The 61,353-nt window shown below is 44.0% G+C and overlaps 2 protein-coding genes across 3 annotated transcripts; one reads left to right on the top strand and one right to left on the bottom strand.

Moving 5' to 3' along the window:
- Positions 1-711: 711 nt before the first annotated feature.
- Positions 712-2,603, bottom strand: LOC142576377 (TNF receptor-associated factor 6-like). The gene has a single exon (XM_075686483.1). It carries the CDS (start codon positions 2,340-2,342, stop codon positions 1,065-1,067), a length of 1,278 nt encoding a protein of 425 aa, XP_075542598.1. The 5' UTR covers positions 2,343-2,603; the 3' UTR covers positions 712-1,064.
- A 1,952-nt stretch (positions 2,604-4,555) lies between these two features.
- On the top strand, positions 4,556-49,971 carry LOC142576376 (tumor protein p63-regulated gene 1-like protein). 2 transcript variants are annotated; one of them, XM_075686481.1, is made up of 7 exons: positions 4,556-4,862; positions 10,445-10,575; positions 12,871-12,962; positions 16,777-16,953; positions 20,375-20,569; positions 28,316-28,379; positions 35,296-49,971. In XM_075686481.1, the coding sequence occupies exons 1-7, from the start codon at positions 4,637-4,639 to the stop codon at positions 35,587-35,589; spliced, it is 1,179 nt and encodes a 392-aa protein (XP_075542596.1). In that variant the 5' UTR covers positions 4,556-4,636; the 3' UTR covers positions 35,590-49,971. The 2 variants fall into 2 exon arrangements, with proteins under 2 accessions (XP_075542596.1, XP_075542597.1); XM_075686482.1 differs by lacking the exon at positions 20,375-20,569 and having other exon boundaries at positions 4,575-4,862.
- The last annotated feature ends 11,382 nt before the right edge of the window (positions 49,972-61,353 follow it).

The raw sequence follows: 61,353 nt of genomic DNA, 5'->3' as shown, positions 1-61,353 counted from the left end.
GTCGCGGGATCGGATCCTGGCCACGGATGCCGCATTTCGATGGGGGCGAAATGCCAGACCACCGGTGTACTTAGCTTGAGATGCACGTTAGAGAACTCCAGGTGGTCCAAATTTTCGGAGTCCCCCACTACGGCGTGCCTCAAAATCATGCCGTGGTTTTGCCACTTACAACTCCAATTTTTTTTCCCTCTTCAAGCACCCACTGCTGGAGTCAAAGAGGCTCATTGAATCCAGTGGCCCCGGTTCGTCCGATGTTCGAATTCGAATGATGATGATAATGAAAGCGTTCTTTATTGGCCTGAAATTTGGTGGTTGGTCCCCTTATTCTGGGTGTCCATTATATCTTGCAGCCACACCTTCCCTGTCGGTCAGCGCCTGGTTCCCTCAGCACAGCAGCGTGGCGCTCTGCTCGTTAGGCCATGGAATAGCCAGCAGCTCTATTTCGTCACAACGAAAGACATGCGACGCCCTCACGGCCCTGTGTTCAGCGATAAACGCTATCAGAGCCATCAGTAGCAAGTAACAGACATGAACGAAGCCCGTAAACTCACTCGTAAGCTCTATGGCTTAACTTGGTTCCTCAGTCCAAGATGTGCTGATGTCTTACAGATACGATCAGTTATCCTCGCCTATCAAAAGGGCATATAGGTCATAGTTTGCTAGAAGTAAATGTGTAATCTGTTAGTCTAGCCTTCACCAACCACAATTCCGTAGACCCAGAATAAGTGTGTTTATTGACTTCAGAAACCACGTACAATGACACGCATGTACAAGCCTGCAAGAAAGGCTGTGGTCAAGAGATTTTCTTATGTTTAAAGAGAAAAAAAAAGGTTACATGCAAAACTAGAAAGCACAAAACACCGCCAAGATTATTTCATCGTTCATGGGCTTGGTTCTTCCCCAGTCACGTGCTCCGTCAGTGCTTGCTAAAATGTGCTGTCGATGGTTGCCCCAAAACCGCCGGACTCCAGATGCCCGCCAAAGTGCGACTAGCCTGCGCACTCTGGCCACCAGCGGACATGCATCGGCAGCAATCCGGCTGGTCCATGAATCTCGGCCGCTCTTCACGTGTCGCATGTGATGAAGGTGATAATGAACGAGTCGTTGACCACGTACCCGTTCTCTGGGTTCTCGATGTCATCCAGGGTCATGATGGCCGTGTAGCCGATGCCTTCGTTCTCGCCGTCCTTGGGCCGCTGGAAGCAGTGCTCCAATTCCTTCCCCAGATCTTCTGGCACAATCTCGGCAATTTTGTGGTACGTGTTGCTCTTCTGATCGACAATCACGAACGTGCTGCGCCTTCTGTAGGGCCACTGCAGCGTAGGGTCGTACGGTCCCTTGGTGATGTAGACGTACACGCTGAGGCAAATGTTGCCTTTTTCGTCCTTCTCGGCAAAATGTCCCCCCAGGTACATCTTGTAGCCCTGGATGCCCACGTAGAAGTCGTCGCTAAAGAAGGACTTGGCCTTGCCCTCGAACACCTGTTCCTTGAGCTTGGAAAAGTTGTTCACCTGCCAGGCGAACTTGCTCGAGCGGAAGCGGTCCTCGATGCTGTCTATCCGGCCCTTCAGATAGCTCTGTATCTTCTCGATCTTGGTGACGATCCGCTTGTTAGCAACGGCCGAGTCTTCGCGCATCTTCTTCATCTCGTTCTTGACCGTATCCTGAACAGCCCTCACTGTGCTCCGGATGGCCTCGAACTCGGCGAAGTTCTCCTTCAGCCACTTCACCTCGCGACACACATCGTCCAGCTTCTCGCGCACTTCGCTGATCTGGCAGGCCTCGGCGCCCGTGTAGACGAGCGTGCCGTCGTCGGCGCGGGCGGCGAAGCCCGCCACCCCGGATCCTTCGCCGGCTTCCTGCTGCTGCGGGCCGGCTTGCTGCTGCAGCTGCAAGGTGCGCGAACACTCCAGCTTCAGGTGCGCCGCGACATCCTGGTGCTTCAACTCCTTCATACAGATGCCGCACTGGACGCCCTGGTGACCGCAAGCGCTCAGGTGTTCCTTCAGGCCGTTGAGAGGACCCACGTGGTCGCAACCGTTGGCTTTGTTTGGGCAGGCGACGCGGAACCCTTTCAAAATGTCGGCGGATGTCGTGTCGTGGTACACCTGGTCCTGCATGCTCCGCTCGTTGTCCACGGGGCAGACGAACGTGTCGTCCGCCTCGCGCAGCTTGCCGAAGCACTTGGGGCAGAAGAAGTGAGAGCACTTGGTCAGGTACAGCTCCGAAGGTACCGCGCCGCACAGCGAGCAGATACGGTAGATGGGCACCTCCTGCTGGAACTCGATACTTGTGTACTCTCCCACGAAGGGAAAGCCCGTCAAGTAGCGGCACGCGGTCATGTCGGCGCGTGGTGTTCCCCTCGCCTCCTTCGGGTTTGCTCGGAACGTCGGTAGCTGCGCCGGCTTGGCGGAAGGAACGACGACGTCGGCCTTGCTGCTACCGTTGGCGACGGAACGCGGCACGCTCGAACTCCGCGAGCAGGGCGCGCTCTCGGGAGTCCTCTTCCTTTTCACCTTCGATCTCGAGAAGCGCTCGGTGACTGCTCCAGTTATTTATTGGGCACTATTCCAATCGGTCCACTCACACTTATTCAAATAAATATTTGAAGAATAGGACAAAGAATTCACGGACGCATCTGTACATAGCGAAGGCCAAAGCGCTTCTGTAGCTTTCTTCCGCCCTTCGACTGACTTGCGACGGGTGGTTCGCATACCGCATTCAGCCTCATCAACAACTGCGGAGCTGGCAGCGATGGTTGTTGCTCTGAAGCACTGCCATTAGCAGACTACAGAGAAGGGACACTGATCGCCCAATTGTGCGTAGCATCATTAAGTCTGCCAGCAGAATTACATCTGGAGGACTATCCCATCCTTGGCCAGTGGATATCTTCGCACCCGTAGGTATTGCCGGAAACGAAGAGGCCGATCGACTCGCTTCCGCTTGTGCTCACAACGAGTGTGACTGTCCGGAAGAAGTTTTGTGTAGGCTAGGCGACGCTAGGTGTGTTGATTCGTCGACAACTTCTCAATGAATCCAGACCAGGGTGTTACAAGAAGATTCCTCCCTCCCCGTGTTCGTGGTAGAGGCTTATTCCCCGTTGTGTTACAGCTCTATTGCTCAAGCTGAGGGTTGGCTCTGTCCTGGTAGCAAAGACGCGGGCAGACAGTCCGTCGTGTGCTTCTTGTGGTATCTGCGAGATACATGGGCACCTTGTTTAGAATATCTTGCTTTCCTTGCGCAGCATATGTCGCTACTAAGGGAGTATAGTCTACTTAGCCTGCGGTGGTGCGACCCTTGATTATTGCATGTATCCGAGTGGTTGTGCTCCTCGACGCGACCACGATCACCACGCCCTGCTTACTTTTCTACAAGAAACTGGCTTGGCCTTCCGTTTATGAGAGACTTTGTGAGGAACCACTTTATTCAAAATTTCGTTTCTGTATTTAATTTTTACATTGCTTCTACATTCCTACCTGCATGTCTTCCTGCCTGTTTTTTTTCTTTTGTTTCTACTTGCGCGCTCAATTTCTTCTTGTTTAGTCTTTGTGGCACGTCATCTTGCTTTTTCTTTCTTCTTTACTTCCATTCTTCTTATCTTCAGCTTCCTTTTCTATTCCTTCCTTCCTAAAAAGTAGGCAGGCTTTGTGCCCCTGTCGGGGCAGTTGCCAGGCTGCTACTTTCCTATTTCCCTCTCTGTGCATTGTATGTGTGCTTTCATATCAAATAATAATAATAATAATAATAATAATAATAATAATAATAATAATAATAATAATAATAATAATAATAATAATACGTGTGCAATACGTCTGGTGCTCTGGTAACCTGGAAGCTTTCTTAACGGTGTTTCGCTTTTGGATGCGTCTTCCTTACTACATATACTACATAACTACATATAGCTACATAACTACATATAGAAGGCTACATGTGGTTATGTGAGCTTGCGCACAGGACGTGCGCAAGCTCACATCACCACATGTAGCCTTCTATATGTAGTTATCTAGCAGGCTATGACACCGCCTACTCAGAACATCATGGAGTTTTCCCATTCATTCAGTAAGTTGTTGCTTGTCTGGAAATGCAAGCTTAATTAAAGGAGTTCAGTTAACTAGGGAGATAGAACCAGAGACAGGCGTTGCCAGAGCTTACATATTTGCAAATGTAGGGGTGTGCATCATATGGTATGCATGGATCAAAGATCACCAATGGCAGCTCTACTGGCATTGGGAATTCAAAGCTTCGTTATGTCATCATAGTTTCGTGCATGACGTGTTCTGTTACTTTTGGCTCATGGGCAGTGCAAAAATTGCCCATGTATTTGTTTCAAAGTCACAACCACTTAAATCGATTACTCGCATCAGCCGCCCTAAAGGAAGGGCAAGAGCTATGACAAGGCAGCATTCTCAAAAAGGAGTTGTCGAAACCGAAACTGTAGTTGGGCGGCTCTTATATTATTAAATCAGCACAACAAAGTAAATGCAAACGTTAGCAGCATCATTCTGATGTTATAGAAGTAACCCACAGTAAATTGTACTAAATGAGGCGAGTTTGACATTTATAATTGCTAACGATTGATGTGCAGCCATTCCAATCCCAGACAAGCCGACGAGCTTTTTATGCCCGTCTGCACGCAATGGCTGGATTAGGATTGCCGAAATTTAGTAGAAATGCAAACACCGTCCCGAGTCCGGGTGATCTGAGTGACGTGGAACGACTCGAAGACTTCCCAGAAGCTGACTTCAGAGGCATGACGCTTTCTCTCAGCCAGGAAACGACTGAGGCCGTTTCCCCGATACAACCGTCGGCGGATCAGCACGGCGTCGATGTATCGTGCCTGGGTTCCACTCGCTGCCGAGCAGGTGCGTGCACACATTCGGTGTTGCGTCCCAGCTTGTGTGGCCTTGGTTCGCAGAATTTGTTGCTAAGCTTACTCTTAGTATTTCGCAGCCATATCCGCCTTTAACGTCCTATTACGCATCTGTGCATGTGTGACCGTATCCATTTGCGACTATGCATGCATGCGTCCCGTCAAACACTGCCCCTTTTCTGCGTAAGCATTGCGTCTCTTAAGCTCTGAAGCCGGCTAATAAATGATGCCGTTAGGAAGGCATCCTCGGCAACTGGCTGTTACAACGCGCTACCAACGGAACATCTGAATGTGCTGCTTGACTGGCAAAGCCCATCCATAGCAGGGCGCTTTCTACAAGCTTTGTGCGCCTGAAGTGCAGCGAGTAGATTGCCTCCGCCACCATTATTTTCCTCGATGCATCGCGATTGTTTCGGCCGTGCCGACCCTATGGGGTGCAGCGACTCACTTTTGCTTGCCGCATTTTTTTCGCCGCCCCTATTACACCGCGTAGGAAGACGATGGTGTCTACTGAACATCCGGTGCTTTATCGTCGTGGATCAAGTGTCGAGCCAGCGTCAGACGTCGACTGTTTCGCGTTTTTATTTCACTTCGCCGCCTTCGTCGTCTGCATCGCTGTCGTCAGCAGACAGCACTTTCTCGTTCCGCAATGCGCGTCGTTAGCGTCTCCGCTGCCGTCGTTCGCCGGGCTCCTCTATATAGCCGTTAGCGCTTCGAGCCAGCTCTCTCCCCGCGCAGGTGGCCTCAAGCAGCGGATTTTAGTTCGACAATGACCCCCCGTCCCGCGCAGACAGACACACTTGTTCTCCGCTTGATCTGTGTCAGTCGCTATTGTTGCCTCCTCTGTTCTATCACTGCGTCTGTTCTTGCTTCCCTAGATTTTCCTACCGAAATCACGACGGGTAACTCTGGCACTGCGATCGTTCGGGCGCCATGGGAATGATCGTTAACACACGGATTTGTCTGATCTTCGCGCCCGTGGCTTCCGAATTTCTTGCGACGTCATTCAGCATTTATTGATAAAAACCTTTCACAGGTTGCAAGGTCAGCATTTTTCACAGTTCTCTAAACAGATCAAGGCAACTAGTGTTGGTGCACAGACATTATTGTTGCAGATTGTTGCATGGATAGTGCAACACGTTGTTGAAAATGATGATTTTGCAAAGTCGAAATGCAGCATGAATCCACAAGGGCAGTGTTTAGGCAAATGTTTGTACTGTTTATCAATTCCGAAACCACCACACTTGCAGGCCCTGTAGCACCAATGTTTCCTCTACTAATTTCTGTAGGAAACAGTGCGTTTGCCTCAAGGCTTATGTCACATTGCTTCCTTACGACAGCACCTGTTAGCATACATGTGGTAGGTGGCTAGAGCCTTCTAACAGCATGAGCGACTGTCTGCATTGTGATAAACAAATTTCTCTTCGTCGTTTAAAGGACCCCCTTTATATATCTACCCAGTACATGTGGGTTTGTTTCTTCTCAAGGGCTTTCAGTAAGTCATTTGTTTGCAGATTTGCAGCTGGAGTTGCCTCACACTCATTCCACTCTGAAAGCAGCAGAAAATGTGCAGACAAATAAGAAGAGATCTATCATTCGTCAGTGTATAGTCCATGGCTTGGTTGTGTTGGTTAGGTTTCACATTTTATAAGATCTAACTAACTGGACCAAGCGAACACTTGTCTGAACATGCTCCTGTACCTCTCCTTTGCACCTTTTATAACTGTGTCCGAGAACAGCATAGAGGTCACGTTACATTTTGAAACTTAAATTATGTGGTTCTTACATGCCAAAACCAAGCTATCATTATGAGGGACGCCATAGTGGGGGACTTCAAGTGAAATTTGACTACCTGGAGTACTCCAACGTGCACCCACTGTTACATATGTTACATGTTGAACCTGCACATGGGTGCTTTTGCATTTCGCCCCCAACAAAATGCGGACCCCATGGCCTTGAATTGATCTCTCACTTGTACTTAGTATGTTACACATTGAACCTGCAACTTCTCTCCGAATTCCAGTGTGTAACATGGATTTCATCACACACAGTTCCACCCAGCAGTAGCGCAAAGTTACCAAGGAAGCCTTGCAGTTGAATAAAAACCTTCATATTGATCTGTGGAATCGAACCTTTTCGGGAAAGTCAGTCTACCATCTCAGCTAACCCAATGGCTAGCTCACTGCAGTGTGAGGCTGCATTAATCGACAACTAGAAGCACAGGGACACCGAATGGGACAGATTGATTTGGCAGCGCTCCTGCCATCTTGTCTGTGCATAAGTGCTTTGGAGGAAAGCTTCATGGTCACCTTTACGTTCGATACTGGAATGTGGCAAGCACATGATCATAGTGCAGAAATATGCTGAAGGGAGTAGGTGCATGACACTCCCACACAAATGACTGCCACAACCTAAATAAACTAGGTACATCTAGCCTCACAGGTGTTTATAAGTGTGCTAGAGCTAGCTTTGCTAGTATACTCGAGCACAGAACTACTCGCGTCTCTTGAAACGGTGTTGAAGTGCCTCTATGTTTAAATTTCATTGTTAAGCTTCATTGCGTCTGCATCACACCTCACTAGTGATGACTCCCCCGGAGCAATAGAAATGAAAGGGATGTAGAATCAGAAAGGAGAAATAAATACATGCAATAATTACTCTGTGTTGCACCATTGCTTGTTTATGCTGTCATTATGTTCGTATTACACACCGTCCACTTTCATAATAGTAGTGTGACGAAGTTCTGAGTGCACAACAGGTTTTGCATATTCTCTGAGGCTGCGGTGTTGTGCTGTGGCAACAGTGCACTGCCCCCATAATCTCAAAGGCAATGCTTTTAGCACGCTTTGACATTGCTGAAAAGGAGAATGCATTGTGCATGAGCTTCGGTTAAAAATAAATGGCTGAGTTTATTCTAAGGAAATTAAGCTTCGAAAATGGGTGCAGTCCAGAACCAACCCCAAAGCAAACCGTTGGTATGAGCTTATGATGGCAGTGATAGGGCACAGAGGGCCCGTAGGCAACAAGGGACGTCATGGTTGCCACTTTTTGAATACTGCCATTCACACACCCACAGGCATGCACAAGTACGTAAACCTTTCTGTGTCTTATGTCTTACATAGACCTAAGACGCACTTTACCCATTTTGACATGGCCATGTTCTTAATCATTGTACCGGCAACATAGCCCGTTGGGTGGCCATGAGAGAAAAACCTGTCGTCTCAGCTGTATCGGCCGTTTCACGGCCCTTGGGTGCAATTTTGTATTATTAGAAGTGAAAAAATACATTGCAAGTAACCAAATGTTTTGCTTTGTTGCTGAACCCTCTAAGGATGGCAAAAAAAAGGGAAAAAAACTTTGCCGAGGTGATGAAATTTCTTTTTTGAGCAAATGATTTTGATGATCATATAAACAGTTCCTGCAAAAAAGATGAACTTCACTTGGAAAAAAAAAATTGTTTTGCACTGTAACAAAGGTGAGCTTCACTTCACACAAGTTACTGTATGCTCCCAACATCAAATGCAAATGGTTCTGTTGATCATGTAAAGCAAGTCTGTGGTAAAAATTTGTCAGAAAAGTTAACTTTACTAAGAAAAAAAGTCTTTACACTATAATGAAGGTGGGCTTTACTGTACACAAATGAGTCTATGCTGCCAACTTCACTCTTCAACAGTTCCTTGTGCCTACAATAAGCAAGAAGTAATGCACACCATCCAGAAGAAGTGTGAGGGCAATACATGTGTCTGTATCGTTTATAACGACACAGACATGTACTTAAGAACAATAATGTGTTTTGCTTAGTGTGTTGGCATGAGGAGTGTCAAAGTGGGAAAAAGTGTATGTGTGTGAAGTGTCAGAAGCTGGTCACGTGATAAACGTGTGTGTGTAATATATATATAGATATATGTGTATATGTATGTTACACACACTCATATGCACAAGAGCAAGGGACACCGAGATGCAAAATTTTTGTTAATCACGACGATATAAAGCTAAGGATATAGGTTTATACATACATAAATAGTGCAACTGATGATGGTCTGCTCCCAGCCACTGTCAGCTGCACTTGGCTCCTCGGAAGAGGCAGGATGTGTGTCGAGTGAGCGCACAAACAACGCTTTACAATTTGGTGAACGTGGTTTAAACCATGTATCCAGGACCACAACGAGGTGCGACATAATGCCTAATGCATTTCTCTCTCATTTACCACTTAATTGCCACTGCATAATTCTTTCTTTTCTCTTGCATTTGCAGTACACAGTACAATTGAAATGTGGAAGCTAATGTAGGAGATTAGTAGTGATGCTTGCATCACTCATGTCGTTCTGATCCACTTTTGTCATAATGTTTCAGGCAGCATAAACATTTAATTTTCTGCATCTCCTTGCTGCATAGCTACTGCATTCACTGTATTGGAAAGAGGGCATAGATTTTCTAGAGACAAGTTCCAAATAGTATCATGGAAACATCGTTTGAGTTATGCTTTGCTAAGCTTTGGAAAAATAGCAGTATGTGTAAATCCAGCAGTCCAAATTTGTTAAAAACAATGTATTTTCTGGGCCTTAAAAAGCTTTGCCTCTATATAGCAGGCATCAGGCAGTAACACAAAAAAACACTGAGCAAATATAAAATGCCTGCCTGCTATTCTTTGTTTGTTTTGATCCTTAATGTGAACACAAGCATACTAACTGGAGGGCAGGCGTGAAAGTTCCAAGACAGGCATGTTGTCCGTCGGCTTCATGTGGTCATACAAAAATTGCTTGTTTGTTCGAGCCTCTGCCATTTTCAACACTACAGTGATGGAGATGAATTCATTTGCTATTTGTCAAATCACGCCCCTTGGTTCTCTTTGCTTTTCGTGCTCATGGTTTAGTGAGGGCATTGACTTTGGCAGGCTTGGTGGTGTGAGGTAGCATACGAGAGTTTATTTGCCAGTTGTTTGCAGCTAAGGTTGCTTAGTAGGTGACAACTGTGCTTGAACGGTTGTCCCCCATCCACCACCTTGGCCATGAGCGGCACAGGCTAACGTTTCCAGGGCGAGATTTTGTGCGTGTACACAAAATACTCAAGTGGACGAGAGGATGGCTCAGTGGTAGAGGACTCCATGCATAATGTGGAAGACATGAGTTTGGCTCCCATCTGGCATCGAGTCGTCTTTTCGTGAACGTTGATTTTTCCGTTTTCACATTGTTTCTGCACTTTAATTGGGCGAGTTGGTAGTTGTTCCTTGTTAAACTGTGGCTTGCAGAAATAATGAAGTACGTGGGCAAGGCAGTGCCTGTTTGTTAACTTACCTGAGTCCTCTGTCTTTTGTGAATGGTGCAGTTTAACAATGAAGGTCAATTACAACCACACCTAATCAGCTGTATGTGTTTCTTGGTTTCATTGTCCTTGGCTTCACTGTGGTTGTGGCTGACAAAAATCAGGCACCTCTGTTCTTTAGTAGGAACACGGGAAATGAGCATTGGAAGTCAGTGCCTGTGTGTTTCACTACCCTGCGTCCCCATATCGTCCTTTTCCTGTTGGACTATTTCCGTAATTGCTGTCTGAAATTCTCTTCAACTCTATGATCAGATGCAGGTAGTTTGGATGGGAATTCCGGGAGCACTGCCGAAAATGCGTCCACTGCGTCGACGTCAAGCATTGTGCGGCAGTTCTCTCGGGAGCTGTCAGAGGAGGAGACAAAGGAGTACTTCTCAGTACGGGTGAGTGGAGTCGTGTCATTTGTTAGCTACATCAGTTGTCAGCGTCAGTTATGTTGAGTGACGTGGTCTCGTCCAAGTCTGTCAAGAGGAAATGCTTGGCAGAGTCTGGTTGAAAGCGCAGATAAGTGCACAGCTGGGAACAGCTGTAGTTGACAAGAGCTTGTCACTAGGCTCGGTATCATTTGTGTAAAATGTCATGCTGAAATAAAATGCACGCACAAGAAAACAAACTATTAGGTGAATTTCTGTTTCCACACTTACTAGTGGGTTTGAGAGATTCCTAATTTGGAGCAAAGCAGTTTGGGTAACTAGATGCTTTGGAGAATGTCCATTTCAAACATGAATGAAAATTCACTGAAACAGCCATTGGAGTTAGCACACTGAAATTTGGAGCGCATGTCAATCAAGGGCGCTTGAGGGGTAAAGATAAATGTGTGTGGTGGGGTAATGAGGCGCATTGTGTGAAATTACAGGCTTTATAAGGTTTACGGGGTGCTCTGCAGATTCAGTGCACCATTTCGTAAGATTTTGGCATATCGCAATGAAACTTCATAGAAATGAGCCCATGTCCTTGAGAGGAGCATTTTGAAGAAACTCACTGTTGTAGGTGCTTTGGGGGCACTATAGAAATTTTTCAAAGTATTGGTACTTGTGCTTTTGTGAGCTGTAGTCGGTGGGACTAGAATGTCTTCTGTTTGCAAACCACTAGGCATAGTATTAAAATGAAATTTTGTAGGGATAAAATGCACTTCTGGTGGAATGTGCTTGAGAAATTTCAAAGATTTGGGTAGGTTAGTGTGCCATGTAAAATTTCTAAGTAACCATTGTAGCACTTTAAGCACTCCTTGAAGGAGTAAACTAAGTTTATGAATTGATGCTGCATGTAGACAGCTCATCATTTTTGCAGCTTAAAAACTTTGAATAGATATGCAGGAGACCCATTGCACTTAGAATCAACCTCTGAAAGCATGTCTTTATGTTGAGAACTGTTGCTGTTCAAAATGCCAACGGGACTAGCACAGCTATGGCTAAATGGGACATGCAGAGCTCATGAGGAGAGTGTGCGAGGATTTCGAAAAATTTTTTCAATGACCAGATGTGCATTGTTGACAGGAAACCATTCCAAAGCTATAAGTAGCATGGCAGGCCTGATATCTTCCTTGTCTCAGAGGGTTTGGGTTTTATTGGAATTCGTGTTGGCAATTGTGCAGTTACACAAGCCTGCTGGGTTTTCTGCATGGTAGTGGAGGGCTAAAAGACACATACTGATCTGTAATGAAATCACACATCATGCTTGCAAGCAATAAACTGTAAGCAGTGTTCGTTTCTACCTCCCTGCATTTTATTTCGACATGTTGGCACCTCCACTGCTTCAATCAAATTCTGTTGGGTGCTGTTTTCATTCAGCACAAAGAAACACAATTTATTTATCAGCTCATTTATTTTAAGAGTCTATTGTAAGGTAGATAAGGTTCTGCTCTGTTTAAGCTCTCCTTATGTCTCTTTTGCTGAGTGCAAGTTTGTGCTCTAAAGAACCATCATTTTCACCTGCCTTCCTGTTTGCCTTTCTATGCCCATCATCATACTTCCATGACAATACGAGCTATGTTCGATTCACATGTGATTTACGACACCAGCGCCAGAAATGCTCAGGCTTTGCTGGTGCATTGCATGTGCTTGGGGACCAAGTACCAAGGTGCAGACTCTGTTCTCTGCTTGACCAAATTTCTCAATGGCCGGGTGTGTGCACTCGCTTTTTCAGCTAAGCGCCAGCTTGTTGCACTTTCAGTACATTTCTAAAACACTTCCATGGCAGTGCGCCGTGAACAACATTGCTCTCTTGGTCTGAAAGTGCAATTGGTAATCTTAACAAATCCAACAGGAGGTGGGGAACATGTCGCTATAGTAGTGCCCACAGTGAATTTGGATGCGCCTGAGACTCTTCTTGTTATGTTGAAAGATTATTATCATTATGTTGAAACACGAGTTGGGAAGCACTTCTCTGTCCTCCATGAGTGCCTATTCACCCCGGCTAGCATCGCCTGCATGAAGCCGTGCACTTGCTTTGTGGCAGCACTTGCCTGCATTATGCTGCAGTTGAGGGCTGCGGTGCAGTGCACAGTAAACTGGTGCAAGCTGCGCAATGAACCACACGCATTGTGCAGCCCTTTTAGCTGCAGCCTCTGCTTCAACTAAACCTGCCTATCATGTTGCTCTAACATTTTTTTTTCTTTTGGTACGTTGGACAATCGTTGAGGGTTGTAAAATTCTTGCTTCCCTCTGGAATTCATGCAGGAAGGTGCCGTGGAGAAAGCAGCAGAGCAGTGCAGTCCGGTGCTTATGAAACACCTCGACGGTGAACTCAGAGGTGTCTGGCTGCTGACAGAGTGAGTTGCAACATTTACTGACATGCTGATTTGTCCATGATTGCAGGAAAGCAGCGTTACCAGATGGCACTAAGCAAGCAGCACACAGAAACAGTTTTCTGTCTCTGCATGCTTGATTCTTTTACTGTAATCGAATAATGCAGTTCCATTGCCTTTATTGTTGAAAATGGCTTTAGTATGTTCGCTTTGGCATGGGTTACTAGTGGGTCACAGCAGTTGTTCCCTCTGTGCAGCTGTGCAGCCCTTTCGGCAGTATGCAAATGACATCTTTGCTAGAAATGAACGTAGAAGAAAAATTTTTGTTGCTTCTGATCTGGCGCATCGTGGTGCCATCTCTACACTTTGAGGGAATACCCTGCGTGTCACCATCTAAATCTTGAGAAACTCTCTGGTTGGTCACTATGCACCACAGCGATATGACCAGTGACCCACCAGTGACCCAGTGGTTCATCATGCGCAGGAATCGAGGTCTTTAAAGGGGCTGCTGCAGTGAACATGTTACCCTTTACGTGAGAGGCTTTCCCATAGATTCTTTCAATGGGGCTTAACTCAAACAAAGAAGTAGGAATGTGAAACTCATAGTACTTCTGCCTTTAGAAGCCATGTATCACTTAAAAACTTCCCACTTAATGAAACAACACTAATCGTCAAGATAAAGTCAAGTATGAAGTAATACATTAGTGTTCTTAGAGGGCTGATGCATTGCTTTTACGAGGAACACAGTTTTCACAACCTGAAAAATGGCATAAATGTGGAACAGGTTTCTTGTGGCCAATGTGAAAATACTGTAGCGGCATCCAGTGATGTGTAATGCTCCTTTATGAATTAGATTATGATTATGATTAGATTAGATTATGAATTAGATGTCAGCTGTAAGTAATAAAAGCATTGTTTGTGTTGCATTTTAGAAAGGAAGCAAATGTGTTTGGGCCAGTTCTATGTGATTTTTCTGCATAAGGCATAACAGATGATACTGCACCTTTACAATAATACTTCGTTGGTGCCTTGATAACTGATGACGATGATCCCTAATAGCATTCTCTTTGCTTTGAGGTACTGACAAATTGTCACCTAGCACCGAGCTAACTAGGTTTTAAGTCTATATTGCAATCTATCATTATGCTCATCTCTTCTTCGTCCTTTAAAGTTGCCTATGCCTATGATGATTCCATTCCAATCTCTTCCCAGCTTTTTCTGTACCAAAACTCCACTTGTCTCTTGCTGACTTTCTACTAGAGTGTGGCACCCTCCCTGGGAGACCTCCGATTCTCAGTGAGTAGTAGTGTCCGGCAGAGCACAATCATCGAAGTTGTTAAGATAGCCATGTAAGATATCCTGGTCACCACAAGCGATGAGAATTTCTAAAGGAACTGTGCGTCCCTTTCATCCACAATTTGCTCTGCAACTCTTGCCAACTCTCATCATGAAATTAACATTGCAAGGTCTCTTGTAGAGCCATCTATCTGTCTAGATTGATATTGTGTTTATCTTTCGTATCCTTTAAGCTAGATTGACACTATTAACCAAATTCTGGGGACAAGTGTGACATGGCTCAGTGCTGCCAATTGAAACCACACGCAAAGATGCCACATAGAAGTTGATAGTGGCAGGAGTTAGTCATCTCAGCCTCATCAAGCTCGTCTGCAGGCTTAATAAGTGATCCAACCCTTTGTATGAGTCCAGATACAGCTCAGATGTTTAGTCATGTACTGCAGTATGGTTTGGCCAAGCAATGAGTGTTCATTTTGGAGCCATACAAGCAGAATGTATTGATTGAGCAGTATGTGCAAGTTGCATGTTTATATACAAATGGGACACTGCAAAATGATGTGTGGATTAAAGCACAGTGGAAGTGGTTGAAAAAGACACTAGAGAGCGATGTTAAATCAGTGTGGACTGTAGCCAGTGACATGTAAAGAATGCAGCGACAAATGCCCCCTGAAAGGGAACATCTATACACATGCTGGCAAACTACTCTTTCCTGGCCTCCCTCTTCATCCTTATACTACTTTGTATCCACGTCCTCATCATCGCTTTGCTCAAGCACCATATTGTAGTTCTCACCCTGCTGTGGAAGCTTTTTGTTCATCTTCATGAGGCTGATATACCCACATTTCTCTGTAAAGGGGCCAGCTATGCCTTTCGCCCTTCCATGGTACATCTGCTTGGCAGCGGTGGTGTGAACTTGCATGCATCGGTGTAGGGGTTATTGGGGATGTACTGCATTTTTTCGTGTACTATGTGATCCACACCAAAACTTTAAGCAGTGTCTTAGTAAAGTATGGGTGCAGGTTACATGCGAATTTCACCGTAAGGTGTGGCTTCATAACAGTGCAAAGCAATGTCATTAAGCCAAATTTGAAGGCATAATTTGCCAGCTAGTTTCTCATTACCTTCTAGGGAACCCCACCCTCTTCCCATCTTTGCGTGTTCGAGATCGTTTCTCCCCTCATTCATGGTCACCCATTCCCCTCCTCTTTTCGGGTTGCAGTGCTGCGTTTTGGCTCTGTCAATAGTTAGTGATTTGTACGCGTAGTACTGGCAAACCAAGGCTTGGCCGCGCTTTACGACAGCCTTTTATAGGGCAGCTGAAGCTGAACATTATCAGCTTCTCCGAAGATGGAGGGAACAGAGCCGCTGGTTGAAGATACATGGTCATGTCGTGCATATGCGAATGAAGACTGTTTGTACAGAGATTTGAGCGTTGTTGTAGGCAGTTATTTCCAGCTGGGGTTCTTTATTTTTTTCCGGGTATTGTAAGAAGGGGGTGCTGTTTATATGTGGAGGTGGGTTATGCACGTAATGGTACAGCGCTTTGGACCAAATTTTTGGCCAGATCTCTCCCGCAATTCCTCTTCAAGCAACCCATTGCTGCTATAAGCCGTCTTCATCACCACAGTTTGCAATTTGGCTGCGCTGATCACCTGCTCACCTATATATGCACCACCTCCTTCAGCTTACTGATCTATATCATGCATGACAAATCAGTAATTCAATTTTAGCAGATTTCATCCTATTTCTAGCAGTTTTCAGGCTCTATGTGTCAAAATCATGTATTTAGAAAATTGCATATTTTTGTTTTCGCAAGATTCTGCATTATGTCTTCTCAGCAGGTTGGAAGATCCATAAAAACATTTGGTTGATTCTAGTGAATCTTTAGAAGAATCTTTTCAGGAAAGAAAATGACAGCGTTGACTTGTGGAACATGTCTTTTAGATTATAAACCTTACAGTAACAAGGCTCTTCCTTGACCTTGTGTGACACATTATCATCATCTGTGTTCTGCAGGACACATATTATATCCTAGAGCGTGTGGTATTTTTCTAAATGTATCATAAGTGCTATAGCCTCGAGATGAACAAATTCGCAGAGGCTTTTGTTTGTAGCCGCAAGCCTGCCTCGTGTAAGGCCGGCTGCCTGTGAAAAAAAATCTGGAAAAAAAAATTGTGGACCGTGCACGAGGAAATACCATAGTTTCTGTGTTGCAGACTCAATGAAATCAATACTTCTGCTGCTTTGAAAATGCCACCTTGATATGTAGTTGATCTTTTTACCGATTGAAAATTTTTGCATTAGACTGGCAAAAACACTTCATGGATTAGTGTGCTGGATTTGTAATGCTGTTTTATAAAGATTTTTGCTAGAAAATAAGTGTCGAAATTTTTAGTGATGGGCACCTTTTGTCTGTGTGGAAAATGATGTCAGCAGTGTTGCACTTTGTAGCTTGTCTGTAGTTGAACAGTCCGGCTGTAGGGCAGGTTGCCTGTAACGGGTTGATCTGGGGCAGCATTCTTACTGCGGAACAAACCTGCAGGATTGACCACTGGGACACGGAGAAAGAGCGGCTCCTGTTCCTGACTGACTACAGCCTAATCGTGCTCAAGTATGACTTCATCACCCTCAAGCTTCTCGAGTACCGGCGGCTGCACCTCAAGACGTTTGACGTGGTGCAAGTGGGCCTGCTTACCTACCCAAACAAGTCATTCATGCCGTGAGTGTCTGGTGCACAATTTTTCACAGGGGAATCATTGTCCCGATGCAATGTAACACCACAGGGTATGAGAGATCCTGTGATATGCCAACTGAGGTGGAACTGTTTACTCAATTGCGAAGTATATATACATACATATACATATATATATATATATATATATATATATATATATATATATATAGGGTGTACCAGTTAACTTGGACCAAGATATTAAAAATACCCAAGAGCTCTACAGAAATTGTACCAACTGCATAGTAGCCGTAGTCGTATGTACTTATGGCCCGTATTTTTTTCATCATGAAGTATTACTTAATTACTTTTAATTAGTGAAATTCTTCATTATTGCTTGAATCGCAAACATATCAATTACAAAGTTGTAGGCCATCTCAAATAACCTCCGAATCAAGCATTCGTTTAGTGCTCAGCTTTGCCTCATTGGTTTTTCCGAGAAAAAACAAAAGCGCGCGAAACATCCAAAATACGAAATAGATACGCGCTTGCGCGCCGCTATTCAAGCGCTCCCAAGCAAATAGCCACAGATACACGGCTTTACTAGCAGTGGCAGCTGGACACAGGGCTTTACGCTATGTGATGGCCGCAGCATCAAGAGAACACTCCGCTGGCGCATTGATAAGCGTAGTGGAGCCTTGTACAATGCGGCAATGAGAGAATGCAGCCGTATATCTTTCAATGGTTGCTTGTAGGCGCTTGAGTAGTGGCGTGCGAGTGCGCATCTATTTCGTATTTTGCGTTCTTGATAGCCATCTGCGATGTAAACAAAGTGCGTCCAGTGCCAGTAGCTTCGTATGTGCAGTGCTTCCAACGTTTAGTTCACATTGAAGCTAGAGACAGCGCGAAGATCAATTCGGTCATTGCTGCTGCTAATTTGCTAGCGCAGTCGAAGCTTCGCCTTTCGAGCGGAACTGCGACTTTTTTTTTTCTTTTACTGTCTACGTTCGTGACTCACTATTTGCAGTAAAGTTGTAGAGATTGCAATGAAAGTTTCGGAAGTGAGGCATCTCGGATATTACGGACTTCGTATAAAATGTACATATTTTTGTCGGATTATCAGGGTCCATTGTAATAAGAGTCGACTATATATATATATATATATATATATATATATATATATATATATATATATATATATATATATATATATATATATATATATATATAGTCTTCTTGCTATCTGCTCGTTAGCCTATATCTTGTTCTCATTTCCTATCCGTTAATCCCATTTTCTCTAGTCCCTCAGCTCACCACCATCATTCAGGTGTCAAACATAACACTAGACAGATGCACTGCAGTCGGCAGGAATTTCCCCGATTCCTCCTTTGCACTATCTCGTATAGTAAAATACCCACTTACTTTTACTACTACTTTACTACTAGTATACAACTTATACTACTAGATATAGAGAGAAAGTATAATGATACTGGAGGGGTTAGTCTTACAACGGGCTTGGCTTTCTGCGTCAAGCAAAATGGTGAGGTATGAAAGAAAGGGAGTTAGAGAAAAACAAAGCACATACAAGTGCATGCAATATGCCCACCAACACAGCAGTTATTTTACAGAATCTTATTGGGGGCTGTATCCCAGAGGAATGTTACTACACTCAAACCTCGTTATAACGAAATGGGACATAATGAAATAAAACATGGATATAACAAAAGTAAATGAAATTCCCCTTAAAATCTCCTTAGAAATCCATGTGTTAAAACCTCATTTTAACGAAATAAAACTGCGTGGCCAATGGATATAATGAACTAGATTTGTCTCCGAAACTAAAAAATACCGGACCGTTGCACGCCGAGTACATCGTTTTTGACGACATTCGGAACTTGTTCAGCTCGACAGTTCATAACTCCCACGTCCCCACGTCAAATACGTCGTTGAGCAACATTGGTCTTTGGAACATGCTGCAGCTGAAGTTGCAGGTCGTGTCGCATCTTTACTGCTACTATACTTGTAATGCCATTACCACCACCACTACTAGTAGTGTATGGCCCTGGGATCAGTCTTGATTTCTTGAGATACTTTAATGGGCACTTGTGGCTCACTGCATGAGAGCTTTGGTTTTTGGCTCCCTTTAGATTGCAGAAAGGCTGGATGGGAATTGAACTCATGACCTTGCACTCAGATGTGGAACCCCGTAACCACTAAGAGTCTTTGGCATCAGAGGGTGAGCAATCAGTCTCAGGAGTTCCCGCGTAATCGTGGAGAAAGGGGAACAATGCAAAGCCTTTGGGTCTGTTTTGTTTGCTTGTATTTCTTTTAGAAGAACAACACATCGTAAGCACATTAAGCTTGCATTCTCACAAGCACCGTGTAGGGAAAGGAATGCTGACTAAAATAACTAAGTAGAGCCATATTAGTAGTTTCTGTTTGTCAATGTTATTGTGATCAAATGCTTGGCCAAAACGAGAGGGGTTACGAAGCTGTCTTGGCAGTTTTTTCACCAGTCCCTTGTGATGGCCATAATAGATTTTAGCATTGGGGACGCAGGACCTGTACTCGTTTGTTAAAGGGCAGCTTCAGCTGTATTGTATTTTTTTCTCTTCATGTCTTTCGAGAAACTTTTGCTGCATGTACTGCTCTCTGTCCTGCTAACTTATGCCAGGTAACGCACCTGTCTAACATTTGGTTCCTGTACAAATAAATTTTAAAAGCAGTACCCGTGCGTACACATTGCAGACTTGAATACACCGACTTCTGTGGGCAGCACCTTAGTGTGGGACAGTTTTGTTAGAAAGTGAGTGCAAGGGTCCACTCCAAGAGTGCAATTTGTATAGATGTACTGCAATGGGTAAAGCTGGGCATTTCTGCGATGCAGAAAGACTGGAGTGGAACTATATTATACTCTGTTCCATACATAGCAGTCAATGCTCTGGAAGCTGTAGAGACTTCTTGCGGTGGCTTTGTTCGTACTTATAGTTTGATATTTTTTTACCGCAATTGTGCACAACTGTTCTTTTTTATAGGCTCAGTATTAAATGAAACAAGTTTCAATCCTTAGAAACAAGCACACCGTGGCATACAGCTGCTAATGCGTTGTTTTAGGTCATTTTTATTTTTGTTTTTTGTTTGGGTTCTTTTTATTTGCAACCCGTCGCGAGGGGCCTCACCTGCATGCTCGGGCGAGCGAACGCTGTTGGCGCGCAGCGAAGCATGCACGGAGCGCGCGGAGTTATACATTTGCTTGACCAAACTTCTTGCGTAGCTTCCACAGCGTTGACAGTTATATATGGAACAGGGTATAGTTGTGATGACGTCCCTTGTGCTGAGAAGCTTTTGTGGAACAACAAGTTCTCTGGATTGGCCATTCGTGGCACACTTTTTCTTGCTTGCTGTCGGAAATGCTGCGACGTTGGCCGCTTGTTACCCAAGTGACCCGCATGTTCCGGTCGTCGTGTAGGAAGCTCAGTTCTGTGATGGACACGGTGCGCAATCGGCTGGTGTCCCCGAGGCGTCGGGGTGGCAGTGGCTTGCCCCATGCTGCTGCGCCCCCTGGCCAAGACGTGCTCGCGGGCTGCGGCGATTTCGAGGCAGAGGAGGCCACACCACTCTTTCCTGCTGCTTCTGCTCTCTCCTCCTCTTCTTCTCCTAACAGGTCTTTTACTTCTCCTTCTCTCACTGTCCTCTCTCTCACCACTATGTGTGTGTGTGCCCTTGTACCGAAATAGACTTGGGGAAGTCTGAGCAAATTTCAGCAGATGGGCTCTCATTTTGGTGCTGAATGGGTGAAATCACACCCACGTATACTGAATTTGCAAAAAAAAAGTTTTCATGAGGTTCATGTAGTGAGTAATTCGATCTAGACGTGTCGTGAAATTTGACTGCTAGAAACTCTTCACTTTATTTTCTGTGATTTCTTTTTGACACAAACTGCAGCCGCCGGAAACGAAAGTGTGCGCATTACTTAGCCATAAATTGACCCGTTTCATTCTGTGAGCACTGTACATAATTATCTTGCAGATAAATTCGTGGGTATATTTACTCAGTCTTCACTGCATAGTTATCACAAAAGGTACAAGTAATACAGATGTTGAACTTCTGTTTATTAATGGTTGCTTTCAGATGGTGTGAGAAAGAAACCATTTTCTCCCTGTACCCTTTTCTTCCTTTCACCTCAATTTGCTTTCACTTAAGCCTTTCCTTTTCTTCTATTGTGCGGTGTCTGTCGGAGGCTCATGCTACCTTTTTCTGAACTCGTGCATGTACGGTGAGGCCTCAGTTTGAAAACAGTAGCAGCACAGAAATTATGGCCAGTGCAGACGGAACGATTGGCAGGCCACATTAGCCCGACACTGGACGTCATCGGCTGAGTATAATTGGACTTGCAATGGCCTCATTTCTAGGACTACATTAAAAGGCTTGTATATTTAGTTGGAAACTTTGTTCTCTTGTGTCTTTATAAAGCTACAGTCTGTTTCATTTGGAACCAAGTTTTTTATTACTCAGAAACACTACAAAAGAATTATAAAGGATGGTAATAAATTGAATGGCTTACTGCTGACCTGCAACCAAATGTTAACTGCGCTCTGTGCACTGAATAATTACTGCAGCAATAGAGGGGCAACATGAATATATTCGGTGCAGCCATTAACAGCAGTAGCTCTGTACCTGCTTGGCCTCTGTGATGACTTGTGCATACTGTGAGGTGCCAGAAACACGAGCATACATTCTGCGTGTGTCCCGCGTACGCGCAAGAACGACAGCAACTTGTCTCTTCCGTTGCAAAGATCCATAAGAGGCCGCTATCAGATGAGTTTCTTTTAGGTCCTTGGCCTTATGCAAGCAGCGCAGCCCTGGTAACAAGTGCTGCTATAGCTTTTCTCCAAGCCGCTGGGCTGGACGCACGGCTTTAAAGATGCTACAACTCTGTGAATTTGTATATGCACCTCTATTCCTTATACTATCATCATCATCATTCATCAGCCCTTTCCCTCCCCGTCCCTTTTCCCCAGTGTAGAGTAGCAGGCCAGAGCAAGTTATAGCTCAGGCCGACCTCTTTGCCTTTCTGTAAAAAAATTTGTCTCTCTGTTTCTATGGCTCATTCTTAGCAGGAAGGTTTAGCTCGGGTGCTCCTATCTAAATACATGTAAAATGAGAATTCTTTTTTCTCGGCAACCACTGCACCAAATTTGATGAGATTTGTTGCATTTAAAAGGAAACCTTAAAATCTAGTGACTGTTGGTTTCGAATTTTCGATTTAGCTCTTCAATCTTTTATTGAAAATTGACGAAAATCGAAAATTTTCAGAAAACGAAAATATCAAGAATAAAACTGTGTAACTCAGCAATGAAAAATGATATCACAATTCCGTGAATTGCAGCTAATAGTACATCTAAAGTGGACAAAATTGATATGCCACACATGAATCTAAAAAAATTTATTTATATGGAAATACAGCTTTCGCAGAACCCTTGTACACGACGTAACAATTTCACGTAAGATATAAAATAGCATATTGAATTTGTCCGCTTTTAATGATCTAATGGGTTCCATTTACAGAACCACAATATCTTTTCTTGATGCAGAGCTATTAATTTGTAAACTTCGTGCTTCTATTATTTTCAAACTTGCAAATTTTTGAAAATCTTTTTAACAAAATTCAGGCTCTAAACCGAAATTCCGCTTCCAACAGTCACTACAATTTAACTTTCTCTCTCAAGTGCAACACATTTCATTAATATTGGTCCAGGGATTATCTCAGAATAACATTTTTTGCATTTTACATGTATTTAAATAGGTCACGTTGAAGTTGGGCCCGAGCTAAAGCTTCCTCTTAAGACTGTTCACTGTGATCACCTTGTCATCATGGCAACCTCATGCATAGACTAGCTTCATGGCGAAATGGCTTCTGCTATTGATGGTGGCACCAAGCATTTGCTCTGGTAGGGCTTTGCAATTCTTTTCCATAAATTACCTTTTAGCAGTAGATGACTGTGGTATAGATGGTATGCCGTTGTAATTCTCTGTTATGTAATGGCTTTCTTTACAAGATGGACTCGAATGTTCCCTTCGCTTAAAGTTGTCTTGAGGTCCAGTTGCTTTGGAAAGCAGCCAGGGGTTGCCCATTTATGATGTCTTTTACTACAAAGGTACTTCTTACGACATTGAACATAACACCCAGGCTTGTTTTAATAGTGACATATGCATTAGGCTAGCAAGAAAATGCTTGCATTGGTGTGATGTCCACATCACACTCTGCAATCTGCTCCAACAATGGCTCTTTGAGACGTATGGAAAGCATTTTGAACAGAGCACCAAGAGGAAGAGAGAATAAACATACCAATGGCTCTGTGTTGGCACCATGGTGTTGCTCAAACAGGTCAGGAAGTGATACGCAAGAACTGCTTTTTTATAATGTGCAGCCCAACTTCACCGCGGTGTGGCCAAGTTTCAAGCTTGTGTCAGGTTTCTGCATGGCCTCTGAGATTGTATCATTCGAGTGCAGCAGCAGAGTTTCATTTCACAATCTCAATGACCAATCCTTTAGCTTACTGCGCTGTCCCTGCTTCTCCTCAGACAAGGGAAACACACTGCACGTGAGCTTGCGTGAATGAAAAATCTCAGTTTGTTCTACTGAAATCGATTTCGGGCATCAGAAGGTATGCATGTCCAAGAGCTGGCGCCAAACAGAACAGTTCACCTCAGCTTACCAGGGCAGTGATGCTGCAAGGCTGCTGGTGCTGGAAGTGCATTGGTGACGTGGCTGCCATTATGTAGACATCACCTGTTCCTTGTCACTACTGTTACTTCTTTGCAACTGTTGAAGAAACATCTAGGCAGCCCTAACACAGCTAACTGAAGCAACTATGGAGGTTGTGCAAGGCAGCCAGTTGTGTGGCGGAACTCATGGATTGGAATATGTTCATGTTGTGAGCTGAAAGAACCCATAACAGCTACTGCTATAAAAACACTACCAGCTGCAGTGCTGAAATCACCCCATTTGTTACCTAGGTTACCAGTGCCACTGGTCAAAGTTTGTGACAGTAAACTGCTGCTTGAGCATTCTTCATATGCTCCATTTGATGGCACTAAGATTTAAGGGGGCCTAGTTAGGTTTATGCAGGGCAGACACAGAAAATATGTTGCTGTATCTCGTTTTGTTTTAGCATTGGTGTATTATGCATTGAAATATTTATAACAAGCTAGTCAAGCTCCCTCTTTTAAAGCAACACTCAAGAGCAAAATAACTGGAGCTGTAATAGCAAAGTACCCTTGTACAATACCAAAAATACAACTCTTACTGGGACTGAGGTCCTTGGTAGTGCATGAAAGACTCAAACGTGACAGACATGTGGCAGCACTGCCTTGAAGTTCCTGCTCTGCCTTGAAGATCCTGCACCAGCTTGCCATGGCATCGTAGGTTTTGATGGCCTCTGTTCGGGCCTAGTTAAATATTCATTGGTATAGACGGACAACATTGTATTCTAAACAATGTAAAGACTGATCATAGCAAGTTTCAAGAACTTTCACTGAACCGGAAAGGCCCAAATATGAAAAACAAATATTTTGAAATTTATGATGTCAGACTGACGTACTGGCACTGGTGTTTCGATGTGAAATTGAAAAAAAAAAAATGAGACTCTGAGCTTCATCTTTTAGTCTTGCCATGAAATCAGCCAGAATAGAGTTTTGAAAGAAATTTTTTATCACTTTAAAGGTATTTAGTGTTTCTCTTTCTCTAAATTCCCATTCAAGTGTCGGTGCAAACGCAATGTAATACTTTTGATACAAGCTTCACACGAACCGTAAAATAAGATGTATCATCCAAAAATCGTATTATCCGAAAGGAGCGCCAAAATGTGTGAAAATAAGTGTGTACTCGCTGACAAACTCAATAGCAAAGGTTCGTGTGGCGTCAAGTGATACTGCTCCGCATAACATGTTATGTGGAATACCACTGCTAAATGCCACGTGAACCACAACCAACGCACTTTTATTCACCTACATTGAAATAGCTGATCAGATTGCGCTGATATTTTTAATGTCTGTAATAAAGTCTTCTGGAAGTGAATAATACTAGCTCTCCCGTAATCGAGAGTAGATGTAAGCATGAAATGGCTACCGGCAAAGCAGATTGGTTTGAGATGATACTAGCCACAATCTTAAAATTGGTGTGGTGCATGTTTGCAACAGCACATCACACCACACCATGCCATACTGCGCACTGGTCCGTATAGACACAATAGTTTCCTGTCATGCATAGAGCCTCATTGCAAGTCCTGTCTTGGTCAAACAGCCATCTGCCGTGCGCTGGACGCTACCGGCTTGGATACTGCTGGATGCTACCAGCGCTGCCGGCACGCTGAATGCTTCGCAGACCTCACGCACCGCTGGCATTGAAAAGAGCGCAGGCAGCTCTGTCTCAGCGCCAAAAGATGACAATCAAGTGTATAGTGGCCTGTATCTGCCTTTTGAAGGTCGCTACAGTCGATCCCGGATATATCGAACCTGGATGTATCGAATTATTGCCTATATCGAACAGTTTAAAAATCCCCTTGGCAATCCCATGCAAAAGTATAGCGCTATTGTTCGCGTGTATAGAACTCCCGTGCGCCGGCATATCAATGTATCGAACTCCGTGCTGAGCTGCGCCCAGTAAGTGCGCTTCTCCCACGATACCCCACCCCTGCGAGTGCGCTTCTCCCACCATACCCCATCCCTGCAAATGCGCTTCTCCCATCGCATTCCACCCCCGCAAGTGTGCTTCTCCTCACGAAGCTCTCGCGATGTTCCCGCGATCACACGCGCGCCGCCCCGCACTCTGAGAAAGGGGCATGTGAGTAAAAGGCACGTGACGAGGAGCATTTGGAGTGCGATTGGGTGTGAAAGGGAAGCGGGAGGGAGGAACCACGCTGACCGCAGGCACCTGTTTCCTGTGTTTTGGTAGGCTGACACCACTGGTGCAGCCAGACGAACGAGGTCAGTGCAGCTTGGGCTTGTGGTAGTGCGGAGACGCGAAGCAGTGCGTCTTTCGATTCGCTTTGTTCCTTTTATTCATGAGGCCAATGCGAAGGCTTGAGACTCGTGTGGTGCAGTGCATTTTTCTTTCCACTTTTGGCATGTGTTCCGGAGCCATGGCTGCGAAAAAACGCAAGAATTTGGATTTTCAACAAAGGCGGACATCATTCGACAGATGGAGACTGGCGAGAAAAAGTCGTCGGTTGCCGCGGAATTTAGAATTCCTCACAACACCCTGAGTACGATCCTCAAGAACAAAGCCGATGTTAAGCTGAAGGCAGTGCAGTCCAATCGCCCTGGAGCATGTCGTGTGCGCGTCCCAACCTTTGTTGTTAAAGAAGTGTTTGACATGCATATCTTATATTTCGAATTATCTATATATCGAACTATTTCGCGATCCCCTTCGAGTTTGATATATCCGGGATCGACAGTATTGGAAATGACAAATAAAACTTCAGCATACTGGAAGTAATGCCTCCATGACTGCTGAGGATTCAGTCGAAACCTCAGCAGTCATGGAGGCATTACGGAATCAGGGTGTAGATGAGCCATATGTAAAAATACTGGAAGATATCTATAGCGGCTCCACAGCCACCGTAGTCCTCCATAAAGCAAGCAACAAAATCCCAATAAAGAAAGGCGTCAGGCAGGGAGATACGATATCTCCAATGCTATTCACAGCGTGTTTACAGGAGGTATTCAGAGACCTGGATTGGGAAGAATTGGGGATAAAAGTTAATGGAGAATACCTTAGTAACTTGCGATTCGCTGATGATATTGCCTTGCTTAGTAACTCAGGGGACCAACTGCAATGCATGTTCACTGACCTAGAGAGGCAAAGCCGAAGGGTGGGTCTAAAAATTAATCTGCAGAAAACTAAATTAATGTTTAACAGTCTCGGAAGGGAACAGCAGTTTTCAATAGGTAGTGAGGCATTGGAAGTGGTAAGGGAATACATCTACTTAGGACAGGTAGTGACTGCGGATCCGGATCATGAGACTGAAATAATCAGAAGAATAAGAATGGGATGGGGTGCGTTTGGCAGGCATTCTCAGATCATGAACAGCAGGTTGCCATTATCCCTCAACAGAAAAGTGTATGATAGCTGTGTCTTACCAGTACTCACCTACGGGGCAGAAACCTGGAGGCTTACGAAAAGGGTTCTACTCAAATTGAGGACGACACAACGAGCTATGGAAAGAAGAATGATAGGCGTAACATTAAGGGATAAGAAAAGAGCAGATTGGGTGAGGGAACAAACGCGAGTTAATGACATCTTAGTTGAAATCAAGAAAAAGAAATGGGGGGGGGGGGGCAGGACATGTAATGAGGAGGGAAGATAACCGATGGTCATTAAGGGTTACGGACTGGATCCCAAGGGAAGGGAAGCGTAGCAGAGGGCGGCAGAAAGTTGGGTGGGCGGATGAGATTAAGAAGTTTGCAGGGATGGCATGGCCACAATTAGTACATGACCGGGGTTGTTGGAGAAGTATGGGAGAGGCCTTTGCCCTGCAGTGGGCGTAACCAGGCTGATGATGATGATGATACTGGAAGTTGCAGCTTGATTGATATCGTAAACAAACATTTGGAAGGACTCAGAAGCAATATTTTTATGACTTGTTTGGGAAGTAAGTAGCATATGGAATGCAATCTTAACTGATTGCCCAGATGATCACATTTTGTTCTCGCAACTTGCCTGGATGTTCTCGTTTGAGTTCCCGGATAACGGCTCTGGCTTTTGCTTCAAGGTCACTTGAAGGTAGCCAACATGAGCGCTAAAAGCATTTCATGCTTAAAAAAGCTGTGCCGTTTCCTCACTCAACTGAGAAGTGGCACACTACCAATCGGTATGGCTGCACCAGCGCAACGGTGTTTGACCACCGGCTGTGCACCGCGTTCGTTTTTCCTCCAGCGTGGCTGGGACTCAACACGTTGTTCGTCAGTTATTGGAATGGCATTTAAGCTAGTACCCTGCAATATAAAGCTATGATTTTTAGAAATACCAGTAAAAGCTCACTTCTGCAGTTTTTCTCCTATTTCAGGTGAAAACATGATCGCAGTAACTGTATAAAAATACATTGCTCCTATGGGACATTGGCCAGAAAAAGGAGGAAAAAAACGTATTATCCTGAAAAATATATTAAGCTGAATTGTATTAACTAGGCTCTACTGTAGGGAGATACACCAGTTCCAGGTACTCCGAGGCAAGACAAGGGAACATTGTGACTTTTCTTTCTTCCCACAGTTGGCCTTCTCTTTTGCTGGTTTCAGTAGCGCAGTGCATAGGGTGAAGTTATTAACGTGTCGGCATTCACTGGCTAGTTTGCATTTGCCAGTTCACCAAAGGCAATCGAGAAAGCTTTGCCCTTGCTTTGCCTTGCAGTCCCCGCAACCAGGAAGGAGTCCGTTGCATGTGGGACCAGGGCACCCAGCTGCCTGTCCTTAAGGTACGTGTCTATTGATCGCTTTCTGTTGCAGTGCTAGAAGAAGCTGACAGCAAACTAGCTTTGCGACCAGCTCCCGTTTCCCACTCCAAACACCAGTGCTTTCAGTAGCTTTTTCATGCACAGAACTTTGCACGTGCGAGAAATCTAGACACTTATTGTCGAAATGGTGAAAGGGAAATTGGTAAGGCAGCCTGGTTGGTCTCATACTAGGAAAATGAGCAGCGCTAATGGACAAGTAGATAATGTGATAGATAGTGCTGCGCTTATGTGCATATTGTCGTGCATTGTTTTGCTTTGAATGTCCTGGTTCTTTTGACACTATTTAGTTTCTGTGTAAGAGAGACTTGCGAAAATGATGTTGGATTGAAAATAATAGATGCATTTGACAAAAGGGGAGGTTTGAGGCTGTCAACTCGCAGATTGACTACGCCGAAATGGTTCTATGTGCATTGCTTGCAACCTTACAATACACCTTTTATGTTTCTCAACCAGAAGGAAGTTTTAGGAGTTTTGTGCAGCAACAGTGGTCTCTATGACATTTTTCTATGACAGTGGTCTCTATGACAACGATGGTACAAAGATGACGGATGATGAAAGTCTAGTGACTAAGTTAGAATGATAGTGATGGAACAACCGCAACTGCATCACAATAATGATATGACAACGAATGCATGAGGACTAATGTATGATGACAACACAATTACGACGATGGCACGACCATAGTATGGGGACAATGGGATGTCTACGGGGGCATGTCGGTGATAGTGGGACGACAACTGTGATGACTTGATGGAAACTGTGGCATGACAGCGATGGCATGATGAGAATTGGATGGTGAATCTGGTGTGATGAAAGTGGAAGGACCTCGATGGCATCATGATGGCGTTATGGCAATGAGTGGATATACAGTAGAACCTTGTTGATATGAACCTGTTACGTACGATTTCCTGGCACCAATGTTCCTGATCGAGAACTGAGAAAATGGCCCAATACAGACATGCTTCTTTTTTACCGCTCCATATGTTTCCAGAAAACACAATTTTTTGTCACCAACGTTCAGTGCACCATCAAATTGTGACTGTATGATATGCTTTCCACTGGCGGCATTGCAGGCATCATGTTTCGGTGTCGCCCACTAGCTTGATTTCATTTCCCGTCGCCGTCTCAAAGCACTATGCAATAGGAAAATGTCAATGTGCATCTGTGGTCGCTTGGGCCCCACCGGCTCAACGCGTGTTGGCATTTCATGCGGCAACAATTCCTGCCGAGTGGGCACATCACACCCTCTCGTCAAAATGCCGTGCTCGAAGAAGCTGCTGACTCGCGTCAAATTTGAGGAGCACAAGGCTTGCTGAAGCCACAAAAACGAGAACACGCATCTTGGGCTACAAAGGTCTCATGCTGCTACAATTTGCACACCTCGCATTATATGTCAACCACAGTAAAACCTGTGAATTTTCTTGTGACTCCGGATCTTTCCGTTTTTCCAGTTAGTATGTTTTTTCTCGCATTTTTTTCCATAACAAGGTTTTACCGTATAATGACAGTATGGTGACAATGGTGAGATAATGATAGCATGGTGCAACTTGAATGGTGAAGCTGAAATGATGATCAGGCAAGGTCCGCTGTGACATCACGACTTTGAGCACATATCTAGTGACCCAAGCTATAACTTGGGAGATTAAGTTGGAGCAAAAGGTGTGACAATGACGGCATGATTAGAGTGAGATAGTGAGGCTAGAATGACGACAGTGGAATCACGACAATGGCGTCAGACTGATGGTACGAAAAAAAAAAGAACGCTTGAGTGTATGACAAGAATGGCGTGACAACAATGGGCGGACGAGAGTTGGGTGACAGATAGATTGACGGTACAATGACCACAAGGGCATCATGGCCACAAGCACGCACCTTTAGTGGCAGAAGCTATTGGACAACTTTGGCTACTAGGCCAGCCTAAACAATGTGATGGAGGCAGCGCGACAACAGTTGAATAACAAAGCTCAAACGCCAACGATGCTACGCAAGCGACGGCATCACAACCACAAGCGCTTAGCTAGTGGTCCGAGCTAGCAGACAACATGGGTCAGTGGGTCGGCTTAAGAGTCATGACAGACAGACGGACCAGACGGACAGACAGACGGACGGACAACGGATGGACGTACAGACACAAAAAGGCTGCAAAGAATGCTAAGTGCATTAATAGCAAACTAATGCTTTCATTATTTCCAATAAATTATTATTATTATTATTATTATTATTATTATTATTATTATTATTATTATTATTATTATTATTATTATTATTATTATTCATGTTTCTTCACATGCGTCTTTCCAGTTTCACATAGGAATTCTCAAAAACTGTCTGAGCAATTACTGCTTTACGTCTTTTCTAAACACCAGTGTTCAGGCAATAATTTTATTGTGGTATATAGTGTGGCTATTGTATCATTAAATAAAACTTTAAAAGATAAAAGCACCGAAAATGAGAACATTTCTAGTGGTAATGAAAGGGGTAATGATGGCGTCTGTCTCAGCGTAGCCCAGGAGACAGTTTGACTGTGCCAAAAACATCTATTTCCAGCCTGCCATAGGAATATTTTCAGGCAATAACCATAGCTCACAATTTTTGATTACACTATATACGGGATTCCAAAGTGCACATTTAAAAAAAATATAAAATTGGGCTGAAGATTGCCTGCACGATGCCAACGGATACAAAACCAAACTACCTTCACGGTGTTTGTATGTTTTACTGCACATTGGTGTATTCCGGCAAAGTTGACTTTAAGAATCCGGCCCCCTTAGTGCAATACATTTTAGATCCTTCCCCAATTTTCTTGCTAAAAATTAGATATTTAATTTCTATTTTGGAAGCTTCAATGTACTCTGTACGTTACTTCTGTACTAGGGAACATAGAGAGTGCATGTGCGTTTGATTCAGGGGCATATTAGGATTGGGTAAGTACTATCAAATGAATCAGCATTGTGTTTTGGCAGTTTTTCCGCACCTTGTTTATTTCAATCCGCCAGATAATTCGATCAATTTCGTTGGTCCCATAAGGGTCAGAATAATGGAAGTTGATGTATTTAGGTTTGATTCTATTCACGCACCAAAGCTTCTTTGCTTTCCTAAGGCATACCATTTTGCATCAGGGGATCCAGCGTTTTTTGATGAGCACCACCAGGTGTTCCAGAAATGCTCTGTGGTACTTTGTCTCTTATCCATGCTGGGAGTTCCATAAGATATTGTACAAACGTCGCTTGTTTGATGTCGCGAAACCGATCTGCCGGCCATGTTCTGTGAGCGCCTTGAACCACACTTCTTTGTTTTCGCTTCGCTGCCTTCTTATGTTGTTCGAGTTCTACCTGATAGAGGAAAGCACTAAAATATCTTTATGGAATTGTAACCAACCATGGCTATTACCTATTGTGAACAAACAACGGCCATGCTCAGATGCATAAGAAGCTCTGTGATGGAATACTCCCGCAAGCGAACAACTTCCTAGGGAGTGTGAGCGCTCACATTGGTAGGTGGCCTCATAAACGTTGCAGCATCATGAAAATACAGTAAAACCTCGTTAAACTGTACCCACTTAAACGATAGTTTCATTTTAAAAGTAGTAAAGCCAAATCCCTGACTCAGTGGCCATTTTGTGTCCGCATAAGCCGTACCAGCTTATTGCATACGTATTGGTTAACTCATAGTGTTTCCGCTTTTCATCGCGCAATCACAGCAGTGCTTTGTCCCCATCGGGCGGCCTGTCAGAACAACAAGCCTCAGAGATCAGAACAATGGCCTCCAGCGCCCTGTGCATTTGCGCGTAAAGCCAAATCAACATCATTTCGGCGTTGGGCAAGCAAAGACTCGCGTCATGCCGAAGCTCTGAAAACTCATCATAGAAGAAAAATTAGACATCGTCCGTGCTATTTAACGCCGCACGAAAAAGTCGGTGCTGGCACATGACAGGCATCTACTGTTGACTATGGTGTGTGGCATTTGGAATGCGAAGAATTTGCTCAGCAGTGCTGCTGCAACCGCGAAAAGATGTCGGCTACGAGGTTTGGCTTTTTGCGATCGTTGCCTGTGTTGTTGCCAGACTGTCACCTAACGACAGTGATGAGGATGACACGGAAAGTGACAGCACTAGCGATTCAGGCCCAACGGAAGTAGAACCTGCACGTCATGTCAGTGTCATGAATGCAATCGTCTCGACGAGAACAGCACCCCGCAATGAAAAAGATGCACCACGACTTCAGCAGCACTGCCGCGCCCGCACATGGAGAATATGCAACGCCAACAAGAAGTCTGCCTTGCAAGTGTTTGCCAAGAAGAGGGGGCTGTGTGAACAGGTGGCTTGCAGCTTCAGCAAGTTTGAGGCCGCTGTCATCGCTTCTAGGCCGCCACGGCATCAAATGAAAATGAAAGTAGCAGACTTTTATAGCGTGAAGTGAATGAATATTGCACGTTTTTGCCCTTTCATCGCACCCTCTCTGAGTTCTGTTTCTGACAGGTAAGTGGGCGATCTCATGCTATTTCGGTTGAGCAGTACTACCATTTAGTATATACTTTTTCCATGCTCCGACCAACTATGGTTTAACGAGCTTTCACTGTATGAGGCTTCGTCACAGGGTCTGCAGAATGCGGCAAAAAGTATTTTCACCCATTGTCAATGCTTTACAGTTTTAATGAGGCAGGTTGTAAGTTTTAATGATTTAGCAGAAAGAAATTAAATTTGCAAAACAATGTATAACACCGCATTATGTTGACCCTGGGTAGAGAATTGCCCTCACCGATACTGTGTTGGCCAGTACCCGTCCTACTGTGCACAACAGTTCATTAGACTATCATTCTCACTGCCTTGCACTTTTGATAAAACTGAGGCAATATATATATATATATATATATATATATATATATATATATCTTGCTAATTGTGAGTATGAAAATTGATGTTTCTTGGCTAGCTTGGATTAGAATGACATCATATTTCTACCTTGAAATAAAGAAAGGAATCCAAATTTGTAGATGTGTAAGGATATTCGAAGTATCTAGTACAAATCAAACAGACCTTGGTATTCAATACGTATTTGATTTGAGAGTTCACTATTCGAAATTGTCGAGTATTTGTTTCATTTGAATACTACACCAGGAAAAATAAATGTCTTGGCAGTCTACAGTGAAAAAGACTGATGCAAGTAGGGTCACTTACGAATGGTGCTGCTGCAGGTTTTTGTGCAGACACACCAGTTCCTGACCAAACAAATTAAGGAAATCACTCATGTAATATGGTTTCCAGTTGTTATATAAGCATGTCCCGCTTTAAGCAGCCCACAAATTTACTGTCTCGATTTAGGCTAAGCAAATTATCATTTTTGTTTGGTATCACCACATTTGGATTCCTTAAAAACAATTGATGCGCTGTGCTATTACACATAGTGCTTTGAACTAGCACTATACTCTATTGTGCGCAAGTGGTTACATGCTCTTTTTTTTGTTTCATTACTGTCTATCTCATTGTCATATTTCACCGCATACAATCACCTTTCCTTTGTTTCTCTTTTACAAAGCTTCGCACTTGAGCTGCAATCCGGTTGGTAATGGCATCTGATGTGTCAAATAACATAAATAAACCTTTTGTTGTCCAACAGACTCCACGAAATGTGTGTTTAGAAGATTAAAATATTGATATTCATTTCACTATCCAACGATTGCCTTTGTAGAATACATTTGAAACTCAATTTATCGAAGTGATGACTATGCTAAAATTATTTTGCTAAATCGGGAAATTTGTAAAATCGATAAAGGAATTTTTTGCTCCTGCGAAATCTAAAATTGTAATGTAGCCAAACGCAAAAGCTACTGCGGCATTGTATTTAGTACTGGTAATCCAGTCACCTTTCGCACGAACCATGAAATAATGGAAGCAAGCACCGCCGCCCCTACCGAGGTGGAGTTCCGTCCGCTGTTTCGTGCATGGGCGCGGCGTACAGCCTCATCAATCAAAATAAAGCTAGGGCCATGACTGGGGCGCCTAGATGGTCTAACGCAATAGATTTAGAGCACACACTTGAAGATAAAGCCTGTCTGTGTCAAAATTAGAAAGAAACCACGGCCTTTCTTTACTCACTTAATTGAGGAAAAACTTCATTAAATCGATTTCGGCGAAGTTAGTCTCGTTAATTCAGGTTGATGACAACATCGTACCCTGTGGGTACCTGCCGGGGAATGGAAACTTCTTCATTAGATCGGGAACTTCGTAAAACCTGGTTTAATTAGATTGAGTTTTGACTGCATTCCTAACAGATTCATTCAGAAAACTTCACTCTTCAAACACCCTCTAGGTTTGTAATCCGTCACATTCCGTAACTGAAATAATGTGACGTTGTGATGGTAAAGAAAGAGGCAGGGTCGAAACAGTGAGTCACGAATCTAGTTATTGGGCGAACTTGTGCCCAAAGATCAAACAGCACACAAAGCATCAGAACGGTGATACAGTCATTGGTCATAGAAATCTGATCCATGGGTCCAGTCTGCTTGTTATACAATAATTGCAATGTATTCGCGAATAATCGTTTCAGCTTGCTTCCATTCGAGAATGTACAACATTCATGTCAATCATGCAGTCTGATTAGCCAAGACTCTTTCGGCCACAAAGTCCACGACAACATGTGAGAATTTTCCATGCAGTAATGCACAGCTTGTACAGAGCAACAAATCGATATCAGTGAAAATCAAGGAAAAAACAATCCCCATCAAGAAGCTAAACAATGTAGGCGTGGCGATATAAAATGCTCTTTGTGACATAGAAATATGCTCCTTAATCTGTGCAGATGTGTTTTTATGCATCACATTTGTGGGGAAAATATGTATGCGCACTGATCTGTTTTGTTTCCTTACAAACCTCTCGCAGGACTGGAACCCATGGTGCCGTGAGATCCCCTGGGTGACATTCACATCGCATCACCTGCGGACCACCCCGGTGGGCAGCTCCCACCACGATGTGGGCCTCTTTTCGCGTGCCCTGGTCGAGGCAGTGACGCAGCTGGACGCTGCGCAGGCGCCACCTGCGTCACTGGTGCGCTGCACCCCGTGCCGCGTCCTGTACGAGCCTATTGTCGTGTGCAGCTACCTGGGCGTGGCCGCGGCCTTCCACAACACCACCCAACTGGGCTTCTTCAAGGCGCGTGGCAAGGTCAGCTTCTGAGCTCTGCGCTTTTGTTGCTCTGCCGTCTCCTGCTCTGGTCACAGTGCTGGCGGAGCAGCACAAGCACCATCCACGGAGGGAATGACCAGGTGGACATAGGCTGCCGAGTGAGTGAGCAGAACTATGTCTGTGTGCGGAATGCCACAGGGTGTGGAGCGGCCCAACAAAACTGAGCATCTGAGTTAGGCTTCGAGTGGCGGGCGGTTGACTGGAAAACTGTGCAGCGAAAGCAAACGGCTGGCTTGATGTAAGCTGTTGATGGTGAAACAGAAACTCCGCATTTAGGCAGTCGGAATGCAGGGAACTTGAGACAGAATTTGGAGTTACATTGGTGGCGGCAGTATGGAGGAACAAAGGAAGACCAGGTGGCATGACAGGTGCCACCCAGCGGTTTAGGCCCCAACACTTTTTGTTCACTACGTCGCGTACATGAGTTGACACGAGGCGATGATATGCGCATGTCATGTACACCTCCGGGGTTGCCAAGAATATGCGAGTAGGCAGGTGGGTGTGGTTGTGGTTGCCGGCCAGACGGGGTAGCACGGGGCTTCGATTACTTGTGGCTTTTGAATGCTGTCTTTTGTGGAGAGCATGGTATCAGACAGCGGGGACCATGAGAAAAAAAAAATACGCAAGAAGTGATGAGCGTTGTCTTGAAGTTAATTGGAACCATCATTCCACACAGAAAGGCGCTGTATGCATTTTAGCTGGACCCCTTGCCGACTGCTCTCAGCACTCATGTATGTTCAATTTAGCATGGGGACGTGTCAGGGGTGATCCACCACGTCCAGGAGATGTGGCAGCGATGCCCAAATGCAGCTTTAAGCAGTGTTTGTTTAAAATTCAGGGAGGCGATGGCAATCAGTAAAGCTGTGTTTTGCCGAGTGGGCAGAGGCTGTTCACATTACGAGCCTCTAGAATGTGTCTTTCTTGTTATTGCTTGGGTGGGAACTGCTGTGAACCATGCTTATGCTTTCCACTGTGAAGCGTTGTGGATTCCTTATCCTCATATTTGAGGTTTTGTGAATTTGGCTGGTGGGCTAGGGGAATGGTTTGTAACGCGACTGGTGGGGTTGTACAACAAGTGCAACACCAAAGTGTAAGTCGCATGGCTGTGCTCATTGTGGAGCCCTTGATTGATTTGCACTAGAGCTTTTGCTGTGCCATGTGCAAGTGTTTGAGACACCGTATTGTTTGCTATCTGGGCTGTGCCTGTGTGCAGGCTTTGTTGCCTGAAACATTCCGAATGAGAGCACACGACAAAGGCATGTTAAGTCATCGACTTAGTGGAAGAGCAGACAGGCATCTCATGCTGCATGTTGTCATATTGAAAAGGCTGCCCTCATGCCGCGGAGCAAGAAACATTTAGGAGAGGAAACTCTGCTGTTTGCGACAACCAGAAAAGGTCACAAGCCCGCGGAGCCGTTATCATGCTGGCGGCCTGTAAAGAAATTATGGCCGTTGAGAGCGCGCTGGAGCAGCCTGCCCGGGTGCTGCATTTTTTTTCTCGCTGCGGCTTCTACGACGCGCCACATGGCGCCGCCACTGTATACGGCCCCGTCGGCGCATACAACAATTGTGACCTTATCTGGTCGTCCGCGCTCGCTCGCGCTGATGGGAGTTTCACCTCCTAAATGTCTTACTCCTTGCCTCATGCTAATCCTAAGCCCTGAAGTTGTGTCCATGACAAGCACTGCAGTATGCATTGCAGCGGTGTGTGCAGACTGAGAGAGGCGGCTCATAAGCCAGGCTGCTATTGTTGCACTCTCTGGCTAATAGGTTATGTATGTGTAGAGAAACCATTTGTCTAAGATTTGCGCTTGCTTTTGAAATGCGTTCAATATGGTGGCACGGACACCACAGTGTTGATTCTTGGTCATTGTCGATGTGATGCCTGAAGTGGCAGTGCCTGATGATGTCAGCAGGGGCAGCCATCAGTGTCATGCCAGTGTTGTGGGTACGTATCGCGGTAGTCGTAATTCTAATTGTTCAGTTACATGCTAACTGTCTTTGTGAACATCTTGCATGGCAACACCCACAAGCATGTGCGCACGATAGAGGCTGTGAGAAAAGTGCATTTTTCTTTCGGTGTCACTGTGCAACCTGAATTTCAGAGGTGTATTGTGGTGACAGTACTTAAGTGTCAAGTTTGGTTGCCTGCTCATTTGCGGCTGTTGTAATCCACAAGCTTTCGTTGGTGTTATATGTCTATTAACTATCTGCTTGTAAGTTGTTTCTCCTGCTCTATTTAATGTCTCATTCCTGAACCTGCATGACTGTGAAACTGACGTTGACAGAAAGGCTTGCATTTCAAGCTCCACTTTGTTCTCGTGCCTTTTTCTTTGCTGCTCCAGCCTGTGTGCAGACGCAGTAGAATATGGGATTTGGCCTTTAGTGAAATGGCACTACTAATGGGTACATTTGACTGGTCACTTTTGAGCATTTCGTGGTGTGGTTTACATTCGGCTAGTTGAAGTCGAGCACTCAGAGCACATTCACGTAGTTCATTCAGAGCACCGTGCTCTATTTCAGAGTACTCGATGGTGCTCCCCCTTCCAGGAGAGGAGCACGATCAAAATATGACCAAGTGCTGATAATGTGGTGTCTCCGATAGCTCCCAGAGCTATCCGAGATAGCCATCAGAACTATCTCGCTCACTACAGCTCTTAGAACTACTATCTTGCTATTGCACTGCCCCCTTCAAGATGGGAGCACAACCAAAATAAGACAAAGTCAGATAACATGGCTTCTTGAATAGCTCTGGGAGCAGCTGAACGTTCATCCCGGGCATGCTTTCTCTGGCTCAAATGACAAAAGGCTGCTGTATTGCTGTAAATTGATTCGGAGCATGGTAAGAACCACTTGGCTATACCGTTAGTAGATGCGCTGCTGCTCCTGAAGTGCAGATGTAAACTGTTGCTTCTGAATGTCTCCTGTCACCAGTGCATTTGCTGTAATTGCCAGGAGGTGGTGTTTGTGCGTGCTCTCCGGTGCAACGACATCGGTGCTTGCAAGTTACATCGCCCTCCCAATGGGACGACCAGTTTTGGTACCCCTGTTGTCTCGAGGCGTACACCTCGTGTCTCGTCCCGTGTCTCCCCTGTGGTAACACAACGAGGCATGCCAGCTCTTTTCAACTCTTGAGAATTTAGGGTCCCTTTCTTGCTGTGATTGTTTTTTACATGTCCTTGATGCAGTTTACCCTTGACTTATGTGCCGTGGTAACCCTAAACCTTGTGCGTAATGTGGCAGTGTGTTTTAGCTGGGTGTGAAACCAGCACTCTAAAGAGCCTGGCAGTGCGAATTATGTGCACCACTCAGGACGGTGACAGAAAGTTGCGTTGTTCAGATCTTAAAAGTGCTCGGATTTGCCGCATTTTTCACCCACGTGATACTCATTTTTTTCTTCTTTATTTTTTATCGTTAAGGTAGTGCATACCGTAGTTGGCCGGTTACTTGGTGAGGCATTTATTAAAGGTCTTTAATAGAGCTGCAGTGTGCCAACCTATGATGAATTGATGATTTTGTTAATGTGAGAAAGAAGATATTCTCATGCCTAAGCACTGAAAAAAAATGAATGTATGGCAGTAATAACATTTCATAGCTTTTCTGGCCATCTGTAGGAAGCCTTACTGCAAGAAACGGAGCATCCTTACTTCAGCGGCCACCTTACCCCCTGGTTCTTTCACTTAGCAGAAAAGTTTGGAAAGCATTTTTGTGAAAGCTGTTGATGCTTGATACCTTGCCTAGGTGATAGGTCTGAGTCGCTCGTTCAGTTTTGTGTTGGAGAGATGTTAATATTTATGCGAGTGCTTTTCGTTTGCATGTGTTGCTGTCCATGCGCTTTGTGTCGGTACACCATACCGATTCTTTATTCATCAGGCTTTTACCACGCTAAGACGCTGCTAGTTTAGTCCATGTGCAATTTCTGCAGCCACAAATCAAAAAGTTATTGTGTTCTGTCGTCAATGGTAACAAGAGTGTTTTGTTGAGCAACGCATCGCTGCCTGTCTGTCTTGAGGGGCCATGGGCATATCATGTTGTTGCGTGTACACGTGAACATTTCTATTGTGATGGCTAAAATGGGGATGTGCATAATGGTTTCTCAGTGTATTCCTGAGCGAGTACGTTATGAGAATCGCTGTGTCGGTGTTGTGTAATAGCACATTCTCACCACCGTAATGATGGTTGTGTACATTCTCAAGTGTTTGATATTTGGGTAAATGTAAGACGTAATTTCCAGCACAGAGAGAATCCATTTCATTGTTGCATATTGATGTTGTTGAGAGTTTGTGACATAAGTGGCCTGAGTGATCATGGGAGCAGTACCACAAGCAGGGTAGTCACTTGGGCCAGTTGTTCGAGGTTCACTATTAAGAGCAATTGAAACATTGCGATACAACAAGAAAGACAAAGAGGTAGGAGGCACATGCGAATGCTGACTCGCAGCTGATGGTTTTATTTTCGAACATATGACATGTAGTGAGGGGTGATTCAAGTGTAACAGAAAGAGTAGGGATCATTGGAAAGGTATAGATAGTACCATGATACAGTTTTCACAAACGTGTCTGCAGAAGAACATGAGATTCGAAGTTTAGTGTGAGGTTTGGTTATTTGCCCATTGATTACATGGCGAGACCCGAGGAAGAAGTTTCCATTAGGGCGATCGGACTCGAGATCTTAATAAAAACTGTGCTGAAGCCAGATGTACCTGGAAAGTGTACCCGTTGGGTGCCGGACAATAAGTTTGCAGAAACATTGTTGCACTTCTCGCACAATGCAGAGTTACTGGCTTTTGTTTGAGTTTCTTTTATTCCCCATGTGGGCCTTGCGGCAAATCATCCTCTCAAAATAATAAAAACGAAACGTCTTGACAAGCCCACTACCAGCCCCTATTGCACGCAGCATTCGGCAATATATTCGAGTAACAATATAAAATTGTAGCAAAAAAGAAGTCTTCGTGATTAAAAAGCCAGCGATATTGTGGCGAAGCATTTTACTGCAAGAATGATTACACATCCCACCAATAGCTGCCAAAGGTGTCAGTAGTTTAAAAAGATATTTTTCTACACACTGCACCGCGTCATGGTACTACCCGCTGGCAACAAATGTAGCTGCACAGGCAATCAAACTTTCTTGCTGTTAGAAAAAGAATCTTGTCTTTGTAAGCATTTTTGTGAAAGCCGCATAATGCTACTATCGCCTGCACTTTTTGAGTTAAATATTTTCTTTCTTCTTTTGTGTTCCTCTTGAGTCACCCTGTGTGTTGTATGTTCAGGGATCGGCATCGTGGTGATCCAACCACAGGTTTTAGTTGTCTCACAATTTTTTTTTTTTCATTGTTGAACCCGATACAAGCACAAGCGCATGTGTTTAATGTGTTTGACGTATGTAATAACCTGTAAGCAGTATATGGGCACTAGTCAAATATGTATGTAGCTTTTTTCAGGAAAGCGTTCAGTTGTATTTCAGCAGTTGTGTTGGCGATCTCCTTTTGCGCCAACGTTACCGGCAGCCATGTGGCAACAAGAGGTTAGACGTGACAGCCTGATGGGCTGTCCTCACTGGCTTCAAAGCCTGCATATAGCAAATCTTGCTCTGTACGTGTGCTGTGCCGGAAGTTGGTGTTGTGAGCACTGCACAGCAAGGGCTTTTTCCCATCAATGCATTGAAACTGAGCAGAACGACATTGAAGTTTGTCTCCCTGCTTGCACTTTCAAGCTTTACTCAGTGCAGTGCCTGCCTGTGGTCAAGTAAATGATGTGTGCTTGTCTCTGTTACTTTATTAATACTGTTGCTCTGCTGCGTGTCAACCTTTTGGTGCCTCCAAATCTTTAAAATGAGCAAATGAACAGTACAGTTCACTGTTAGAGAGAACACCTAACCAGTAATAAAGCCATTAGCATGACTGTAACATTTATTTTCCTTTATCAGACAGTAGTGGCTGATATAGTAAGTTGGGTGTACATTTAGCCCTAAGAAAATTTGTTAGTGGGCATTAACGACACGTCTTAGGAATAATTAATGGCAGAATACTAACCATGCATTTTCTTGTATGTGACCCTTTGATTGAAATCGTAAGACAGAGTAAGATTTTCGACGAGAATGAAGAGAGGGGGAAGCTTTCATACGCTTTATCTGGAGTTTGACTAAGCAAACTTGTGAAAACTCTGTAATGTGCAGATGGCCTTTGTCAATGTGCAACAAGAAGGCCTTCCCTATTTGCCTAGTTTCATAGAACCAGAGAAAAGCAGTGACATTTCAACATGAGCTGTTCTAGCATGTTCAGCCAGTCGCTGTCATGGCACTTGCTTTTTTTACTCCAAACAAACAAAAAAAAGAAGGAAGCTCTGGCTTCTGTGTGAGTAGTGAGTGAGCATGTTGGCAGAGATTCTGCGGTCATATCTCTGTGGCTTTCAGAACCCTTTAATGTACATTGTTTTTGAGGTTTTCATTTCTAGAAAGGCCCAACATATTTTGGCTGTCAGCATAGCTTCCAATTTTTCTCAGTACCTGTATAATATTGTGTGATGTATGTGTTAGTATGAATCTCTACTGAAGTGAAATCCTATTGATTTTTGTTTCCCATGATGATATAACTATATTCCTTGGCTGCATTTACAAATTACAAAGCTACCTACCTACAGAGGCTTATTGCCTTTTGTTCTCATTGACGTTTGTAAATGGCTGCTCCTTGATGCTTGATGCTCTAACAGTTCTGTGATGTATGTATAGTACTTGCTTTGGTCGGATGCAGATGCTAGTTGCAGATTTGTATGCTTCTATTCTGGAAACATCAAATTGCTCGGCAATAGATGAAACATCTTTAGCTGGACATATATGTTGACACCATGAGATTGGTACGTGTGCTATCTAATATGCTAGCCTTCTGTAGCATATTTTGGCAACATGAAGCTGCCATTGAGGTAGGGCATGCTCATTGCGTGCAGCTGTTTGCATTTGAGAGAACTTCATACGACGAGCCCGTTTTCTTGTGATCTTGTTTTAAATGATCTGAATGAGATGCACTGTAATATTGCAGATTTGCTTCTGTTTATTGTTGACAAGTGTAGCGTCCATAAAAATGTTACAGCTTTAACTAGCAATGTTTCATCCCTTAAATATTTGTTATGAGCCTCTGTTATGTTTGAGAAACTGTGAGGAGGAAAAGCCTTTGTATGTTGAGCAAGTGATGACAACATTGTTTATTCCGTAGAGTTCCGTACAAAAATCGTTGGGTGGTAACCTTGCGGTGGTGTCTACAGTAGATACAAATGTGGCAGTTCAGACAGCACGGAAAGAATGTGTCATGCATACATGGATTTGCCTAACTTGATCCTTTTGTCTTAATATGACTTTGTGACTCTGGAAATGGATCGCTTTCAAGGAAACATTGCATTATAGATGTGGCAATTTGCAATGGTTGTGCATGCGTGCAGGAAATTATTGCCTTCATATCTTTTTTTTAAGATATGATGGCTCGGAAATTTAGGAATTTAGGAAATTTAGGAATTAACTCCAAATTAACAGCACCAGATTTCATTCTAAAATGTTTAGAGGGAAGCTCTATGGTTTGTTCCTGTGTGACGGTGTGTAGAATTTCTAGTTTAATGCTTAGGGAGGTTTTCACGCAAGCTGTAATGGTGCATTGCCCTGTCATGTTGTAGGCCAGCTATTTGCTGATATGCCATGGTGGTGCTGTGCCCGGTTAGTTTAAACTGGCACTTCTACTGTGTGGGGCATCAAAGACATTTAGTTCCTCTCTTTGTAGCTGGTTGCGAACGAAACACTTTATACAGCACTTATTCTGCTTTACAGAGGCTTTGCAGCCATGGAAGATGCTGCTGTGCACATTTTTGACTAAGAGTTTATCCTAATGCATGAGCTTATTGCAGGAGGCTGTCATTTTGGCAGTGGTGTTGTGTCACCTCACGCAGTCTCTGTTGAAAGTTTCAAAGCCACTTTGTGAGTGTGCAGTATGTGTCTCCGGATGCTAAATAATTTGACAGAAATGTCTGTCTGACTGCCGAGCAGCTGTGATCGTCGGTGTTTATTGGATGCGGTGGCCAGTGTTGCCTACCGAGCCTGGCAGGCCACCGAGCCTGGCGGGCCAATGAAGGTTATGCCCGAGGGGGCGTCACATGCTTGTTACAGTTGAGTAAATTAAATAGAAAGCTATAAAGACGTAAGACCTGTCTCCAAGCTGTCTTGTGGGGCTGCTGTTTACTCACCTGATGCACGGAAGCTCAGAAGGGCTCTCAGTGTTGACGCCAACAATGTACAGCACTACACATATATTTGTAATGTACATGCTGCATGCACTGTTTTGTTTCAATGTAGTCTTTTGCTTTTTAATTAGGGTCTACTTGTGTCGAGTGCTCAGCATAATGATATGTCTGCTCATGCATGAGGTGGCTTGGTAGCTTTTGGCAGACTGCCTTTTGCCTGTGCGTTGATTTGTTGGCTGAAGTCTGTTGTGTACATGGGTGATTGCATTTATACATACCTTGCAACCAGCATTTGGCTATATGTGTCATATCCGACAGTCCTTGCTGCTTTGCTCTTATTTTTGTCACCAGTGTGGTACAGCTGGAGGAATGTGCCAAGTTGAGCTTGATCTTTGCATCGCAGGAAATGCTGTTTACGTGACACACAAATGCATCTTATGAATCTTTGCTTATTGCGCCAGAGCATCTGTGTGATCTTAATGTTTCTTCTTTATTATTTCATTATTGATCATTTGCTGGCACGTGTGGCATTCTGTCTCCTGCAGACCAACACTGCTGTGGATCAGACCGGCATCAAGGAATAGCGATTTCAGATTCCACTGAGAATCAAGCGCGAATGGCTAGAAGAACACAGTACATTGTGCCCCTCTCAATTATTCACTGTCAAGTGTGCTTAAGTAAATTGTGATCGAGCTCGGTATGGACCAAATACTACTGCATATTCTTTTTCAAGCTTACATAACTTCAATCCTACCCAGCTAAGTCACGCTTCACCAATTGCAGTTGAAGTTCCAGTGCACACTTGAAGGCACCATCAACATACTCAGTTTCACTGATCTAGTGCTCATAAAAAAAATGAGAAATTAACTCAGAAATAACTTCTCGAAACTTATGCTAAATGCAATATAACAACATTTAAGATTGATTATTTTGCTTAGTATAACGCAGGAATTTCTAAATCTATGCTTGCTGTTGGCCGGGGAGCAGTGACTGCAATAATGAAATTCCCCCTTGCCTTTATACAACTAAATGTATAACTTTGCTTTGATAAAAGTTACCTTCTACATTGTTTTTGCTATATCAGGTGCATTTCTGAACTATTGTTCTGTGTTCTGGATGCATATGAACGCTGATAAACATCTGGAAAAACACTATACTGAACCGTGTACTTGTTTCAATCACATTTGAAAGTATGAGACACATTCACTTTGACATGGATAAAATTTACGAGTTAGATGGGGCTGAAAGTTTACACACAACAGCTACTGCACTCAGGAGCTGTATGCACTTAAAACGTAGCTGCGTCAGAACTGTTTTGAGTCACCATGTTTCTGCTGGCTGTAGCCACATTTATTTTCTGTTTTCACTTCACAAAAACTGAACATGTCAGTATAACTTCATTCAATTGCTGTGCCAATTACAGGTTTTTTGATGAACAAAAAACAAAGAGCAGTGCACGTTCAACTTTCAGGCTACGCGTTTTCTTTGCCTCTGTTTCTTTGCTGTAGGAGTAGAGACACTCTGTCCATTAGGCAGCACAAGTTTGTTTTTGTGCCCAGTGATAACAGGATGGACAGATCAGAAAGCACAACTGTTTGATTCTGAATGCCAGTACTCTCTGGATACAGAGCATTGCTCCTTTTGCTGGACTGTCATTCAAGAGTGCTTAAAATGGTTGCACAGACAAAATTCAAGTTGTATGCAACAAGATGTGATCGTTCTCAATCTGCTCCCTTGCTCCTGTTCCTTTGTGTGTGCGTTAATATGAAGGACTTACACAAGGGGAAATGCCGCAATGTTGACGTTATGTTGATTCCTACTGTTGTAGATCACATGTACTTCTATTTTTAGCATATTATGTACAATGCCCTATTGTCACTTATGGTCTGATGGCCCGATGGTCTACTGCCTTGTCAATGTGTGAAATTCCGATCGTTTTGGGCAAGTGAAACATGCAAATTATTGCACAGCCATTCCCTATCCTATTTCTCCAGCTAAATTGTACAGAAAATTCTGGAAGGAACACAGGAATTGTAACTATAAGATGCATAGTGTCAGTGTTTATATGTGTATTTCAATCAAACGAGAGCATACCTAATTGCGACTTTTTATGCCTTTTCAAGTTGTTTTGTTGTCTAGTCACCTCCTGTACAAAAGTGTTTTTTTTTTTCAAGCAACACAGTCTTTCAAACAAAAACCTGTTCAGTTGTCTCGGTAATACTAAATATTTGACAAAACAGTGGCATTTAATATTTTGGTTTTGCTATGCTGAGCATATTTTTTATCTAGAACGCTTCAGACTGTCCAGTCGTTTCACTTGGAGATGAAGACTGGTTAAATATTATGGCGTAATAACATAATAACATTTCTGGACACTCTTTGGCTTCAAGCACTTCATAGAAGTACAGTGATATAAGGCATCATTATTGCAATCGAAGTGCTTTACGTCATAAGAGCCACTCATAAATTTTCAGCATGAGAATCTCATCTAGCATCAAATTCTTATAAGGCTTCTGTGCTAAAAAAGAATGTTGCCGAGGTTATCGATAATTCTCTTGTAGTAGCTGTCTGTCATCAAAAGACGTTTGCCATTTTGTACATGCTTTTGCCTGCCTAAGCCACATGCATAATTTTGTTATGTACCACTACACTTTAGTATCATGTTTTAAAATTAGCTCTGTGTTGTTGTGCATTCAGTGTGTTGATAATTCATGAGATGTTATACATTGCAAATACATTGTCTAGGTTTATGAGATAACCTTTAGTTGAAACTAGAGAGGTTCCAGTTGCTGGCTCTGTGAAATGTACGGGCACCATTTGGAGGGCTCTTCTGCTCTCATTTTATTACGATGCATTTTGCTTCAGTGTGCCATGTCGTACTTGTTTGAAACCTTGGGCCAGAGCTGGAAAGATGCATGATGGATGAGATATTATTTCTGTAAACTGCCATTTTCTCGAGTTGCACTTGGGTGCCTGTGTGAATTTCCAAAGTACTATTAGGATATGTGTCAGTCTCATGTTCAGCATCTGGTTGAATATTTCAGTTTTGCACTGTTCTTTAAAATGGCGCTCGCATATTTTATAGAGACTAGTTTGTGGGCAGGCTTTGCATATAGTCTGTGTGTCTTTGTGTACATGCATACTCTCTGTATTAGACAAGTTACTATTTTTCTCGTGTTGATTTCTTCTTTTTTTCCGGTTTTTATTTCTGGGTATTGCATTCCTTTTTAATCAAATACCTTTATAGAGGGCAAGATTTTGAGAAATGTGCATTTTTAAAATATGTGCAATCTAGTCCACAATGATGTGATGAAGAGCTTCTATTCACGGAAGGCATAGCAGGGGCCACTTGATGCTTTGACTTAGCCACTGTGGAAGAATAGACAGGTGTCTCAACGGTGCCAGCTGTCTCCAAGGCGTGCTGACTGAGACTGTGTTCACGCTCCCCTTATCCTCCGGCAGGGGTGCTGCAGTGTTGAGGGCATCATTTTCTGCCGTCCGGTGTGATGTCCATCGCTCACATATTTTGCTGCAGAATGCCCTAATAACGAGCGATGTTGCTTCTCCTGTGGCTCTACTAGCTCTCGCCCATTCTTTATTTATTGGTGCTCATGGTGTTTGTGAAGACAAATTCAATGAATAGCTATTAACTACCTACTGAACCACCTGTTGAGTCTTGATTTAGTCATCCAGGATTGCGCAAAGTCTTGGGGGATTTCAGCAGTTTTTCTGCCTTCGCGTGTCGAGACGTGCAGGCGTTGTGTGTCAAGTGAAAATTCCCACACCGTTGCCGCGATTGTGCATCAGCGTGCAGGCAGTGATAGAGATGTGTTGTGCGGTCCATGCCGTGCGCGCATTTCTGTTTGGATGTACAAGAACCTTCAAAATTTTTCACTTGTGAGTATGGCTCTGCAAAGCAGTATATTGTTCCTCTCTCTACACACTGTTCTCATCATAAACAATTGCTGCAGCATTATTCTAGCTATCGTGTGCATTGTGCAGATATTAACATCTGCTGCGTTGGGAAATGTATGTGCAGATGTGTACTTGTGTTTTCTTTCTTTTTGCCCCAGTGTGCAATGTTAGCGTTCAGTAGAGGAGGTGGAGACTACTTGGTGTAAAACAAACTTGAATAGAGTGGCTTGGAATTTACTCTATTTTAGAATAGCTAATATTATAAGCAGCTTATTTGCACATTCGGCATGCATGCTAACCTCACACAAGTTGCTGCACCCAGCCTGGCAAGCCGCAGTTCCTCGCCTTCGGCAAAATGGAACAGTTGCTCTTTTATTCCTCAAGCGCATGCGTTCTGGACACTCTGTGCTATTAATAATTTGATAATGTATCTGACGGGGCAACTCTAAAGTCAGCAGGTGCTCTCACTTAAACATGGCGAACAGTTTTCTGGAAAAAAAAAAGGCATAAGCACAAGCTACATAACATTGAGTTCAATTCGGAGAGCCAGTTACTAGTTGTGATCATGAATAACTTAAAAATTGCCTTCCTGTGCATTGTTCTGCATGCTACCGTAAAGCTGTACCAGAAAGTTCTGAAACCAGGACCTGGTACCCCCAGGAATTCTTTAATTGTGGCTTCACAGCAATCATTTAAGCAAAAAAAGTAACACTCACATTCAAGGTGAAGAGAACTTAATACTGTGATTGTTTAAATGCACTATTTTCATTCTGTCGGAGCTCCTTCGCATTTTTATACATGATCATGGCGATCACGTCGTAGGATTCCATGCTTTCATGCTGGAGAATGATTCCCCCTGTGCTTTTGCGCCCCTACCGAGAGAGACAAAAACTATGAACAAGGAACAAACCGATTCACAAACATCGTTGAGACACCTGTCTATTCTTACACGGTGGATTTAGCTGAGCCAAGGTATGCTTGCGAGTATGAATGGGGTAGACTTAGTGCATGGGGAAGGAAGGCTCGGATAACTCTACACGATTAAAGTGTCGATAAGAAGGAAAGTTTATAAGATGTATAATGCTAGTTAATGAATACGGATCCTTTATGCCTCTTGTGGACATGTGGGCAGGACAGGGTCTTTTGCTTTCCAATACTCTGTTCTGTACACAGTAGGCAGTGCTATGACATAGGCTGGAGCTAGAGTGAATTTGCAACCGAAAATTTCTACACCACATATAAAAGCAAATGTGTAAGTATACAAGGAAGTTTAACTGTGAATTCATATGCTATAGTTTACAAAGAAATGAGTACACAGAAAACAATGCCCATCTGAATGTACTCAGAAACAGATGGAGTTTCACGTTAGTATGGCTGCACAGCATGCACAACTTCCATTGTCTAATGCAGGTGCTTGTGAGCAGTACATAGTGCATCATGTTCTGGAAACACAAAAATGCACAAACAATGTATGACCTGACGGATCATTAGCTGCAGGAGTTAAATACTATATGGAGGTATCTGTGACAGGTACCGCATATCAAATATACACGTCATGCATTGAGATCAAAGATATGAGAGCTTCTGTAGCTTCTGCAGGGCATTGCCTGCTAGGTATTTAACAGTGTAACCAAACTAGCATTGAACGATTGAGCCACAGTAGTTGCTAGGAGATGTAGGGCAACTGCTGAAAGTGCTTCTTTGCATACACTGTGCTCTTACTGATGTATTTCCTTACACTGTCCGGCTGCATTAACTGTGTGGTGGGCTTGGCAGAATCAATGTCACTGTCATGCGCTTCTTCTTCCATGTTTGCTTTCCCTGAATGCACCGGTTGGTGCTGTAGCATAGAGATGCATTTGATTGTTTGATGTTGTACAAGTGTCAGCCTACCATCCATAGCTTCCCGACGTGTTCGCAGATTAGTTGGCTTGCTAAGAATACTTGCTTGTGTCTGCCTTCTTTTGTGTTGGGCTCCGAGGTACACAAACCCAGGTGAATGCTAATGCCTTAAAGCTCACGATGCCCCGATGGCTGTTCAACTCCACAGCCTTTTCTTTCAGTGCCTGCATGGACGAATGCATTCCCGCAAATCCCAAATAGAGCACATATCTAAGTAATCAAATGATGTTATTTAAACCATTGTTGTTTCTTGTTCTGGTGTGGTTATATGAATCTCTCATTCTCGCGATAGCCTCTTATTTCTATTTCGAGAAAAATAAAAGTTATTTTGAGTGGACCTTGATGGATTTATGCTGCGCCGTGCACCTTATTGAGACTGAGCACCGAACTGTGCTTGTCACACTGGAAGCGGCACTAGAGACTCTGATGCCCTGGCTTGAATTATTAGCTCACCAGCTTGGACAGTGCCAGTACCCCTTGTTGCACACGGCAAAAAATGTTGAGTGCTTTCTGCAGGGTCCCTTCGGATGGATTTCCGGCATGGCGTAACCCAGCGTGAGCACTTCTATTGTACAGTGTTCAATGACTGCATTGTAAATAATGCAACGTGTCTTATATAGAGTCGAACCCAGACATGTTGAACTTGAAGGGGATCACAAAATAGTTTAATATGTCAATTCGATATATAAAATGAAAATTTCATTTAAAAATTTTCAAAGGTATTTTACAGCTGTTTGTTACACATAATAGTTTGTTATATCCAGGTTTGACTAGTTGCCTTGGAAAGTGGGTATGGCATGGTAAGCACTTTGGTCATGACTTGAGCAGAAACAGCTCAAAACAACGGGATGTGAGAAAGGGACAGAAGAATGCGCTGTCTAACAACCAGATGTTTATTCTTTCAAACAACATATAGTATAGGGGACCATCTCGCAAGAAAAACAGAAAATACAGAAAGGAAACATGCATAGAAGTAATAAGGAAGGGAATCACTCTGATGGAAATGATACCTCTTTTAGAAGGAGTGAAGTGGGAGGAAAGCTTACATTATGCAAGAAAAGGTGAGGCGTGCAGACAGGACACACGAGAAGTGGACAATACGAACATTCGTGTTCATGTTGTCCACTTCTCTTGTGTCCTGTCTGCACGCCTTACCTTTTTTGCATAATGAATCCTTACCAACTAGCTCAGCTTTCTGTCGTTCTAAGGAAAGCTTACACATGCATTGTCACCCTTTTGAACCTGGAAGGCTTCACATGCTATGTATTGCCCTACTAGATTTCCCCACCCTATTAGATCCGCCAGTGCCATTGCTACTATTGTGCGTGCAATGATTTACTATGATGAGCAATATGACGGGGAACAGAGGAACGCATAGAAAACACCCTCAGACCCAGCTATGGGTGATACACAGTGGCCGCCGTTGGAAACAAAGTGGAAAGGGGGACGCTGTTCTAACAACTGTTCGAACACCCGCCGTGCGTCTGCGAAGTGCAGAACTTGGCATCGCCAGCAGACAGTGATAACACTATTACATATTGCGTCACTGGTAACTTTTTGCGCCGAATCGTTACAAAAAGTAGCACTGTTCCTTACTCCGATATTGATTTATGGTAAATCTTGTACATCAGGAAAAAATGGGCCGTAAGGGTGAGTTCAAAATAAGTTTATAGGTGCTTACTGAATATTAAAAAGATATTGAAGCAAATGAAATAAGGCAATAACATCATCACAGCTTGTCCTTGTCCTTTGTTTTGTTCGTTGGTGGCCTAATAACGCGTCATGCCACCGTTGACTTGAACGACGGCCTCCATTCTTTGGGGCAGAGACGCGTAGAGAGCCTCAATGAATGCAGTATTACGCTGAAGCCGCTTCCACTCGCTTTCTATTGCTTCCCATAGTTGGTCGAAGTTCGCCAATTCTAGTGAGCTCTTCGAAAAGTTTTCATACGGCCCCAAACGTGCTCTATAATGTTCATGTCGGCACCCTTCGCACATCACCGAAGTTTCATTACCCCTCGCTCTTCCAAAAGGTGCACCACGTCCTTCAATGTGTGAACGGGAGACAAGTCCTGCTGGAAAAAATAACACCGATTTGAGTGTGGCCCGTTCAATACGTAGGGGATCATCTGGTGCTCGAGCAGAGTGCGATACACAGCGCTGGTGAACCTCCCATCAATTCTCACCAGTGGGCCTAGGCCTTCGTGCGAAATCGCCCCCTATACATTCACAGACATGCATCCACTGGCGGCCACCTCCAGGATATTCTGTGGACTAAAGCGTGTGTTTTCGGTCTGTCACACTCTTTTTCGTTAGTCCCAGCAGCTCGAGAATGTGGACTCATCAGAGTAGACCACATACTACGACTCGCTCTCGCTCCACCATCGGTGTTCAGTAGTGAACCTCAGGCGATCTGCTTTGTTGGCTGCGGTGTGCATAGGTTTCTGTGCAGCGATGCTACTTCGCAGTCCTGCTTCTCTAAGCCTTCATTGTACCATGCTGTCGCTCAAGTTGTCCAGGCCAAGAGCACCTCGAACGTTCTTTGCACTTTGAAGTGGTTTGTCGCTGACGGCAGCAACGATTCAAAGGTCTTGGTCATTCATTGTTGATCGGGGTCATCTGCGGTGCGGCGCATCGTTTATACCTCCTTCGTCTCAGTGAGCCTGGATAATCCGGTTGACTGTTTTCAATGGGTGGCCTGTCACGAGAGCAACATTGCGCTGCCTATAACCCCTTTTAGACATTTCTATTATATCTTCCCGCTCTTTAAGAGGCACTCGAGGCATATTAAGGCTACAGAATCACGGTTGTCTGTTCTGTGTGGACCACTGCAGTGGGCTATGTGAATTTTCCTTAACGAACTTGGTGCAACAAAGTCACACGAGAGACAGTTTATCAATGTTTTTTTTTTTTCATTTTCCTTTATTCTATTCGTCTGTCGTCATTGGTTCGAGCGCTGCCGCTGTTCGAGGTGCCACTGACAACAGGGTGCGTAGATTGAAATAAAGAATCGGTTCGAAATACACAGAAAGCTTAGTTGTAAGAGTACTATCAAGCGGTCGCTCGAAGAAAAAAAAAAGAATGAATGAAAGAAACGAAAATAAATCAGTGTAAGTCACTGCGAAGATTACCGTCTTATCGGCTGTCGGACGATACCATGTTATTGGCAATATGACGTCAGCTGCTGCTTTGTAGAAATGCCAGCATGGTGGGAGTGCCAGCAGTTAGTTGAAGAGAGCCCTCTTTTCCCCCTTTCTTTTTCTTAGTGCCATCTGCGTATCGCTCCGAGTCTGTTTCGAGGCTGTTTGCCAAGCGTTCCTGTGTTCCCTTTCATATTGCTCATAATAGTACATTGGCATGTGTGCAGTATTATTCAAAAGCACCCTATGCCTTACTATCATTCCGGGGAAGTGTCATCGAAAATGACAACTATGGAACAAAAGTATTCCAAGACACACAGTTTTGTGAAATTTATTTATTTATTTGGTACATACCGCAGACCTTTCGGTCCAAGCAGAGGGGCAATAGAATGCATACAAACAAAAGAACAAATTAGGAACAAGGATGTACAAATTAATACAATATTCAGTCACACTGTGTCTGTAAACTGTTGTTCCAGTCTGATATTGTTCTGGGAAAAAAAGAAAACTTAGACATGTAACTTTGGTCTAATAAATGAAAGATAACACAGTAATTTCACATTAGGAGGGGCATTTTTCAGTTTGTGTCTTAGGAAACAGAGTTTGCGCAAAGCAGAACAAATATCATTAATGTGCATGATCCACGTCAATGTGGAACACCTAAGTATTTGTAGCTGTTAGTCTCACGCGGAGCTGAAGCACCTAGCATATAAAAGTTTTTTTTTTTTTACAAGTAATACAAGGAAATAAGGATTTATTGGCATTACTAAACATACCCCATTCATTACACCACTTCGATGTGTTATTTAAATTCCTTTCGAGGACAGTCTGATCATTCTGACTAGTATACACTGTATAAAATACAATCATCAGCAAACAGTCTAATTTGCACACCAGGAGTTATGGTTTTAACGATGCCATTCATATACATTAGAAACAGTGAAGGCCCCAAGACACTACCTTGGGGCACCCCTGATGTGACTGGGAGAGTGGCCGAGCTATGTTCATCAATTGTACCGTACTGAACGTACGTTAGGTAAGCAATAATTCAGTTTATGAAAATGTCAGGTATGCCAATAATTCTAAGTTTGAAGATTAATTTGTCGTGTGGAACCTTATTGAAGGCTTTTCTGAAATCTAAAAATATTACATCCATTTTTTATTTTATTGAGATGACGCAAACGAATGAATCACTGATACCAATTGCGTTACAGTCGAATAACCCTTTCTGATGCCATGCTGAAACTCCGTGAGCACATTGTTTTCAGCCAAGAATTCTGTTATATAGTTTGCCACGATGTGCTCCAAGAGCTTGCAGCATTGTGATGTCAGAGAAATGGGACGATAATTTTGTCATCTTAATCGATCCACTTTTTAAAATATTGGGACAACTCGGGCCACTCTCCATTCATCGGGCAGTTGTGCGGACAGCAGAGAAGCAGAAAAAATTCTTGCAAGAAAGCTGGCAATAAGTTCAGGACAACGTTTTAAAAAGATGTTTGGGATTTCGTCAGGACCACAAGAAGCTCTGGTTTTCAGGTTTACCAACATGTTGACAATTCCAGCATAAGAAATTGAATCCACATCAAATATACGTGTTTCACTGGAAGCATAGTAATGCAGCCATCTGACACGGTAAAGGCACTTTCAAAGTATTCATTAAAATGCCGTGCTATGTCTTCATCATTAGGTATTGATGTACCCTCAGTTATTATCCGTGAAATCGGTTTCCGTTTTTCCTTCATATCATTCCAGAATTTTGTGGGATCATTTTTAGTAAAGTTTGGCAGAGAGTTGTTATAATAGTAACTCTTTGCAGCAGTCACCTTCTGTTCGGCAGAGTTCTGTGTCTTTTTTATTTTAACTGGATTTCCATTCTTTTTCGTTAATTTTTTTTTACCTTGCGTTTAATATGAATAACATCGTGAGTCATCCAAGGTGTATATTTGCGACCTTTCTTATTTTTTACTCTGGATGAATTTGTTTATGCAGTAGCGGCACATAATTTTGAAGCAATTCCACAGGGAACAGGCATCAGTGATGGTAAAATCAACAAGACACTTTTCCATGTTCTCTATGATGGACACATCATTGGCATGAGAATAATCTTTGTAGCTAAGCACTAAGGAATAGTTTTGCGTGATCTGTACAACTGGTAAGCTAATGCTCGCCAAGCAGTGGTCTGAAGGTCCTTCAATACAAACAAAATATCCCGAAAAATGCTGGCTAACAAATATGTACCAAGTCGAGAATGGAACTGGAAGTGCCCTGTACGCGTGTCGGCACGCGTACCACCTCGTTAAGGTTTTAACATAGCATAATATTGAAGACAATGTCGGTGTGCTTGCTGAACGTGTTTCCAGCATTAAGGCACTCCCAACCGATGCTTGGTAAATTAAAGTCACCCGCCAATATAATCTTATTCTTTTTGTGCCTGATCATTTCATCCTCTAATATTTGTAAGCATTCAGGAGTAGTATCCGGTGGTCTGTATATGGCATAAACAATAAAGCTGTGACCCCAAGAGCTTATCTTGATGCACAATCATTCAATCTCGGGGATATCTTTCAAGTGATGGGCAGAAATGCCATATTTCATCAGGATGGCAACACTGCCTCCCCCCCCCCCTTGTTCACCTTTCTTTTCAGAACACTGTATAGGAAGGAGGAAATATATTGTCACTTATTTCATCATGTAGCCAAGCCTCAGTTAAGACAGTAATATGAGGATCATGCTTCAGTAATAAAATTTCCAACGCATCAGTTTTATTTTTAATACTGCGGGCATTAACATTAATCAGTCTGAGCTGCTTATGTGGCCCTTGGGGAGCACGTCAATCCTGTGAGTTTGAGGAATTGTTTAGTTCGTTTGTTGTGCGAGTCCGAAGGGAGCTTTGGGGAATTTGTACGCGTCTGTTTAGGCATTCATCCCAATAAAAAGTATAATTGCCAAGCTTGAGCTTATCATGGATCAATGACGCTCTTCTTTAAGTAGCCTGTCTTTTTTACTGCTGTCCCAAACGAGTTTTCTTTTTTTTTTCAGTGGGGAAGGGGAATAATTGTTCTGAATGTAGATGTCAGACCCTTTCAGTTCCTTGCAGTTTACAAAAATTGCCTTCTTTTCACTGTAATCCTGAAGGTAAATTATGACCGGTCGGTTTCCTTTGTTTTTTCCTAGCCTATGTATTCGACCAATAGACTCACATTTCACGCACAGCTTGCCTTGAATACTTGCTTGACAAGCTTTTCCTTTATCATAGATTCGGTTTCGTCGGCTAAGTCCTTTATCCCATAAATAATCACATTGGAATGTCTGCTATGGTCCTCCAATCTAGTCAATTTTTTTGTCTGAAAGATCATCACTTTCTCTAATGATTTGCATTTACAACATGTATGCTCAATCCAAATGAGCATATATGTTGAGTATAAATCTACAGCCATCTAATGGGGCGCAGGTATTTTTGCTGTCGTATACTCGGTGTCCCAGCTAATGTTGGCCAAGCTGTCTAACATTTTAAATTATTCTTTATATCTAGCTAGTATACAACAATTATCTTGGTGGCAGAAGATGACAACACGGTATTGGTCTCGTAGCTGTATAGTATACGTTTTTTTAAGCTTGCTTAGGTAATGTTAGCTAGGACATCCCGTATATGTTATGAATGGGAGCAAAGCAGAGTCGCTAAAGGTTTATGTCCAGTCAGCCTTTTGCTTGTCATTTCGGAACAAGCACATTGTGTCAGCACTGTAACTTTACAAAACGTTTTGACTAAATTTACAATGCTTCCACCCTTTGCCATTGCACTCCAGAAACGAGGTACAGTGTCTTCACTGATATATTGCAGTAATGTTGCAACTCCTTGATAATGCAGTAACATCTACTTGAGCCCATTCTTGCAGGAGCACGGATGCTTGAGGGCAAGAGTAAACATTCCAGTAGCTAGATAGGAGCAGCTAACACTTTTCGAGTAGCAAGCATGTGTAATGTTGCGTCCGTATGTTCTCGATAGAAATCCGATGACTGTTTATCAAATTTACTGTGCGTGAAAGCATATGTTTTGCAGGCACCTGAGCTAGATGGTGCTGCCATACCGAGGAAGGCTCAAGATCGCATTTGCATGAGCATGTCATCAGACTCGTATCTCGTCCTCTGTACCCCCGCAGCGTAGCACTATGGAGATGCCCTTGCGGTGGCGCGATTTCAATGCGTGGGTGATATGGGGAGCTTTTCCTCTAGAGCCGGCTTTAGAGTAGCCTATGTCCAGAAGATATGATAAAAAGATATATTTTATTAATACCAAATCAAAGACCAATCAATCTATTTCTTCATGGTGTACATTCTAAATAAAGAATTACACTTTGCTTGAATAGACTAAAGATTGTAATTTTTTTTGTTTCGAAATACGTGCCGTACCTTGAAAGGGATCTGCAGACGGCTCATACCCTTGTGTGCGCTTTGTTCTCACCGCTCTGGCGTTGAAGCAATAGACAGGTCACTTCGCGTGCTGCTGCTGCCGCGCTCGCTCACATCAGCGTTTTGACAGCGAGTGTCTGCGCACATCGAATGTGAGATGTTCGTGTTTGCTTGAGTGCACTGACACTGTGCTTGTTAATTCATTTAGTAAGCGAATGTCTCCAAGTTTATACGCCCGATAAAACTACTATCCTTACTTCGTATTGCTGTCGGCTAATTTGCTGTTGCAATCAATCCTTCGCCTTTCGGGCGAAACTTCGACTTTTTGAGGAGGAGTTTACTTTCCCTCTTTCTCAATCCCAAAGGTAGTTCTACTTTTGGGATCGGCCTGCACTTTCAGATTGTACTATCTCCGTGGTTGGCCAACATTTTCTTTGAAGACAATATTGCCGTATCCTTGAGCATGCCCTTGCTTTGACCTTGGCTCCAACTAAGCAGATAAATGATTCAAATTTCAATTTCTAAATCACCATAGAAACTAGAGCAAAACAGAGTGCTGCGACGCATTTGAACCAGAGTGTCGAACCGGAATTTTTTCATGTTCGGTTCGGGTTCCTTCCGGGTTCGGTTCCTGAGCACTATTCTGTTCAAGTTCGAACTGATTCAAACGGGTTCCAATGGGCTTGTAGAAAAAAAAAAACGAGTATTTCTTGTTTTATTTATTTATTTATTTTATTATTTAGTCTTTTAAGGCCTGTTCACACTACACGAAATATCCGGCGAACGAAGCGGATTCGGCCGCTTTTGACACCGAGGAGGGTGGAAAGCGGCGCGGTGAAGGTAGTCGGTCCAGGACCTATTTTTTCCGTAACTGAGGTTTTTTGGCGCACGAGAAGGGACGAAAGACGCTGTGTCCTCGTCTCGCCACTGTCTTTCGTCCCTTCTCGTGCGCTAAAAAACCTCAGTTATGGAATACCAACACGCCCTAACCTACGCTATTTTTTCCGCTTTCGCCACCGCCGGAAGTTGCCTTTTGACGTCACAACCCGTCTAATCTCAACATGGCAGCCAGCATGTCTGAGCGATCGGCCTTCTCCGTGAAATGGCGCAATACAAGCAGACGCAACAAAAGCCCGCGAACGAGAGGCACACACGTGAACTCTCGTCTCGTTCGCGAAGTCGCGAAACCAAAAAAGCAACTGCCACGAGATCTCGCTGTCGTCGCGGAAAGGCTTCAAGCGGCGGCGGATCAGCCGATGCACGCGTCAACAGATGAGAACACGCTCTTTTTTCCGGCGAGTGAATTCGCTTCGCTCACCGAATTTTTGTAGTAGTGTCAACGGGCCTTTAGTGCTGGCTTTACGTTTTTCTGTAACGTCGGTATAAAAACAAATTCATAATGTAGGTTTCTTTTTCTAAATGTTGTGACTTGGCCACCTTAACTGTACAATCCATTGCAAAATGTTTGCCATGGGAGGCCAACGATTACAACACCAACTGAAACGAAATAAAGAGGTTCGCAGGGACACTTAAGGCTAATTATGTGTGTGAATGTGAAGGCATTACTCTTTATGGCTTCAAGTTTATTGATTTATTTTAGTTCATTCGTATAACTAAGTCTTATTTTATTCTTGGCTCATAAACCCGCAGTTTCATACCCCACACTTGTTTTCTCGAGGAAAACAACAATGGATCTGTGTAGCCGCCGCAGTGCCGCCTTGTGCTCCACTCTCCTTGCTGACCAGTGATGGGTCGCACATTGTCTGCAAATAATGCATCCTCGCCGCAATCTCCTGGCAGGGGACAGAAGAACTTCACTTTGGCCTAGTGGGTATTTACTGCATATCATATTGACCGCAAGAAAGACGGGGACAGAGGGAGAGAACACATAAACAGCAGGGCAGTGGGCAGTGCCGCAGTGCTGCCGATGCCCCACCCCCCTCCCCTTCTGGCTGGCCGGTGACGAGCCATTCTCTAAATCATGCATCCTCGCCTGAGTCTTCTGGCTGGCAGGCAGCCTACTGGCAAGCGAGCAGCCTCTTTGGCGGACAGGCAACTTCTCTGGGCAGCAGAGAGCCTGCCCGTCCGCCATCCTTTTAGAGCGCAGCTCTTTGGCGCTCGTTCCTGCGTTTCGCGGCGCCGTCGTCCCTCGCCGTAACCAGCTCCGTAGCCGGGGCCAGCGCGCTGCTTTAGCGGCGCGCGCATCTGGCTCCATCTCTCGCGCACGGCGTGAGCCTTGCTCTCTTCGCTCCTCCTCCAATGCCACCCCGTGCGGCGGAAATCGAAGCGCCGGCTCGGAGGTGGCTGATCTCGACTATGTGCTGCTGCCCAAGCCGAAACGCACAGCCGGCGCCGTTCGCCACTGCGTGTACCCCTTCACCCCTGCCCACTCCTTCGTGGAGGCGGCCGCGCGAGAGCGCGCCGATGAATTTCGTTGGTTGCAGTCCCACAAGTGCCAAGTGCCTCGCCATGACTGAACAGCCGCACTACTTGTCGATCTCCGCGGTCAACGTTCGCTCCCTTGCCGCACATATGCCAAGGACGTGCATCGCGATCATATTCTACGGCATGCCTCTGTACTTTGCCGTGCGGAAACCTAAATGAATTCCTAAGAGCCTCTCGCAATCACAGATTACCAGTACTGCTGTGGCGCTTGCAGACCACAACAGAGCGGCAGGACTGGCTATTTACTTGTGTACGGGTCTCTCTGCAATACCGATCGAAATATTAATTTCGCACGTGAGATGAAGTTGGTAAACTGCGTCGCAAAGTTGGGCAATGGCTTGCTGGTAGTGGCTGTCTACTTCTCCCCTACCGCGCTCACCAAACACGTCGTGCACTTCCTGCGACTCGCATTAGCCGCCCATCGATCCACACCAATGTTAGCAGTGGGGGACTTTAATGTAGATATAAAGACAAACGGGAATTTCTGACCACTTATGCGGAAGAACATCCCGTTCCTCTCGCTCGTAACGCCTCCCACGGCTGTGACAACCTCGGGAAATACTTGCATAGACCTCGTATTTGAGAACCAGGCATTGGTGCAGCAAGTTGTGCATATATGTACCCGTCTATTTCTCCGACCACAAAGCTTTCTTTATGACAATCAAGAACTGGGAGTGCAGTGTTTCTTGGAGAAGGAATATGTGTAAACAATAAAAAGTTGTCGCGCGCACCCATTCACCCCCCCCCCCCCCCCCACACACACACACGCGCGCGCGCGCGCGTATTTTCGCTAAATGAGGCAAATAATGCTTTCGCATTGAAAAAAAATTGGTTGGTCTACTGCGCTTTTTATGTACCTATAGTTTCAACGGCGTTTTAGCTTGAACGCGAGAGCATTAGCAGTGCTAGAAGTCGAAAACTGTCCGGCGTCGGCGTCAGCCTGCACCTGTCAAGCGTGGCAGGTAGCGTTTGGAGGGATTTCATTCTCCCCACCTACCACCTTCTAACAAACTGGCTAGAAGAAAGGAACGACCATAATGACTCGCTGATTATAGGGAAACACCGACGATAGCAACTTGCTAATGACACTTCAGCGACAGGTGACAGCGGTTAGGTTCTAGTAATGATAGTAGCTTAGTAAAGTAACAAGCAGCCGTAGTGGTCGCTGGTACTCCAAGGCTGCAGAACGGTCGCACAAAGGAAGAGAAGGTATTGAAGGATACTATCGGATTTCCTTGGCATCAAACCATGTTGATCGCCCCTCATTTCTTTTTCTTTCAGGTTAGTTGCTTTCTACAGTATTACCTCATATAAATACTTGTTTCGAAAACCCTTGGATGAATACAAAATATGCATTAGACAAACGTCAGCGCGAGATGTTAATCTTACACTAAAAACAGCATAAAGGCAATACGTGCCTAAAAATAAAGCCATTTTATAGCGTTTAAGTTGTCACCTAAAAACTTTTTTGCGCGGAACTAAATTTTCTGATTCGGCGAGAGGGATAGCGCCGCAAGATTTGGAATTGCCAAGGACCCCAAAATATATTGAGGTTTGTCGGACCCACTAATCCACTTCTATATCGTCATGGAAGCTCCCACGGCGCTCGCCAATGTTTATTCGAGTCGCGTAGGCTTTTTCGTATGTGCGCCGATTTCTTGTGACAAACTGTGATCATAAGAGGCTGATAACTTGATAAAAATCTTCCTGCTTATTACGATT

Source organism: Dermacentor variabilis, chromosome 3 (genome assembly GCF_050947875.1).
Source record: "Dermacentor variabilis isolate Ectoservices chromosome 3, ASM5094787v1, whole genome shotgun sequence".
Lineage (NCBI taxonomy): Eukaryota > Metazoa > Arthropoda > Arachnida > Ixodida > Ixodidae > Dermacentor > Dermacentor variabilis.
The sequence above is the reverse complement of the archived record's forward strand: the minus strand, read 5'-3'. Positions and strand labels throughout refer to the sequence as shown.

Excerpts from the sequence above, each read along its gene's own strand:
- LOC142576377 (XM_075686483.1), bottom strand. The coding sequence starts at position 2,342 with ATGACCGCGTGCCGCTACTTGACGGGCTTTCCCTTCGTGGGAGAGTAC.
- LOC142576376 (XM_075686481.1), top strand. The coding sequence starts at position 4,637 with ATGGCTGGATTAGGATTGCCGAAATTTAGTAGAAATGCAAACACCGTC. Across the intron at positions 10,576-12,870 it reads AGGAGTACTTCTCAGTACGG|GAAGGTGCCGTGGAGAAAGC; the intron begins GTGAGTGGAGTC and ends GAATTCATGCAG. Across the intron at positions 16,954-20,374 it reads CCAAACAAGTCATTCATGCC|GAAGCTCAGTTCTGTGATGG; the intron begins GTGAGTGTCTGG and ends GTCGTCGTGTAG.